The sequence below is a fragment of the Heterocephalus glaber genome, unplaced genomic scaffold, assembly GCF_053883595.1.
Source record: "Heterocephalus glaber isolate CG9 unplaced genomic scaffold, H.glaber_assembly_v1.0 deba00001567, whole genome shotgun sequence".
Lineage (NCBI taxonomy): Eukaryota > Metazoa > Chordata > Mammalia > Rodentia > Bathyergidae > Heterocephalus > Heterocephalus glaber.
In genome coordinates, this window is record NW_028258353.1 from 67,594 (window position 1) to 139,682 (window position 72,089).

Genomic DNA, 72,089 nt, shown 5'->3' on the forward strand with positions numbered 1-72,089 from the left:
ACAGAATCTTAGCAAGTTCATACACTGACTTCCTTTTTTTTTTTTGGTACAGGGATCGAACTCGGGACCTTGCACTTGCAAGGCAGGTGGCGGCACCACTGAGCTAAATCCCCGGCCCTCACTCACTAACTTCTTGAAAATTAGATTCTTGAGTCCTAGGGAGCATCAGGGGCCTGAGGAGTCATCAGGCCTTGGAGAGGGTGGAGGATGATCCAGGAAAGTTTCATAGAGGAAGAGGTCCGAGGACTGGTTGGTGGGGCCTTGTCAACAGGGAAAGGGTGGAACTGCCTTAAGGAGAAGTGAAAGGATAAGGTTATGAAGGGCTCAAAATATCACAATGGCCCCGTGAGACTAGGTGGAAGTAAGTGCTGAGCATGGATTATGGGTAACGAAACCTCTCCTGACCTCTTTTATGAGCCCAGGAAGTCCATCTGACAAATGCATCCAGAAATCCTCCAACCTTGCCACATACTCTACTCTCAAAAAGCAACAGAGATTGGGCCAAGTTTCCTAAGGAATATAGGTGGAATTAGAAGGAAAAGGACTTGGGGAAATTATCCCATTCATGTCCGTGTCAGGAAGGAAGAGATCGAAGTCGTCCTTCTTGCTCTTGTGTGCTCATGGGGTCCTGGCACAGTGCCTCATTGACAAAGAACAGAGGAGGAAGCCATCTTTGAAACTCTGGTCAGTCCATGGGTCGGTTCATCTATCCCTGTCTAGAGAATTCCCCGTGCCAGGCTTCAGGGTGGGAGGCCAGCGAGGAGATACAGATACACTCAAGTCAGGCACCTGCTCTAATACCCAGGACCTCTCAGAAGCCTTTCAAACTTTTTTTCAGCTACATGTCCCAGTTTGCTTTCCATCCACTGCTTGTCCAAGTCATCCTGCTGTTCCCGAATGTTCTGAGGGTGTTCCCATCTCCGCACCTTTCTTAATTCCATCCTCTGCCAGGAATGCTTTTGTCAAAATGTTACCCGTTCTTAAAGGTGTGCATAAAAGCTACATCTGTGGTTTCTTCAACACTCTCACTCTCAGCATGAATTTTTCCCTGCACATCTCTGTTTTGGACACTGCTCCATGAGGGCAGGAATTTTTTGTGCTCAATAATGGCATACAATAGTTGTCCAACAGATATCTTTTGAAATGAAAACAACTCTTGCTTATCTGTGTCTTGGGGGCTATAGAAATACACAAGAAGTAGAATGGGCTGGAGCAGTGGGAAACAACTGTCAGGAGGGCTGGTGAGGAGGCAGGGGGCAGAAGAGCTCCCATGTGGTAATGGATAGAAAGCTGGGGGGATTCCCTCGCTTCAGGGACCATGTAGATATGAAACTATTAATGATGACTTGTATGATTCTTCTTCTTTATTTGTACACTTTTTGGCCAGAAATTGGGATAAGGACAGTGTGTGTGTGTGTGTGTGTGTGTGTGTGTGTGTGTGTGTAGAGAAGGCAAGGGGGGAGGGATTGAGAGAGAGAATGAGAATGGAATACTATCAGAGAAGGAGAAATGGAAAATCATGAAAAGAAGCGTGCAGCAATTCTTCACACCAACAATGGCCACAAGTGAAGTGTGTTTTGCAGAAAAATGAACCCTGCACTGAAAGATGTCCATGTCTAATCCCCAGTACCAGAGAGGATGTTATGTTACCTGACCAGGTGGAGTTTAGTTTCCCAATCTACTGGCACTGAGATGAGGACTTCTCTAGGATTAGAGTAATCATAGGGGCCCTTATAAATGAAAGAGGGAGGCAAGGGTCAGAGTTAGAGAAGGAATGGAGAAAGAGTTGGAATGGTGTGAATGTCAGCTTTGAAACTGGCAGGAATCCAAGAGCGAAGGAGTATGTGCAGCCCTGGAAGGAAAAGGCGAGGAGGTGGATTCTCCCCAGAGCCTCAATCAAGACTGATGCCTTGATTTTAGCCCTCTGTCCCATTTCAGATATATGATTTCCAGAGCTGTAAGATTTATGTCATTGTAATTAAGCCACAACAAATTAATAATTTGTAGTAATTCACTATAGCAGCTATATGAAATACACACAAAGGCAGACCTGTCCAGCTGTCTTTTCCCCAGGGCAATTCTCCCTCCCGTGCAAAATCCCAAGTAGTCCAGAGCTTTGAGCTACAGTAGGAGCACAGTTCTGTTGCAGCCTCCTAGTAGATGTGGGCTGGGTGATGGTGGAGCCGGTCTGTAAACAATCAGAGGCTTGATTAGGACAGTGCTGCCGAGTGCCTCATTCCCTTTCCCTGGGTCGGTTTGTGTGGCTTGGTGTCGCTGGGTGATTCTTTGGACTTCAAATTCTCATTCCTCTTCAAACTCTTATTTTGACTTCAAACTCTCATCTGGATCGGATTTCTGTTGGGCCAATGGCAGCAGACCCTGGCTTTGTCCTTTATTGAGCGTGCTCTCACAGAGCGACCCTCTCTCTCCCAGGCCTCCCAGCTTTCCACGGTGTGTGCCCTGGGATGCGCTTCTCTCAAACTCTTAGCTCCTTATTTGCCTAGGAGAAACACTACGTAAAGAATAATTATAGCATACTATATGTTTTTACCACATTCTCCATTTGGCCCTTTGGATACAGACAGAGACTGCTTCCAGCTGGAGTGGAAGGGAAGGAAATGCATAATCAAGTCTCTGGCTTCAGTGTTGATTTTTGCGGTAAATTATTGGTCACAACCTAAATGGACAGCAGAGGTCGCTGTTGGAGAAATGTTCATGACGAATTGCTGTGTGATTTCATTTTTCATAATTCTGTGGCAGCTGTTTAAAACTGATTAGTTAATCTGGTTCTTGAAATAATTAAAACAAAAAAGAATAGAATAATGTATTTAACACTTCTCACATCACCACTGTCAACTATATTAAAATTTAATAGGACGTGTATTTAATTCTAAAAAAGAAACGAGTGAAGTATCAATTTAATCTTTAATCTTCTCTTTTACCCAGAACTAGCCACTATCATTACTTAATGTTTGTCCTAATTTTCACGCTTTTAGTCTTTAAACTACACAATTATGTATCCATTTGTATTATAAAATATTGTTTTGCAGATTTAAAATTTTATATAAATGGTCTCACGCCTTGGTTCCACCTGTTCCACGTGTGGGTTTAAAAAAAAATTCCACACTGTATTTATGAGATTTGTCTTTGGTGCTAAATGTATACCTAATTCATTTATTTAAGCTACTGTTCCATTAGAGAGACGACAGTCCATTTACTTATCTATTCCCTAGTTGGTGGACATTTGGTTTTCTATTTCTTTCATCAGAAATATTGCAAGGATATCATTGTTTATGTCCCCTTGTGTGCATGTGTTAGAGTTAGGGAGTTATGAGCATCTTCATACACACTGCCAAATTGTTTTCTAAAATGTTTGAACCGACTGCTCAGCAATAGCAGTACCCACCATGGTTTTGATTTTTTTCTCATTGCTCTAGCACTTGATATTAACAGACTTAAAAATTTGCAAATATAATAACTATTAAGACAATTTCTCACTTTTACTTAAATTCCTCTCATTAGTGAGGTTGAATTTCTGTTCATATGAAGCTAATACTAACTCTCACACTAAAAGTTAAGATAGTTAAAAAAAACCGCAGCCAAATCCAATTAAGATTAATCCTACTCATGGAGGTTAACACAAAATTCTCAGGACCGGGGATTTAGCTCAGTGGCAATGTGCATGCCTCGCAAGTGCAAGGTCCAGAGTTCAATTCCCGGTACCGAAAAAAAAAAAATCAAATCTCATTAACATACACAACAATAAGAAATCAAATTCAGAGACAAATTATGAGGATAACACATGATTTGTGACCAAAGATGCTTCCTCCCAGATTTATGGAGATATAATTGACAAAAATTATATGTATATATTTAAGGTGGACAACATGATGATTTTGTATATGTATGCATTGTAAAATAATTTCCATAATCAATATCCATATCCATCACATTACATAGTTCTACCACTTTTTGGGGTGACACTTAGGACCTATTCTCTTAGAAAATTTCAAGGAAAAAGGATAGTATTATTAAGCATAGTCACCATGCTATGCATTAGATTTCCTAGAACTTAGTCATTTTATAAATGAATACTTGTACCCTTTGACCACCGTCTCCCTCCTTCCCCCACCCTTGAGCCCTTGGCAGCTACTACTGTTCTATTCTCTACTTTGATGAGTTCAATTGTTTTATATTCTATATATAAATGAGATCATATAGTGTTTTTCTTTCTGTTCCTGATTTATTTTCACTTAACATAATGTCCTTCAGGTTCATTAAAGGATTATTTTTATTTTTATTTATTTATTTATTTTGATACCAGGGATCAAAAGGATTCTTTTTAAATGAACAATAAGAGAGCCTTAAGATTTCAAACATAAAATTTAATGCATCACAAATCAAATAGAGACATGCCATATGATCTTGATGTGTCTGTAGTTGATATTTATAAAATAAAGTAAAAATTTACACTAAAACAAATCTCTAATAAAACTCTGTGTACTTGGAATGGAATCAAATTACATTAACATACTAGCAAGAAATAAAAATGTCCTAATATTTTAAAACTGTGAAGTGCTCATAAATTTTATCAGTTACTAGATGATTGTCTGCCGGTTGTGGAACACCTGAACTAAAAATAGCTGAAGCAAAGCGGTGTTTATGATCTCACCTAAGACTTCCTGAGATAAAATGGCTCGTGTTCTAGGGTCAATTCAGTGACTCAGTGGTATCACCGGAGAGCCAGTTTCCTTCCATTTCTGTGGTTTTGCATCTACAGCACAGGGGCACTGTCTTTGCTTATGTTGGCGAGCTGTTTCCAACTATTCCGGAATATCCTACGAAGACACATTACTACCCCATCTAAGACATTTTTTCCAGCTTCTATTGCACTCCAATCCTAATTGGATTGGCAGCCAAGAGTGTCCATTACATAAACTGATCAGAGAAGGTTGAAGAATCTAACAGAAAATTATGCTAAATATATAATTAAAAAATCCAATAACCAAATAACTGAAAATTGTTCAGCTTTACTTGTAAGAAAAGTGCAGATTGAAATAATTAAATATTACCTTTTACTTATTGACCAATGAAGATGAAAAATATAAATAAAATCAAACCTGAAGGCAGGTTTAGAGTAATTGGGAATACACTATATCAAATGATTGTAAATTTGCTGGTGTATCTTAAGCATATTTTAAATGACATTTACTGGCATACCCAATAATTCCGTAATTGGGAATTTTTCCTGAGCAGTCAGGCAAGATACCATTTTTCTGCTTCTATTTGTAGTGTAGTAGTTTTTGCCACAATGAGCACTCACCACAAAAAGTTTACTTCTAGATTATGCAAAGGTGCACATTTCCAATGATGAATGTCATTATACTGTATACCTAAAATGTACCAGTAAACTTAATCTAAAAACCTTACTTCTTCATTTCTTTAGCAATGGATACCAGGTTTTGTCTCAATTCTACTGCCACAAACAATATTGCTTGGATACCCGTAGGTGTGTTCTTTATAAATGTGTGCAGCTTTGGGGTTAATCACTTTTAGGGTGCATACACATGTGGTAGCACCCCGGACTTCCAGATTCCTTCTGGGATGACACTACACCTTCACTGGCAGCTGATGAAACTTTTCTTTGTTCAGGTAGTCTCATCAATACAGAACATACCAATATTTAGTTTTATCCACTTTTTTGGCCAAATTAATGGTAGCCAAGTGGAATTCAGATAACTAAAAAGTTAAGAATGAATTCATATACTTACTAATTATTCATATTTTCCTTTAAGTGAATTATATACATGCCTTGCCCATTTTTGTGTTTCTGGTTTTGTTTGTATAATCAAAATTAGCTAAGGGGCAGGGATGTAGCTCAGTGACATTGCACCTGCCTGGCAAGTGCAAAGTCCTGAGTACCAAAAAACAACAACAACAATAGCAACAACAAAAACCCAGCTATTTACTGAATTCAGAGATTTACTGAGTATTTCCTAAGTGCTAGGGGAACACTCTTCTAAATAATTCACTAGCTAGTCAGAGTGGTGCCTGCCTGTAATCCCAGTACTTGGGAGGCCGAGGCAGGAGAATTGTCATAAGTTCAAGGCCAGCCTGAACTACATAGTGAGACATTGTCTCAAAAAAGAAATTCAAGGGCTGGGGATTTAGCTCAGTGGTGCCACTGCCTGCCTCGAAAGCACAAGGTACCAAGTTTGATCCCCAGTACCAAAAAAAAAAGGAAAAGAAATTCAATATTCACAATACCCTGATAAGGTCAGTGCTGTTGTTTGCTATCTTCCTATCACTGGTGAAGAAGTGCAGCCAGAAAAGTTAAATAAGGGGTTCAAGAGTCCACTTTCAGTTGTGGAGCTGGGTTGTGCAAGTACTCTTCCCAATATCTGCTCTCTTTGTCAGTATTAGAACCTGAAATGTAGTTGAGCTCATGGCCTAACAGAGGAAATTATGTGTCTCAGTCTCTGGTATGGTTGTGGAATGTGGTTAAATTTGGTCAGTGTGAGGTAATGGAAGAGGTGTTGTGCAACTTCTGAAAAGTTTGATTGAAGGAGAGGTAGGGGTCGTTCCTTTTTGTTTTCCCCTTGCTGCTTGTAATGTAGGCATCATAACTGAGGCTGCAAAGGCACCTTGGACCATGAGATGAAAAACGCAGGGAGAGGGTATTAGTGTAACAGGAGCGAAGGACCCTGGGCCCCTTATGATGGCGAACTGGCTATGTAAGCTCTGGGTTTCCACTGAGAGAGAGAGAGAGAGAGAAAGGAGGGAGGAGGAAGAGGAGAAGGGAGGACGAGGAGATACAGGGTCAGGGGAGGACAGGTCTGGAATGTTTAAGCCATCATTTATTTATTTCATGCTGAACCCAGCTCAAACTAACTCACATATTGGTACCAGGAAATAGGAAGATGCTTCTGACAGAAACTAAAATATGACATTGTTTTGGTGGTGACTAAAGGGCAGCAAGGATCCAGATTTTGCCGCAGAAATTCTGGTGACTTTTGTTAGGCAAAGGAAGACATTTGAAAAAAAAAGACACTCACAGTTAGAAAGCTAACCTCATGTCAGTAGAGGATGTGGTTTTAGTGAGATGATGGGGAAACTGTAGGACATTGGTGTGGATTGGCTGCTTCTTTGCGCTCTCATCCTTGTTCTGGGAAAGAGAGGCATGCGCACTGGAGTTAGCAAGCAGAGACAGGTGGAGGCACAGCTCTCTGGGAGTTGCTCGCTATCTGAGGCCTCTCCAATTGACTGAATGTCTAGAATTTGGAGACTTGCTGTTTGAAAAAGATAAACACTACAACATTCCAAAAATGAAGGAGTTGCGTGCAGTGGCTGTGAAAAGTCTGCCTAAGCAGGAGATGAAACTGCTGCCCAAGCCTTTATAACACCTGCTATTAAGTCTCCTGCCAGACCATGGGAGCCTAGCGCAACAGTGAAGGTCAGATTAAGGATGACACTTTTATGCTAAAACTACTTTTTCCTTCTGAAGGGTTTAAGAAGCCATTAATATTGTAGAGAGGGCTTTGGGCAGAAGAGAAAGTACAGACCACAGCTCCCAGACTTAAAAACTGCAAATATGTGCAGAATTATGTGCATTACTTTGGCCACGGAAGATACTGGACAAGGAAAAACAGTGGAAGGGGGAGAACTTCCTAAGGGCAGAACCAGGTGAATCCACATGGTCAAAATTAGGACGCTTGAGATTTAGCTGGATTTAGCTCAGTGGTTCCGCCCAGGTGCAAGGTCCTGAGTTCGATCCCTGGTACAAAAAAAAAAGAAAGAAAGAAAGAAAGAAAGAAAAATTAGGACACTTGGTCTAAATCAAAGAAAAGTGCAGTTGTTGAACAGTTATGGACTAGTGACTGCTGTGTAATTTTCTTGCTTCCTTTTACCCAGCTGTAGATTTAATTGCAGATCTGTTTTGCATGCCTCTCTTTCATCTTGGAGCAGATCTTGTAGTCTACAGGTTGCCAGAACACAGAGTCAGATTTGCACTTCACTGAGAGAGCCCATTGCCCAGAGATTCTGGCAGTGATCTGCAAGCAGTTCCTGGCTTTCGTTTTGCTCTTGTCGTTTTTTGAGAAGGGCCATGGGTGTCCTTCAGGAGAGGGAGGGTGTGTAGCTATTTGGATGTCTAAAGAGACAGAATGTGTTAGAGATGGCAATGAATCCCTAAATATCTATTCTTCCTCAGTAAGAACCCTCAACTGTTAGCTAGAAACTGGGCTATTAGGTCTATAGATTCTTTCTCAGCTGCCCCTTTGCTCATAAGACTACAGACTAAGTTTTAGGCAGGAGTACATGAATGGGAGTGGTCAGCACCTCTGTGGAGCATGGTCTGCAGGTGGGAGAATGCAGAACCCCTTCGCTCCCCCTTTCTCCTTCCTGCTGGGCGGAGTGAAGATGTGTTAGCTGGAGGTGGAAGAGGTAACAGAAACCAAGAGCGAACATAGAAATCCTGTGATGAGGATAGTGAAGTACCAAGACCGAAGGAAACAGGGTTACTGATAACTGTGGAGCCCCAGAATAGTCATTGTCTATGCTAATGTGAGAGAAAAATTCATTTTTAGATCTAGTCCTAACTAGTACATATTTCCCCCTAGATTTATATAATCAAGAAAAAAAAGATAACATTTAAAAAGATGACTAAACAAACAATACCCAAAGGGACCAACTTGAAGAAGAGGTAATGCAGAGAGTGAAAAGTGAGGATTTGAAAATGCTTTGTGTGCGATTTGACTATCAAGAAATATAGACAGATGGGCCGGGGATTTAGCTCAGTGGTTCCGCCGCCTGCCTCACAAGCGCAAGGACCCAAGTTCGATCCCCAGTACCAACAAACAAACAAACAAACAAAAAAGAAATATAGACAGATAATGTTATGTCTTCTTTTCTCTTGGTGATCATTCTGTTGAGTCAAAGCACCTGCTGTAATGCCTGGGACTCAGTGGGGCTGCTTTGCAAATGACTGGCAATTACACAGCAGGTGCTCATTCCTGACATGAGCCTCATCCTTCCCCAGCCATGCACACTTCTCAAACACTTTCTGTAAGATATTTTTCATAATCAATCTTTTTTCCAACATCAGGCATAAATTGCACTTATAAACAGGCAAAATAAGTTGATTCATTGTTAGAGGGCTACACATAAATAATTCAAATGCTACAGAAATGATACATAAAGGTGAAATATTTAGAGCAAGTAGGAGTTATCAGCCCAATTGTACATATAACAGTGGAGTATATGATACTGGCTACTTTAATGGTAAATGTGTTCTATACATATTAAAAATATATATGGAGGGGCCAGGGATTTAGCTCAGTGGTTCCGCCGCCTGCCTTGCAAGAGCAAGGTCCCAAGTTCGATCCCTGGTACTAAAACATATATCTATCTATCTATCTATCTATCTATCTATCTATCTATCTCAAAGAACTAGGGCTGGAAGTCCCATTTGACCCAGCTATTCCCCTGCTGTATATCTTCCCCAAAGCATTAAAAGAATCATACCACAGTGATACATGTGCACCCATGTTCATAGCAGCACAATTTGTAATAGCTTAAACTTGGAAGCAGCCCAATTGCCCATCAACTGGAGACTGGATAAAGAAAATGTGGTTTAAAAAAAATAAAATGGAGTACTACTCAGCCATAAAAAATGAGAAATTAGAGACATTTATAGCTAAATGGATGCACATTGAGGCAATACTCTTAAGTGAAAGAAATAGGACACACGTGTAAATACTGAATAGTTTCTCTAGTGTGAGAAACTGAAAGTCTAAATAAGAACTAAAAGGTATAATAGATAATGTGAAATAGGAAAAAAGGGGGCAAAGAGGAAGGGGAAGTGGGAGGGGTAGGGGAAAGGAAAGAAGGGAATGGAATTAATAAGAGAAAAGGAAAAAATGGAAACAGTCTTTGTAAATAGGGAGGGATGGAGGGTTGAAGGGAGGGCAGGGGAATGGGGAAAAATAAGAACCAAGAGAGATTATGTAAAGGTGCATATTTCCAATGATGAATGTCATTACATTGTGTACTTAAAAGGTACCGATAAAATTAATATTAAAAAATAGCAAATTGAAAAAAATATATATGTGATATATTACTTAAATGGAATTATTATACTGCATTGAAAAGTGCAACGCCAAAAAGTAATATTTGAAACATGCCATAAACATTTTAAGTATAGAGGGAAATAAAGAAACCATGTTATCCTGTGTCTCAAGTAAATTCTTACTCTGAAGGGTGGTATTTAAAGAAATTGAGAGTTGAATCTTCTGGTAGGAATCCTGGTAGGTGGCTGCCCAGAGCTCTGTTCACACTGCCTTCTCCCCAGTCCCTTCCAGTTTCCTCTGGGCCTCAGGACCATGGTCAGATCTCTAGTTCTCTCCTTTCATATAACATAAGAGGGACTGCAACCCTCAGGGGGAAATGATGCTTTTTTTTTTTTTTTTTTGATTATACCATATACGATGAAGATCTTCACTGTGACTAGTGTGTCTCAGGAGTTGTGGAGTATTGGGTACCAAGGTTAGGCTCCAGTCAGAAAGCAAATTTTGTATTACTCTTCAGTTTATTTGCTGGGTTTGCTAGAGAGAGCCTGCAGGTGAGAGAGGGGCAGGGAAGGGAGAGTGGAGGAGGAGGAGGAGGAGGAGGAGGAGGAGGAGGAGGAGGAGGAGGAGGAGGAGGAGGGGAATGTAACAAAGCTACTCATGTTCAGAGTAATCTAATAAGAAAGTTCCTCTTTCCTTTTGTTCTTTTCTTATTTCCATCAAACTATACTTTTCAAAAAGTTAAAACAAGATAACCATGAATCTCATATAGTATTAGGGTATGCAAAAGACTTACTCAACTCATTACTAGGGGAAGCAGCAAGATAGAGATTGGTATATTTGTTCTATTAAAGAAAAATGTTAGAATAAGATTGAAAAATTAGATAGAAAACAGTCCTCCAGGACTCAACTTTTGGGGGCAATCCTTTCTATTGGAAAGAAAATTATTGTAACTTACCAGTCTTCTCCAAATTACTATCTAGCTTTACAGAATATGGATCAGACTAAAAAGTAAATAGCCCAATAATGCTCTATTCCTAGAGAGTCCGGCGACCCACATGTGGGCTTGTTAGACTCTGTTCTAGTATGAGAGCTCACGGTAATCTTTTTGGTTTATTTTCAGGTTTAGATAACTTTTCTTGATATTTTCTTTCTTCCTTACTTCTAAACATCTTTAATTTCTTCCTTCCTTTCCCCCCTAAAACTTTTAGTCCTTTATAAAACTCTTCTGGGCTCTGTTCTGCCTCTGGGATGCACGGGTGAAAGACACTTGCAGACGCTACTACTGCTTGCTCTCTCCAGCTCTCTTCATCAGGATGACAGTATCACCTCCCGACCCAACCTGATGTGAGAGGTGAGGACAGGCCACTGTCACCTGAGCCTGGGTCCGTCCTGCTCAGGAGTTGGTCCACTCTGTTTATGTGACAGGGTGCTCTTGGTAGGGCTAAGTGTCTGCTGCTACTGACAGACTGCCCCAGGGCAAGGGAATGGGCAAGTCATTTGCCGCTCCTGAGCCAGCTACAATGAGTAAGTAGAATTCTTGAGCTGCACATAGATTTACCCAGATATTTACCCTTTTTTTAGCCTCTACATTTAGAAGGCATTTCAAAATCCTCACATCATGCTTTGTGTTCATCATTCACTCGCTTCTGCCTTTTAACATATCCACCTCCTCAGAGTGAGTCCTTGTCCTTTAAAAACACAAGTAATAGCTGTTATTTCATTTTGCTTGAATGTGATTACATGACAAAGAACTTCCAAAGTAACGCCTATGACAGATAGAAAAATAGTGACAGTGGCTCATTATTTTCTTGTTTCCAGCCAGTAATTTTGTTAATTACACTGTGCTTTATTATTTTCTGAGCAAACAACTGAAGGGCATGAACTAAACATGCTGGTTACAATTGCGTGAGTTTCCTCATTGCTTTTATGGTTTATAAATACAGCCATCCCTTGGTACCTGTGGGGGATGGGTTCCAGAATTCTCATGAGTACCAAAATCCTTGGATGTTTAAATCTCTCATATAAAATGATGGAGTATTTGCATATAACCTGTGCACAGCCTCTCATCTCATTTCTAGATTACTGCTAATACCTAATAAAATGTAAATGCTATGTAAGTAGTTGTTATATTGCATTACACTGTTTAGGAAACAATGACAAGGAAAAAAACTCTGCTTAGTACGGATGTAATTTTTCCAGCCAAATATTTTGGATATAGGTTGGCTGAATCTGCAGATACCAAACCAGTGGATCTGGAGGGCTGACAGGATTTCCACACTCAACTGCACTCTCCCTGTGAAAGGCCCAGAAACCTCTTTGAAAGCAAATGAAGAAGAAGGTGAATTTATCACAAATCCACCTTGCTGTCCAGTTGTCTGATGTATAAGGTACTGAAGCAAAATATTCAATAGAACCAGTAAAATATAACTCAGTGGAATATTTTCTAAAGAGAGCTTTGAACCAAGGATTAATAAGTTTGAGAAAATCTTAAAAATCCTTTTTTAACATCCAAAAATAATTTTTAATCCATAGTAATAAAAACTTTGAAAGGTTCCCCCCTCCAAAGTTTTTGGCACTCCAAACTAAAGCAGGAATTTCTTAAGTTATTCTTGTAAGATCTGTTAGTTTGAAGTTTAATTAGTAAGAAAACAATGTGCTTTTTCAATATTCTACATAATGTTTTCTCTGTCACTTTCCTGTTTTATGCAAGCCGTTGTATTCTTGATTATGGAAGAATTGGTGCCAGGAGAAAAAACAAGTCTGATTTGTGTGTGAGCATAGATGTGTCTGACAAATATACAATTTTGCTATTTTTCTATTTTTGTGAATTTGACGTGTAGAAATTGACATTCTGCTTTTAATTTACCCCTATATGTTGGGAAGAATTTCCAAATAGTACTATTTTCATATAAGGCTTAGGGTCTAGATGCAATTAACGTAAAAATAACAACAATTAAGTGATTCTTAAGGACTATTTTGTTTAATGGCAAGCATCTTTTCTTTCCCCCATTAACTTTATTGGTACATTTTAGGTATAAAATACAGTTACATTCATCATTGGCATCTTGTACCATTACATGAGTCTCTTGGTTCTTATTTTTTTCCCCTTCCCCTGCCCTCCCTTCACCCCCCACCCTTCCCTATTTGCAAAGACCTTGTTTCCACTTTTTTCTTCTTCTCATATTTTTTCCTTTCCATTTTTTCCCTTCTCCTACCCCTCCCAATTCCCCTGCTCTTTTAGACCTTTTCTTCCTGTTACACAATATCAGTTATACATTTTTTAAACTACAATATTAAGATCTAGGAGACATTACCACAGATTTTACAGAATTTAAAAGGATATAGAAAGCATATTACAAAAATCTTTTTTGAAATAAATTTGACAACTTCTAAGAAGTAACCTGGAGGACAAATTAATGAAACTAACTCTGGAGGAAATATAAAATTTGAATAGCACCTATTAAAGAAAGTATATTCCTAGCTTGAAAACCTACCTATATGACAGCAGCAGGCTCATAAACATTTTAACTGATAAATTATATCAAACAATTACAGCAGAAAGAAGAAGGAACACTTCTCCCCTCCTTTTAGGAACTCAACACTGTGCTCATCCTAAAACTGGATAAAGATAATAGAAAAAAAAAAGTATGAACATAGATAGAAATTTGTTTAACAAAACAAACTCTTAGAAGTCAGATCTGGCAGGATGTAGAAAGTGGTTTTGTTATAGGGATGGCAGTGTTGGTTCAGCATTGGAAGATCCACCCCCAAAAGTCATCATTTAAACAGAGGAAAGGAAAAAGCCATATGATCCTGTCAGTAGTTGGAGAAAAAGTATTGACTAAATTCTACAGCTGTTCATGGTAAAAGCTATGAGGAGACTAGAAGTAGAACAGAACCTTCTCAATAGATTAAAGACATGTACTCCATACTTCCAGAAAGAACGCCTTATATGAATGGAGAAGATACAAGGCTTTCTCCTTAAGGTGGGGAACAAGGGCAGATATGCTTACTCTTTATCTGTCCATTAAACTTTGAAACCTAGGCCCCACCAAAATAGTCTGGCAATAAAATGACACAACTAGGATAGGATTGGCATGGCAGAAGCAAAATCTTTATATGTAGATGAAATGATCATCTAGGAGACATCTAAGAAATCTAAGAAATCTAAGAAATCTCTAGGAGCCCCTAGAACTTGTACTTGAATTTAGCAGGATTAGAAAACACAAGGTATATATAAAAATTCAGGTCTGTGTTACTTGCTATAAATGAAGAATTGGATATTGAAATTTAAAAGTTATGTAGGAGTACAAAGGACCTAGAAAAGTTGAAAATGAAAACAAAAACAAAAACAGTGTTGGAAGACATTTAGTACCTAATTTTAAGGCTTCTTCTAAAGCTACAGTAATCAAGGCAGTGTTGATGTAAGGAACGACATATAGATTATTTGAATAAAATAGAGAATCTAGAAATAGAACCACACATATATGGTCGACTGAGTTTTGAAAGATTATTTAACATTAGCATTTTATAGAATATAAACTCAATTCAAGAGCCAAGGAAACGACAGTGTTTTCAGGAAACAGCACTAGAACACCTGGTATCCGTATATAAAAAATTAACCTCAACCCTTTTTTTCCCACACACGAAAATAACTTGAAGGGATCTATGAACCTAAATAAGAAAGCCTAAAAGTATAAAACTTTAAGAAGAAATTATAAGGGAAAATATTTATGAATTCAGGGTAGGCAAGAACTACCTAGGATACAAAAAACATGATATATAAAAGAAAAAAACTGATAAATGAGATTCCATCAAAATTTAGAACTTTAAATGACATCAGTAAAAGGAAAAGTAGTCCTTAAACAGACCGTATTTACAATGCATATAACCTGCAACCAGAATATATAAAGAATTCTTAGAGCTCATTAATAGACAACCCAATTAAAATGTAGACATAAGAAGATGATAAATAGCCAGTATAGCACAAGGAATGGTGTGCAACTCTAGAATCAGAAAAATACTAATCAGTACAATAACAAGATTGAATTATACACTCATTAGGGAGATGAAGTTAAAAGTTTTAAAAGCCTTGTCATGACTTTTTCTTTTTGTTGGATTCTCCCCCTTTGCGTTTAATTTGTCATGCCCAATGGATTCATTCTGCTGGGTTTCCTGGGGTTGTGATCCTCATTGTCTTTTCCTAGGGTATTGTCTAAAATTTGTTGGAGTGCCGGTTTCATGAAGTTCCTGAGGTGTTCTTTATCATGAAAGTATCTTATTTCTCCATCCATTTTGAAAGATAGTTTTGCAGGGTACATCAATCTGGGTTGGAGACTGTTTTCCTTTAGGGCTTGAAATACATCACTCCAAGCTCTTCTTGCCTTGAGGGTTTGCATTGAGAAGACTGCTGTGATTCTGATGGGCTTTCCTGTGTATGTGATTTGTTTCTTTTCTCTCATTGCTTGTAGAATTTTGTTCTTCTGTTGGATTTCTGGAATCCTAACTATTATATGCCTATGTGTAGATTTTTTTTTTTTGATCAAGGCTATTTGGAGTCCTATATGCCTCCCTTATCTGTATGTCGAGTTCTTTTCCCCTCCTTGGGAAGTTTTCTGCCATCAGTTCTGTGAATAGTTTTTTTATGTCCTCTGCACTCTCTCCTCTTTCTTCCTTGACTCCAATCAATCTTATGTTATTCTTCTTTGTATCATCTAGCAGCTGGTGGATTGCTTTCTCGTGTTCCCTTACAATTTTAAAGCAATTTTTCTTTTCCTCCTCACTAATTGCAATCTTATCTTCTATATGTGAAATTCTATCCTCACATTGGTTCATTCTGCTGCGCAGACTTTCGATGGAGTTTTTAATCTCTTGGAAATCTGTTTGTATCTGTTTTATGGATTCCATTTGTTTCCTATGTTGGGATTCCATCACGTTCCTCAGATCCTCTATTTTTTTATCTGTGTCCTCTCTAGATTTATTAATCATGTCTTGCACCATGAGCACAATCTTTGCTGTTATCTGAGTAATTATTCTGATGTCATTTTTCCCAGATCCTCTTTTGTTGCCAGTTCAGAGAGTCCAGGCAGTTGAGTATCAGATTTTTCCATCTTGTTTCCCTTTGGGGTTGCTGTAGGTGATTTGGAAGTCTGTTTTTGAGGCTTGTTTATGTGCCTTCTCATTTCCATGGTGGGGGGGGTGCTTCTGGTGCCCACAGGGCTCACCTTCTCTGCCCTAGGAGCTTGGGATGGCAGTGGGGGAGCTTCCTTCTGGGTGCTGGGACCAGCTCACCTTCTCTGCCCTAGGAGCCAGGGATGGAGGCGGGGAGCTTCCTCCTGGGTGGTGGGACTGGCTTACCTTCTCTGCCCTAGTTGCTTGGGATGGCAGTGGGGGAGCTTCCTTCTGGGTGCTGGGACTGGCTCAGCTTCTCTGCCCTCGGAGCCTGGGATGGAGCAATGGCAAGCATCTTGATGGACCAAACATTTTCATAAAGATTAATTTTGAGGGCCGGGGATTTAGCTCAGTGGCATTGTGCCTGGCTAGCAAGTGCAAGGTCCTGAGTTCTATCCCTGGTACAAAAAAAAGATTAATTTTGAGTAGTTTTTCTTTGAATATTATTTCAAAATATTTGTAAATATTCATTGGCTCAAGAGGATATAATATTATTTCTAAATGCATTAAACCAATGTATTCTCCTTATATTTGTATTAATTGAAAATTCATTTATTGAGCAATTTACAAGTTCTTAAGAATACTTTTTATAGGTAAATGAATGGATTTTATAATCATCATCAGTCTTGGCTTTGTTATGCTCTCTAAAACTACTGTCAGGTTTGATGATTCTCTAGAGAAAGATTCACAGGGCTCAGAAAGGCTGTTATGCTCAAATTTAGGATTTACTAGAGACAAGGGAGACAGATTAAAATCAGCAGAGGAAAAGGCAACAGGGTAGAATTTGGGAGGAATCAGACCTTGGCTTCCAGTCATCCTCTCCTAGTGGAAGGGAAAGGACAGTACCAGTCTTCCCAGAAATGATGTGTGACAGTGTGGATGGAGGTGCCAGCTGGAGGAATCCACTGGAGCCTTGCTATTGGGGTTTGTCCCCTAAGCATGGAGCTCCCACGTGACTGACTGTAGCTACTCAGTTGACAGCTCCCCTAGAGGTCAAATTGGTGCAGTGTGGTCCAAACAGGTGGTCCCTATAAACCATGTGATTAGCATCAACTCTCTGGTGTGGCTCAGGGTCTCAGGTATACAAAGACACTCTCATTAGAAAGGATTTTCCAAAGGCTCAGAGCTGCTCAACGGCCAGTCCTTCCTTGGAAAAGTTCAGGGTTTGAACATCCCAAACCTGCTGAATTAGCCCTTTGCCACACACTTTTAGAACTTACTCTTTTGACAGACTGCATCTCAACATTGCTACTTGTTTGTATTACTGATGTCGTGAGGTGGTTAGTTATGTTGGTACCTGTGAAATGATGTGGTTATTGGCCATGGAGAGGTTCAGAAATGTCACAAGTCAATGCTGAGGTAGAAGATAAAGATGGAGGCTGAAGCCCAAGTTTAAGAGCAGATTCAAAAACCGAGGAAGAGTTTTTGCTTTTTATAGATTTTACAGCTTTTATCATCTCATGTTCTTTTGTCAACAGGTTCAGGCACCAGGGGAAAGATCTGTGTTTGGCCTTATTAGAGGGAAAAAACAGACCTCCTGCCCTTGCAAACAACACATGTCAGTAGAGGAAGATAGAAAAACAAACAACCAGTTAAATATATAAATATATAGTATGTCAGATGATCAAGTGCTTTGAATAAAAGCAGAATCAGATAAAATAGAATATTTTCCTTTACAGTGGTGTGATTAAAAAAGAAGTTTCCAAGGAGATGGTATTTATTAAATGATTAGGGTCAGGGTTGTAGCATGGAGGTAGAACCCTTATCTCACATGCAGGAGACCCTGGGGTTGATCCCTGGCATTGAAGAAGAAGAAAAAAATAAAGAGGAAGCAATGGAGTGAGCCTAGTGGGCTGGGAAGGGTGATCCAGGCAGAAGCAGCAGTGAGTGGAAAGCACCTGGGGCAGGTGTACCTGTCCTGTGCGAAGAACCACAGAACACCCCTGTTGCTGGGGAGAGGGGAGAAAAGATTGCAGTGAGAAGGGAAAAGACTGCAGAGTGGGTCTTGGGGGAACTGGAAGCTGCAGGAGGTTTGTAAAGCAGATTCTCCATAGGCCCAAAGTCACGATTGAGGACTCAGATGATGCAAAACTACACCTGAAAAGGCAGAAGAAATAGAGTTAGTGTCACTTACTGGAACAGTCCTGTTTATACCCACATTTTCTGTATACTAAATGCTGAATGCAGTCAGCATCATGGAATTTAGCCAGTTGAAACCTCCTAGCACAGTCATCTTCTGGGCAAGAGTACAGGGAGAGGGATGGTGATTTTTTTCTCCTGTTATCCATTGATTTAACAAACTTTTGGTAAACTCCTTGGAAGAGTATTAGGTAACATTTCTTGACTGCTTACTATGTGCAACTCTAAACAATTTACACGAACACATTATGTTGATTCTTACATATACCTTCTGAATTAGATACTATTACTCATCTTATTTTTAGATGAGGAAATTGAGGTCAAGAGATATTAAATAACTTGTCCAAGATCTTTCTGTGGCCTGGATAGGATCCAAACTCAGGCAGCCTAGCTTGTCCCCCTGGTTTATACCATTATATTAAAGATAAAGTAATCGATGCTGTGAAAATATGTCACACATGTATCCCCACTTGAAACCAAGCAAGTGACTAAACATATTCTTTTATGTTGCCAGAGAGGTTTACTAGTGTTAAAATAGAACTTAATCCAGTTGATTCCAATACAGTGCAAGATGAACTCTGAGAGCTGGTCTTCTGATTTTGCTTTTTTTTTTTTTTTTTAATTCTTTTATTGGTACATTTTAGGTATACAATATGTTTACATTTATCATTGGGTGCTTGTACCTGTACATGATGTATCTTGGTTTTCATTTTTTTCCCCATTACCTGTGCACCTTTCACCCCCTCCACCCTTCCCTATTTACATAGATTTTGCTTTCATTTTTTTCTTTTCTCATAATTTTTCCTTTCCCTTCTTTCTTTTCCCCTTCCCCTCCCACCATCCCTACACCTTTGGATGTTTTAATATTTCAAATCATCAATTATTCATTTTAATCATTTTAATCCTTATTTAGACTTTCAGTTTCTCACACTAGAGAAACTACTAGGATTTTACACATGTGTGTCCTATTTATTTCACTTGAGAGTATGGCCTCAATATGCAACCATTTATCTATAAATGTCTAGTTTTTCGTTCTTTATGGCTGAGTAGTACTCCATTGTATAAAACCTCCCCCACACCTTCTTTTTCCAGTCTCCAGTTGATGGGCATTTGGGCTGTTTCCAAGCTTTAGCTATTACAAACTGCGCTGCTATGAACATGGGCGCACATATATCGCTGTGGTATGATTCTTTTAATTCTTTGGGGAAGATCCCCAGCAGGGAATAGCTGGGTCAAATGGGACCTCTAGCCCTAGTTCTTTGGGGTATCTCCATACTGATTTCCACAGTGCTTGCACCAGTCTACACTCCCAGCAGCAGTGGAGCAGGGTTCCTCTTTCCCCACAGCCCCGCCAACATTCGTTATTGGTTGATTTCATGATAGCAGCCATTCTTTCTGGAGTGAAGTGGAATCTCAGTGTTGTTTCATTTGCGTCTCTCAAATGACCAGTGATGTGGAACATTTTTTCATATGTTTATTTGCTATTTCTACTTCTTTATCTGAGAAATGTCTGTTCATTTCAGATGCCCATTTTTGGATTGAGTTTTTAAATTTGGGAGGTCTGATTTTTTTAAAGTTCTATATAGATTGTAGGTAGTAGACCTTTGTTTGAGGAACAGCAGGTGAAAATTTTTTCCCACATTGTGGGTTGTCTCTTCACACTGTTGGTGGTTTCTCTTGATGTGCAGAAGCTTTTTAGTAAGATGAGATCCCAGTTGTTGATTCTTTGTGCTAGTTCCCATGCTACTGAGGTTTTGTTCATAAAGTCTTTTCCTATGCCAATATCTTCAAGAGTTCTACCTAACTTATCTTCCAGCAAGTTTAGTGTTTCTGTCTTAATACTTAGATCTTTAATCCAGTTTGATCTTAGTTTAATGCATGGTGATAGGTATGGGTCTAGTTTGTATCTTTGGCAGGTTGAAATTCAGTTTTCCAACACCATTTATTAAATAGGCTATCTTTCCTCCAATGATAGTGGTTGGCTCCTTTGTCAAAGATGAGGTGGCTGAGTATGTCTGGAGTTGTTTCTGCACCTTATAATCTATTCCACTGATCCTTGGGTCTGTTTCTTTGCCAGTACCATGCTGTTTTTATCACAGTAGCTTTGTAGTATAGCTTCAAGTTGGGGGTTGTTATACCCCCCTGCCATGTCTCTGTTGCCTGGAGTTGCTTTTGGTATTCTATGTCTCTTCTGGTTCCAAATGAATTTTTGGACTGTTTTCTCCACTTTATCTTAGCCAAAAGGCCGAGAAGCAATTGGATTATTTTCTCTAGTTTTGTGAAGCATATTGTTGGAATTTCAATTGGCATTGCATTAAATCTATATAGCAGTTTTGGAAGTATGGACATTTTCACTATATTGGTTCTTCCTACCCAGGAACAAGGGATGTCTTTCCATTTTCTTATATCCTCCTCGATCTCCTTTTTCAGGGTGCTGTAGTTTTCAATGTAGAGGTCTTTTGCTTCCTTTGTTAGCTTGATTCCTAGATATTTCATTTTTTTGGATGCTATTGTAAAAGGAATTGTTTCCCGAATTTCTCTCTCAGTGAGCTTGCTATTTGTGTATAAGAAGACTATTGTTTCTTGAGTGTTGACCTTGTGTCCAGCTACTCTACTGAATCTGTCAATTAGGTCTAGAAGTGTTTTGGCTGAGTATTTTAGGTCTTCTATATCATATCATATCATCAGCAAATAATGACAGTTTCACTTCTTCCTTTCCTACCTTTATTCCTTTTATTTCTTTCTCTTTTCTAATTGTTGTGGCTAATGTTTCCAGAACTATATTCAACAGGAGTGGTGATAGTGGGCATCCTTGTCTTGTTTCTGATTTTAGCATGAAAGTTTTCAGTTTTTGACCATTTAGTATGTTGTTGGGTATTGGTTTTTCATAGATAACCTTAATCAGGTTAAGGTAAAGACCTTCTATTCCAATTTTCTGTAGCGTTTTAATCATGAATGGGTGTTGGATTTTGTCAAATGTCTTTTCTGCATCTATTGAGGTGATCATATGGTTTTTGTCCTTGACTCTGTTAATATAGTGTATTACATTTATTGATTTATGAATGTTGAACCATCCTTGGATCCCTGGGATAAATCTGACTTGGTCAGGGTGTATGATCTTCTTGATGACCCTCTGTATTCTGTTTGCCAGTATCTTGTTGAGAATTTTTGCATCTATGTTCATTAGGGAGATTGGTCTGTAGTTCTCTTTTTGGGTTGGGTCTTTCCCTGGTTTTGGAATAAAAGTAATACTTGCTTCCAGGAATGAATTTGGAAGCCTTGCTTCCCTTTCAATTTCCTTGATGCATTTAAAGAGTAATGGCGATAGTTCTTTAAATGTCTTGTAGAATTCAGCCATGAAACCATCCGGACCTGGGCTTTTCTTTGTTGGTAAATTTTTTACTACATTTTCAATTTCACTCATTGTAATTGGGGTATTTAGTTTCTTTATCTTCTTCCTTTAACTTTGGCAATTCGTATATATCTAGGAATCTATCCATTTCTTCTGTGTTTTCCATTTTATTAGAGTACAGGTTCTCAAAGTAGGTATTGATGATCCTCTGGATTTCTGGTGGGTCTGTTGTGATGTCACCTTTTTCATTCTCAATTGCATAGATTTGAGCCTTTTCTTTCCTTTTTTTGATAATGTTGGCTAAAGATTTATCGATATTATTTATTCTTTTGAAAAAACAACTCTTTGATTTGTTAATTTTTTGTATCGTTCTCTTAGTCTCCATTGCATTGATTTCTGTTCTGATCTTTATAATTTCCTTTCTCGTATGAGCTTTGGGTTTATTATGCTCTTCTTTTCCTAGGAGTTTGAGGTTCTGCATTAGGTTATTTTTCTGAGTTCTCTCTGTTTTCCTAATATGGACATGCACTGCTATAAATTTCCCACGTAGAACTGCTTTCATTGTGTCCCATAGGTTCCTGTATGTTGTACTGGCATTATCATTTACTTGCAGAAACTGTCTAATTTCTTCTTTAATTTCCTCTGTTACCCATTGGTTGTTCAGGAGGGTTGTTCAGGAGGTTCATGTGTTTGTGGGAGTTTTGTGATTTCTTATGTCATGGACCTCCAATTTTATTGCACTATGGTCTGATAATATACAGGGAGTAACTTCAATTCTTTTACATTTACTTAGACATGTCCTATGAGCTAGCATGTGGTCCATTTTGGAGAATGACTCATGTGCAGCAGAAAAGAATGTTTATTCTGATTTTGTGGGGTGGAACACTCTGTAAATATCTATTAAGTCCATTTGTTCAATAGCTTGGTTCAGTTCTAAAACTTTATGGTTAATTTTTTGTCTAGATGATCTGTCTATTTGTGATAGTGGTGTACTGAATTCTCCCACTACAATTGTATTAGTGCTTATTTGATTTTTCATGTCCATTATTATTTGTTTTGTATAGTTGGGGGCATTCATATTTGGTGCATATATATTTAGGATTGCCATCTCTTCCTCTTGGATTGTTTCCTTCACAAGGATGTAGTGACCATCTTTGTCTCTCTTAATTAGTTTTGGTTTGAAATCTACTTTGTCTGCAAATAAGATTGCTATCCCTGCTTTTTTCTGAGTTCCTGTCATGTGGAGAACTGTTTTCCATCCTTTTACTTTCAGTCTATGAACTCTTTTTGAGTCAGATGTGTTTCTTGTATAAGCATACTGCTGGATTTTGCTTATTAATCCATTCTGTCAGTCTATTTCTCTTGATTGGTGAGTTGAGGCCATTAACATTGAGAGTTATAATTGATAGATATTGCCTCATCCTTGTCATGAGATTTTGGTGTTGTTGGCTCTTTTATTTCTTATTTTTTTTCCCTTTCCCTTTAGTTTCTTACCTTGCCTGGTGGCTTCCCTCTGTTGGTCCCCATGGAGTTGTGACCTTCATTGTCTTTTTCTAGGATATTGCTTAGAATTGTTTGGAGTTCTGGTTTGGTGTTCATGAAATTTCTCAGGTGTTCTTTGTCGTGGAAGTATCTAATTTCCACATCGCTTTTGAAAGATAATTTTGCAGGATACAACAGTCCAGGTTGGAAGTTATTTTCTTTTAGGGCTTGAAATACTTCACTCCAGGATCTCCTTGATTTGAGGGTTTGTGTTGAGAAGTCTGCCATGATTCTGATGGGCTTTCCTTTGTAGGTGATTTGTTCCTTTTCTCTAACTGCCTGTAGGATTTTGTTCTTCTGTTGGGTTTCTGGGATCTTGACTATTATATACCTAGGTGTAGATTTTTTTGATCATGGCTAGTTGGAGTTCTATAGGCCGCACTTATCTGTATGTCCAATTCTCTACCTCTGTCTGGGAAGTTTTCTACTCTTTCTTCTGTGAACAGTTTTTTATGTCAATTGTACTTTCTCCTGTTTTTTTGTGGACTCCTGTCAGTCTTATGTTATTCTTCTTTGCATCATCTAGCAGCTGCTGGATTGATTTCTCATGGTCCCTTAGTATTTTGAAGAGATCTCTGTTTTCATGGTCCTTAAGCGCAATCCTGTCTTCTATATCTGATATTCTATCTTTAGATTCCCTTAATCTGCTCTGCATAATTTCAATGGGGTTTTTAATCTCCTGAATATCTGTTTGAATCTGTTTCATGGAGTCCATTTCTTTCTCATGTTGGGAGATCATGGTTTCCATTTCTTTCTTATGCTGGGTATTCATGGCTTGCAGCATGTTTCTGAGCTCATCTATTTTTTTTTATCTGTTTCTGTTCTAGAGCCTCTAATCATGTCTTTCCCTCTGCTCACCATCTCTTTTGTTATCTGGGAAATTATTTCTTTTTTGAATTTTTCTAGAGCCTCATTCATCTGTTTTGTTCCTTCCTGTGGTATCAGTTCAGGGTGTCCAGGTGGTTGATTTTTAGACTTTTCCACTTAGTTTCCCCCAGAATTTGCCTTTTTTGCAGTGAAAGTCTGAGTTTGTGCCTTACTTAAGTGTCTTCTCATTTTTGTTTTTCGTACTGTCCTTGGTTTAGTTCTTGGGTTGATACTTGGAAGTTGCTCATTGTACATATGTTTGTTGATGTATTTGGAACCCTTATGGAATGATTGCTTCTCAGAGGTGTCTTCCAGATATAGCTGGTCTTTAGGTTTTGAGTCTCTAATGGCTCTGAGGCTGGCTCATTTCCATTATACCAGGAAGGACAACTGATTAGATCAATCGCAAGACCTTAGGCCAAGTGATACAGTCAGCAACACAATAGCATCAATGAAAATGAATAAAGACAAAAAAATGACAATTTGTGGTAGTTATTAATCTATCACCTTTAACTGTGTGAATTAAATCAAAATCAAGGACCTACCCAACATACGTTTATAGTGAATAAACTCTTCAATATAGCAACTTTACCCTTTGGGATGGGGAGTTAGGAGTTGGGGAGGGGGAATAGGTAAGTAGAACGATAGCGGAAGGTTAGCAGTGAGGCCAGAGGGCACAGGCAAGAGAAGGAAAGAGAAGAAAAGAAAGGTAAGGAAGAAACACGAATTAGGGGCAGAACAGGTACACAAAGGGAGATGAAGAACAATGTGGGACAGCAAGGGAGTGAGGCAGAGACAGAGAGAAAAAAAAGAGAAAAGAAAGAAAAAAGAGAAAAATAAAAATTTTAAAAAAGTACCAAAGAAGAAAAAAAAATTAAAAATAAGAGCAAAAAAATGGCGGTAATTTTAAAAATAACAAATAAAAGATAAAAATGAATGGCCTCCTTCCGGGTATGTCTCTGTTGTCACAATAGACAACATGGGCAGCAGTGTGCAGTTATAAGTCAGTGATTCTCAGTAAGCCAGTCACAGACTTGTGAGATTCAGGAAGATTTCTGGCTGAAACCCCCAAGATGAGCTCCCTGTCCTCCTACAGGGTTGAACTCTTCAAGGCTCTACTGCAGGTTCCAGCTGCCTTTCCCCTGAAGATAGTCCAGATCCTGATGGGAGGTGATGATCCCTGTAACTTACCAAGCATGGTGGTCTGGTGTGCCTTCATTGCAGAGATTCTTTTCATGTTTCCAGTGGGCTTGTTTTCATCAGGGAGCCTGAGAGAGGCCCTCTCTCTGTTGTTCCCTTCTGCAGCTCAGGACAATGGCCATTATGCTCCCTTGTGCCTCTGTAGTGTGGATCCACATAGCTGTACAGCCAAGAGGCCCGGGGGGGGGGGGGGGCGTGCCCTGTTGTTGCGGTGCCTGGGAGGCCAAGCTGGAGGCTGGTGGGCGTTCTGGGGATCCTCACCAGCTCAGTCTCCTGGTGGAAAGTGGGTGGAGCGAGCCAGACTGAGCAAGGCGCACTCAGCCCATGCCTGCTCTGCCTGCATGCATGGCCAAGCTGCTGATTTTGCTTTTTGATAGGGGCTAATTTTGGTCTCTGTACATCTTTGCAATGGTCACCAGGTGGCAGTACAACCCAATTTAACACAGTGCCAATGTCAATGACCGGTTGAACAATTGTTTTCCTCCCATGTTGGTGCTTCCACACAAAAGTGATGTCTCTAAATTCTGTTCCCTGGTCCCACAGAGAAATTAACTGTTAAGAATTTTTCTTTGCCTCAGTTACAGTCACATGAATCTTTTGTCAACTCTGAAAGAGCTCCATTTTCACTTTTTTTGTTTTGTTTTGTTTTTTAAGACACGGTTTTGTTGTGCAGTTCAGGCTGGTCTTGAACTCACTATGTGGCGTAGCCTGACTTTGAACTCCAGGTGATCCTCCTGTCTCAGCCTCCCAGGTGCTGGGATCACAGACGTGCGCCTGGCTCCAATTTCACTTTTATCACCTGTATCAAAAGCTTGTTTAGGTGTTTAGCTTGTTAGGTGAGATATGCTGATTAGCTTGATTTGACCTTTCTAAAATGTATCCATATAGGAAAACATCATATCGCACCCCATAAATAGATACAATTATCATTTGTCAATGAAAAGAAACCTTGTTGAAACAGGGAATAAAATGTTTCATGTTTTAAAGAACTGCATTTAAAGCATGAATACTATTATCTTGACCCACAGGTACTGGCTGGGTCTCCCTTCTTCCCCTTAGGGTACATAGATGAAGCCTACAATTCAGGTTCTTCTGCTTCCCCTTGGTTCCAGGAATCCTGGCATCTGATGCTTGAATTGTGTGGACGCTATCTCTGGACACCAACTTGGCGTCATGTCACCCTCAGTGTCAATCACCTGTGCCGCTCATTCTGTGTCTCCTGTTCCTAAGAGACCTGGAGGGTGTTTCAGCTTCTCCTGCCATTAACTACTGTTCCAAGAAGATGTTTTCTTTTTTTTATGCCAAAAAACCCTGCCTCTCATCTAGGCAAGTTTCCTTGGGAAGATGAATCCACAAAGGAGTCAGAAGAGCAGAGCAGCAAGGTGCAGTTAATACTCTGCCATGCGGCACACCTGCTGCCTCCCTACTATCTTGTTGTAACTGGGTTCTGGCTCTCTCTTGCCAACACTTGTACTCTTGCGGTCTCTCAAGGGAAGTTTGTTCCTGACCTCACATTCCATGTTCAAACAAAGCTCTTTCTTTACCTAAGCCAGTTTTCATTGTCTCTGCTTTCAGATTTCCTGGAGCACACTGAAGACTTTGGGTCTTGCTCACTGTCAGCCATCCCCTCTCGTGTCAGCTCTGTCATCCTTCTCTGGGGCCCTCTCTTCTCTTTGTCCTTTCAGAGCCCTTTAACTACCTCATGCTGGGAAAGCCCAAATCACAGCCTTTTTTATTTTGTTGAACATTTCTACAACTTGTTAATAAGTAGCCAGTTATTAAACAGTTACTGCTTTGGGTTGATTGAACTGATAACTCTCTCATATATGATTCCTAAGTTAGTGATATACAGTAAATGAGGTCAAGTAATCTTAAAACAGGGGTACTTCCCTTTAGACGTATAAAGTTATGGACAACTTAAAGGGACTAACTTTCCACATATTATTTCTGCATATTGAAACCTATTAAAATCCATTTGCCTGAGAACCAGCCTGTGATCAAGGAGTCCTGCCTATGTGACTCTCCCATTTCCTCTTCCACAGTGATTCATCCCCCACTTTAAAAAGAAAAACACAGTTCTCATCTATACAATCCAGATGCAGTGCCAGATAGATAAAACCCCAGGACATCAGACCAAGGCAGCCATGTTAAGAATGTGAATGACTCCACTGAGTGAATAACCAATTACTGGGCAAGGTAAGAGGCATCTGATTCTTTGCCAGCTGATAGATTACTAATTTATTTTTAATTAATTAATTTTATTGGTGCATTTTAGGTACACAATATAATGACATTCATCATTGGAAATTTGTACCTTTACATAATCTCTTGGTTATTTTTTTCCCCATCCCCCTGCCCTTCCTTCAACCCCTCCATCCCTCCCTATTTACAAAGACTTTGTTTCCATTTTTCCTTTTCTCTTATTAATTTCATTCCTTTCTTTCCTTTCCCCTACCCCTCCCACTTCCCCCTCACCTTTGTGCATTTTCTTCCTATTTCACATTATCTATTATACCTTTTAGTCCTTATTTACACTTTCAGTTTCTCACACTAGAGAAACTATTCGGTATTTACACGTGTCCCATTTTTTTCACTTAAGTGTATCACCTCTGCTCAGCCACCTCATCTGTGACAAAGGAGCCAACCATCCTCATTGTAGGAAAGATGGCCTATTTAATAAATGGGGTTGGAAAAACTGGATTTTAACCTGCCAAAGATTAAAATTAGACCCATGCCTATCACCATGCACTGAATAAAGGTTGAAGTGGATTAAAGACTTAAATATTAGGACAGAAACACTAAATTTGCTGGAAAGTGAGTTAGGTAGAACTCTTGAAGATATTGGTATAGGGAAAGACTTTATGAACGAAACCTCAGTGGCATGGGAACTAGCAGAAAGAATCAACAACTGGGATCTCATCTTATTAAAAATCTTCTGCACTGCAAGAGAAACCATCAACAGAGCTAAGAGACAACTAACAACGGGGGAAAAATTTTCAGCAACTGTACCTTAGACGAAAGACTACTATCTAGAATATATAAAGAACTGAAAAGAATCAGACCCCCCAAATTCAAAGACCGAATTCAAAAATGGGCATCTGAAATGAACAGAAATTCCTCAAAGAAGTAAAAGCAGCAAATAAATATATGAAAAAATGTTCAACATCACTGGTTATTTGAGAGATGCAGATGAAAACAACATTGAGATGCCACCTCACCCCAGAAAGACTGGCTGCTATTAAGAAATCATCTAATAACAAATGCTGGCTGGGGTGTGGGGAGAAAGGAACCCTTCTCCATTGTTGGTGGGAGTGCAGACGGGGGCAACCACTGTGGAAGTCAGTATGGAGATACCTCAAAGAACTAGGACTAGAGGTCCCATTTGTTTTTGTTTTTATTAAATTCTTTTATTGGTACATTGTAGGTGTACAACACAATTATATTTCTCATTGGGAATTGTACCTTTATACAATGCATCTTGGTTCTTATTATTTTCCCCATTCCTAGCCCTCCCTTCACCCCCTCCACCCTTCCCTATTTACAAAGACTTTATTTCCATTTTTTCCATTTCTCATCATTTTTTCCTTTCTCTTCTTTCCTTTCCCCTGCTCCTCCCACTACCCCTATCCCCTTGGACCTTTTATTCCTATTTTACATTATCGATTATTCATTCGAATCATTGGTACATTTTAGGTATACAATGCAACGACATTCATCATTGGAAATTTGCACCTTTACATAGTCTCTCTTGGTTCTTGTTTTTCACCCTTGCCCAGCCCTCCCTTCAACCCCGCCAGCCCTCCCTATTTACAAAGATTTTGTTCCTATTTTTCCATTTTCTCCTATTAATCTCATTCCCTTCTGTCCTTTCCCTTAGCCCTCCCACTTCCTTCCCCTTTGCCCCTTTTCTTCCTATTTCACATGACCTATTATACATTTAGTCCTTATTTACACTTTCAGTTTCTCACACCAGAGAAACTATTCGGTATTTACACATCTGTGTCCTATTTATTTCACTTAAGAGTATTGCCTCAATGTGCATCCACTTAGCTATAAATGTCTCTAATTTCTCATTTTTTATGGCTGAGTAGTACTCCATTTTATAAAAAAAACAACATTTTCTTTATCCAGTCTCCAGTTGATGGGCATTTGGGCTGTTTCCAAGTTTCAGCTATTACAAACTGCGCTGCTATGAACATGGGCACACATATATCATTGTGGTATGATTCTTTTAATTCTTTGGGGAAGATCCCCAGCAGTGGAATAGCGGGGTCAAATGGGATTTCCAGTCCCAGTTCTTTGAGGTATCTCCATACTGATTTCCACAGTGCTTGCACCAGTCTACACTCCCACCAGCAGTGGAGCAGGGTTCCTCTTTCCCCACAGCCGCACCAGCATTTGTTATTGGTTGATTTCATGATAGCAGCCATTCTTTCTGGAGTGAAGTGGAATCTCAGCATTGTTTTCATTTGCATCTCTCGAATGACCAGTGACGTTGAACATTTTTTCATGTATTTATTTGCTATTTCTACTTCTTTGTCTGAGAAATGTCTGTTCATTTCAGATGCCCATTTTAGGATTGGGTCTTTGAATTTGGGAGGTCTGATCTTTTTAAATTCTTTATAGATTTGAGATAGTAGATCTTTGTCTGAGGAAGAGCAGGTGAAGATTTTTTCCCACATTGTGGATTGTCTCTTCACACTGCTGGTGATTTCTCTTGCTGTGCAGAAGCTTTTTAATAAGAAGAGATCCCATTTGTTGATTGTGCTAGTTCACGGGCAACTGAGGTTTTGTTCATAAAATCTTTTCCTACACCAATGTCTTCAAGGGTTCTACCTAACCTCTGTTCCAAGTGGTTCAGAGTTTCTATTTTAATATTTAGATCTTTAATCCATTTTGATTTTAGTTTAGTGCATGGCGAGAGATACAGGTCTAGTTTTAATCTTTGGCAAGTTGAAGCCCAATTTTTCCGGCACCATTTCTTAAAGAGGCTATCTTTCCTCCAGTGAGGGTGTTTGGCTCCTTTGTTGAAGATGAGATGGCTGAGTGTGTCTGGCGTTGTTTCTGCATCTTCTAATCTGTTCCACTGGTCCTCAAGCCTGTTTCTTTGCCAGTACCATGCTGTTTTGATCACAGTAGCTTTGTAGTAGACTTGCAGGTTGGGGATTGTGATACCCCCTGCCATGTCTCTGTTACCTAGAATTGCTTTTGCCATTCTGGGTCTCTTCTTATTCCAAATGAATTTTTGGATTGTTTTCTCGAGGTCTATGAAGTATGCTGCTGGGATCTCAATTGAAATTGCATTAAATCTATATAGGAGTTTTGGAAGTATGGCCATTTTCACTCTATTAATGCTTCCTACCCAGGAGCAGGGGATGTCTGTCCATTTTCTGATATCATCTTCAATCTCTCTTTTCAGAGTGCCATAGTTTTCAGAGAAGAGGTCTTTGATTTCTTTTGTTAGGATGATTCCTAGGTATTTCAGCCTTTTGGATGCTATTGTGAAAGGAATTATTTGTGCTATTTCTCTCTCATTGAGTCTGTTGTTCGTGTAAAGGAAAGCTATTGATTTTTGTGTGTTGACCTTGTAACCAGCTACTTGACTGAATTCGGTTATTAAGTCTAGAAGACTTTTGGTGGAGTTCTTGGGGTCTTCTATATAGAGTATCATGTCATCTGCAAATAATGACAATTTGACTTCTTCATTTCCTATCTTTATTCCTTTTATTTCTTTCTCTTGTCTAATTGCTGTGGCTAATGTTTCCAGAACTATACTGAACAAGAGTGGTGATAGTGGACATCCTTGTCTTGTTCCTCATTTGAGTGTGAAGGATTTCAGTTTTTGACCATTTAGTATGATATTGGCTGTTGGTTTTTCATAGATGGCTTCTATCAGTTTGAGGTAGAAACCATCTATTCCAATTTTTTGTAGGGTTTTTATCATAAATGCATGTTGGATTTTGTCAAATGCTTTTTCTGTGTCTATGGAGATAATCATATGGTTTTTGTCCTTGCCTCTATTGATATAGTGTATTACATTAATTGATTTTCGTATATTGAGCCATCCCTGCATCTCTGGGGTGAATCCCACTTGATCAGGGTATATGATCTTCTTGATGATCTTCTGCATTCTGTTTGCCAGTATCTTATTAAGGATTTTTGCATCTATGTTCATTAGTGAGATTGGCCTATAGTTCTCTTTTTCAGTTGGGTCTTTCTCTGCTGTGGGGATCCAGGTGATGCTTGCTTCCACGAATGAATTTGGGAGTATTCCTTCCCTTTCAATTTCATTGATGAGTTTAAACAGTAGTGGCAGCAGTTCGTCTCTAAATGTCTTGTAGAATTCAGCAGTGAAGCCATCAGGGCCCGGGCTTTTCTTAGGTGATAAGTTTTTAATTACATTTTCAATTTCATTGGTTGAGATTGGGTTGTTCAGAATTTTTAGGTCTTCTTCATTCAACTTTGGTAATTCATATGTATCTAGGAATCTGTCCGTTTCTTCTGTGTTGTCCATCTTATTGGCCTATAGGTTCTGGAAGTAGGTATTGATGATCCTCTGGATTTCTGCTGGGTCTGTTGTAGTTTCACCCTTTTCATTCCTAATTGCATGGATTTGGGCCTTTTCTTTCCTTTTTCTGACAAGGTTGACTAAAGGTTTATCAATTTTGTTGATTCTTTCAAAGAACCAACTCTTGGCTTCATTGATTTTTTGTATTGTTCTCTTAGTGAGAGGTCCCATTTGACCCAGCTATCTCCCTGCTGTGGATCTTCACAAAAGAATTAAAAGAATCTTACCACAGCGATATATGTGCACCTGTGTTTATAGCTGCACAGTTCGTAGTAGTGAAAGCTTGGAAACAGCCCAAGTGCCCATCAACTTGAAACTGCATAAAGAAGATGTGGTTTGTTTATAAAATGGAGTACTACTCAGCCATAAAGAATGAGAAACTAGAGACATTCATAGGTAAATGGATGCATATTGAGGCTATCCTTTTAAGTGAAATAGATAGGACACACATGTGTAAATACCGAATAGTTTCTCCAGTGTGAGAAACTGAAAGTGTAATTAAGGATACACATGGATGAAATGGCCTAATAACATATTTCTCGGATTGTGTTTCCATGGCGTGTCATATGACAGCATCGAAATTTAAATTAGGGAGAAGTTTGGCTTATGTGGAGTCTGCTAACTAACTGAAGTTTTTTTCCAGATCATTATTTGTACAGTGTTGGTTTGGGGGATCTTTCTGAAACAAATCACACTGTCTGGTGTCTTGTTGGTGCTTGAGATGCTTTTTTAAGTTATATGGAAAAATGTTTAAGTGCTTTTCAGTTTTGTTTTAATTGAGTTCTATGGTATTGAATATTATTGTAGTTTTTTTCCCCTTGCATTGCTCTTCTTTGAATGGTTTCAATTTTTTGTATGTGTGTGTGTTTGATAATAAAGTTATTTTAAAAAAGAGTATCACATCAGTGTGTATCCATTTAGCTATAAATGTCTCTAATTTCTCATTTTTTATGGCTAAGTAGTACTCCACCTCATAAAAAACACCCACATTTTCTTTATCCAGTCTCTAGTTGATGGCCAATTGTGCTGTTTTCAAGTTTTAGCTATTACAATTTATGCTGCTATGAACATTGGTGCACATATATCACTGTGGTATGACTCTTAGTTCTTTGGGGAAGATACCCAGCGGGGGAATAGCTGGGTCAAATGGGACTTCCAGCCCTAGTTCTTTGAGGTATCTCCATATGATTTTGACAGTGCTTGCACCAGTCTACACTCCCACTAGCAGTGGAGCAGGGTTCCTCTTTCCCCACAGTCCTACCAGCATTTGTTATTGGTTGATTTCATGATAGCAGCCATTCTTTCTGGGGTGAGGTGGAATCTCAGCATTGTTTTCATTTGCATCTCTTGACTGACCGGTGATGTTGAACATTTTTTCATATGTTTATTTGCTATTTCTACTTCTTTATCTGAGAAATGTCTGTTCATTTCAGATGCCCATTTTTGGATTGAGTTTTTAAATTTGGGAGGTCTGATTTTTTAAAGTTCTATATAGATTGTAGATAGTAGACCTTTGTTTGAGGAACAGCAGGTGAAGATTTTTTCCCACATTGTGGGTTGTCTCTTCACACTGTTGGTGGTTTCTCTTGATGTGCAGAAGCTTTTTAATAAGAAGAGATCCCACTTGTTGATTGTTGGTATTAGTTCATGGGCAACTGAGGTTTTGTTCATAAAGTCTTTTCCTACACCAATGTCTTCAAGAGTTCTACCTAACCTCTGTTCCAGTGAGTTCAGTGTTTCTGTTTTAACATTTAGATCCTTAATCCATTTTGATTTTAGTTTAATGCATAGTGAGAGATATAGGTCTAGTTTTAATCTTTGGCAAGTTGAAACCCAATTTTTCCAACACCATTTCTTAAAGAGGCTATCTTTCCTCCAGTGAGGGTGTTTGGCTCCTTTGCTGAAGATGAAGTAGCTGAGTGTGTCTGGAGTTGTTTCTGCATCTTCTAATCTGTTCCACTGGTCCTCAGGTCTGTTTCTTTGCCAGTACTATGCTGTTTTTATCACAGTAGCTTTGTAGTATAGTTTCAAGTTGGGGGTTGTTATACCCTCTTGCCATGTCTCTGTTGCCTAGAATTGCTTTAGCTATTCTAGGTCTCTTCTTGTTCCAAATGAATGTTTGGATTTTCTCAAGGTCCAAGAAGTATGGTGCTGGCATTTCACTGGGGATTGTATTGAATCTATATAGCCGTTTAGGAAGCATGGCCATTTTCACTATGTTGATTCTTCCTACCCAAGAGCAAGGGATGTCTTTCCATTTTCTGATATCATCTTCAATTTATCTTTTCAGAGTGCTATAGTTTTAAGAGAAGATGTCTTTGATTTTTTTTGTTAGGTTCATTCCTATGTAGTTCATTTTTTTGGATGCTATTCTGAAAGGAATTGTTTGCCCTATTTCTACCTCAGTGAGTCTGTTGTTCATGTAGAGAAAGCTATTGATTTTTGTCTGTTGACCTTTTATCTAGCTCCTCTACTGAATTTGGTTATTCAGTTTAGAAGACTTTTGGTGGAGTTTTGGGGGTCGTCTATATAGAGTAGCATGTCATCTGCAAATAATGACAATTTGACTTCTTCATTTCCTATCTTTATTTCTTTTATTTCTTTCTCTTGTCTAATCGCTGTGGGTAATGTTTCCAAGAGTATATTGAACAGGAGTGGTGATAGTGGACATCTTTGTCTTGTTGCTGATTTTAGTGTGAAGCATTTCAGTTTTTGACCATTTAATATGATATTGGCTGTTGGTTTTTCATAGATAGCTTTTATCAGATTGAGGTAGAGACCATCTATTCCAATTTTGTGTAGGGTTTTGATCATAAACGAATGTTGGATTTTGTCAAATGGTTTTTCTGCATCTATTGAGATGATCATATTCTTTTTGTCCTTGGCCCTATTGATATAGTGTATTACTTGATTGATTTGCATATGTTGAACCATCCCTGCATCCCTGGGATGAATCCCACTTGATCAGGGTGTATGGTCTTCTTGATGATCTTTTTTGTTCTATTTGCCAGTATCTTTTAAGGATTTTTGCATCTATGTTCATTAGTGAGATTGGCCTATAGTTCTCTTTTTTGGTTGGGTCTCCTCTGCTTTGGGGATCAAGGTGATGCTTGCTTCCAGGAATGAATTTGGGAGTATTGCTTCCCTTTCAATTTCATTGAAGAGTTGAAACAGTAGTGGCAGCAGTTCCTCTCTAAATGTCTTATAGAATTCAGCAGTGAAGCCATCAGGACCTAGGCTTTTCTTAGTTGCTAAGTTTTTAACTGTTTTCAATTTCATTGGTGATATTGGGTTGTTTAGAATTTTTAGGTCTTCTTTGTTCAACTTTGGTAATTCATATGTATCTAGGAATCTGTTGATATCTTCTGTGTTTTCCATCTTATTGGCATATAGGTTTTTGAAGTAGGTATTGATGATCCTCTGGATCTCTGCTGGTTCTGTTGTAATGTCATCCTTTTCATTCCTAATTGCATGGATTTGGGCCTTTTGTTTCCTTTTTCGGATAAGGTTGGCTAAGGGTTTGTCAATTTTGTTTATTCTTTTGAAGAACCAACTCTGCTCCATTGGTTTTTCGTATCATTCTTTTAGTCTCCATTGCATTGGTTTCTGCTCTGGTCTTTATAATTTCCTCCCTTGTATGAGCTTTGGGTTTATCCTGCTCTTCTTTTTCTAGAAGCTTGAGGTTTAGCATCAGGTTTTTTAATTGGGCTCACTCTGTTTTCCTAATATGGGTATTCACTGTTATGAATTTCCCTCATAAGACTGCTTTCATTATGTCCCATCAATTCCAATATGTTGTATTGGCATTGTCATTTTATTGTAGGAACTGTGTGATTTCTTCTTTAATTTCCTATGTGACTCATTGGTTATACAGAAGTGTGTTGTTCAATTTCCATGTGTTTATGAAATTCTTGTGCTTTCTTTTGCTATTGATCTCCAATTTCATCACACTTTGATCGGATATTAGGCAGGGGATAACTTAAATTCCTTTGCACTTAAACATGTTCTATGAGTGAGTATGTGGTCTAATTTGGAGAACGACCCATGTGCAGCTGAAAAGAATGTGTACTCTGATTTTGTTTGTTGGCACACTCTCTAAACATCTGTTAGGCTTCTTTGTTCAAGAGTTTCATTGAGTTCTAGTATTTCGTTGCTTATTTTTTGTCTGGTTGATCTATCTATTTGTGAGAGTGGGGTATTGAGGTCCCCTACTGCTATTGTATTAGTGCTTATTTGATTTTTCATGTCTGTTAGTATTTGGTTTATATAGTTGGGCTCACTAGTGTTTGGTACATATATATTCATGATTGTCATCTCTTCCTCTTTGATTGTTCCCTTTACAAGGATGTAGTGTCCTTCTTTGTCTCTCTTAATCAGTATTCGTTTGAAATCCACTTGATCTGGAAAGAGGATAGCTACTCCTGCTTTTTTTCGGGTTCCCGTCATATGGAGTATTGTTTTCCATCCTTTAACTTTCAGTCTATGAGTTTCTTTTTGAATTACATGTATTTCTTGTATGTAGCATATTGTGGGATCTTCCTCCTTGACCCATTCTGCCAGTCTGTTTCTTTTGATTGGTGCATTAAGACCATTAACATTGATGGTCATAACTGATATGTATTGACTTATCATTGTCATGACTTTTTCTTTTTGTTAGATTCTCCCCCTTTGCATTTAATTTCTTGTCATGCCTAATGGATTCATTCTACTGAGATTCCTGGGGTTGTGATCCTCATTGTCTTTTCCTAGGATATTGTCTAAAATTTTTGCAGTGCTGTTTTGGTATTCATGAAGTTCCTAAGGTGCTCTTTGTCATGAAAGTATCTTATTTCTCCATCAATTTTGCAAGATAGTTTTGCAGGGTACATCAATCTGGGTTGGAGGCTGTTTTCTTTTAGGGCTTGGAATACATCACTCCAAGCTCTTCTTGCCTTGAGGGTTTGCATTGAGAAGTCTTCTGTGACTCTGATGGGCTTTCCTTTGTACGTGATTTGTTTTGTTTTTTTCTCTAACTGCTTGAAAAATTTTGTTCTTCTGTTGGGTTTCTGGAATCTTAACACTTATATGCCTATGTGTAGACTGTTTTTGATCAAGGCTATTTGGAGTCCTATATGCCTCCCTTATCTGTATGTCAAGTTCTTTTCCCCTGCTTGGGAAGTTTTCTGCCATCACTTCTTTGAATAGTTTTTTTTGCGTTGTCTACACTCTCTCCTGTTTCTTCATTGACACCGATCAGTCTTATGTTATTCTTCTTCGCATTGTGTAGCAGCTGTGGGATTGATTTCTCATGGTCCCTTATAATTTTAAAGAAATTTTTCTTTTCCTGGTCACTAATTGCAATCTTATCTACTATATCCGAGATTCTCTCCTCACATTGGCTCATACTGTGCATACACTTTCAGTGGAGTTTTTAATCTCCTGGAAATCTGTTTTTATCTGTTTCATGGATTCTATTTGTTTCCTATGTTGTGATTCCATCATGTTCCTCAGCTCCTCTATTCTTTTTTCTGTGTCCCCTCTAGATTTATTAATCATGTCTTACGCTATGGGTACAATCTCTGCTGTTATCTGAGAAAGTATTTCTGATTTAATTTTTTCCAGATCCTCTTTTATTGCCAGTTCAGGGAGTTCAGGATGTTGAGTATCAGAGTGTTCCATCTCATTTCCCTTTGGGGTTGCTTTAGGTGATCTGTGAGTCTGGCTTTGAGACTTGTTTAAGTGTCTTCTCATTTCAAGGGTGTGTGTGTGTGTGCTGCTGGTGCCTGTGCTGGCTCACCTTCTTGGTGCTGGGGGTGGTGGTAGGATGGCCTTGAAGGTTCACCTCCTCTGCACTCCTCCACAGCTCTGCTCCTCGATGCTGGGGCTGGTGGTCAGATTACCAATTTCTTGATAAAAGATGAGTATATGATGTTTTTAAACATAAAACTTAAAAGGAGTACAAAGAATCAAACAATATTGTGTAAATGTAAATTTATTTCTACCCAACTAATTTGTTTGAAAGTATTTGACCAATGCTCACAAATAAAAATAGAAAATAGAAATAGTATTGATGTTGAGTCTTATATAATTAACCAATTTTCATCCTTGGATTCATTAACTAATTGGGAAAATGTTTCTTTGATCAGATTCATTTCCAATGGTGTATTTCTGAGGATTTATAAGTTAGATGTACTATTTGGATTAATAGCTAATAAATAAAATTTTAATAAGCAAATCTAGAAGTAAGTTTTTAGCACTTGGAGCTTTATAGCTATAGGAGATATAAGTAATATACATATTTTGTTACAAAGGATATGAAAAAATAATTTATAAAATTCTTTGAAGGACAGAAAATATTAAGAGAATGATCTGTGGGAGAATATAAATCAAAGTTCAAGGAGGAAAGGGAATTTTGTGAAACTTCTAACTTTAAAAATACCTTTCCTTGAAAAAATGATGGTGGGAGTCAAATTGCTATGGCCTTTAGATTCCACTGGATACATTTAAAAGAGTGATGTAGCAGTTTTATTGAAAATGTCAGTATTGTAATGTGCTGAAAGTTGTATCACTTGCAACTATTTAAACTTAAATAATTTCTTTAAAGACCTTAAAAGTCAATTAAAAAAGGTATCAGAGGCTCTGTAGCATTTCAAGATCCTTTGAGGGTTCTTGTGAGTGCAATGTTTGGGAATCACAAGGCTGGATCAGGTGATACCTCCTTTGACCCCAGGTGTGTCTCCCTCCTTCCTGTGGCTGACATTGAATTTTGGAAGTTACTATGAGAATGGGATGGAGAATTTATGCCTACAAATATTAGAGGGGAAAGCAACACTGTGAGGATCTCCCCATTCCATCCACCTATTAAAAAACATGTCTTCATATTTTTTCTGAGATCTGACTAAGCAGAGCAGCCCTCTTTCTCTCAGATAAAATGTGGCATATTAGTTGAAGGTAGAAACAGACTTCGTATGGCCATCAGAGGCCAGCAAATGATGTGACCAAACTAAAGGCTAAAATAAATGAGCCCATGAATAACAAATTGGAATATTCATTTACAGTTATAATTGAATATATTCCTTTTTAGAGGATGTCTTATGAAGATATTTTTAATCTGAATGGGAGATATGTGTAGCAATGTAATTGATTTTTATCTTATTATGGTGTGGGTTTGTGTGTGATTTACAGCCTGTACGTGGTCGAATGTAACTATTGAGTTGTATCATATCTCATCCATGTTCACAATTTGAACATGTGCCCCCAGACTATGATGATATTGAACAGCTGTTCTATTATTTTCTATGCTTTTTGGGGGGGGGGGTGTTCTCTTTGCCTAAGGATGTGAGAAATTTCCCAGAATTTATCCTTTTTATCCTGAAGTGCATTTATCTTGAAGATGTTTGGTATTTAATTTGCTGAATTTTCTGATAATTTTGGCTTGTTCTAAAACTGAATTTTTGTTCAAGGGATTCATGGCATTATGGTTAGGTTAATAAGAAATAAATGAATATTTAAGACCATTTGGGTACTTATAAGTCAAAGGTTATAGTGTGTCCCATGGTTGTGGGCTCTCCCTGCTGTGCTAGGAGTCATGGAGAATCAGAAATTCTTTCTAAGGATGGATATTACTTATGCACAGCTGAACTAAATTAACAGTGAAAAAGGGACATAACCACAGATACTGCAAAGATTAAAAATGTAATTAGCTGCACCAAATCCGTATAAGGAGAAGGGGTCCAGGAGATGCAGGAAGGGAGAGGGAGGGAAAAGGAGAGGGTTAAAAAGAATAACTAAGATATGTCATGTACGTGTACCAACTCCCCATGATGAATGCAATCCTTATGTACTATAAACAAGAACCAAATAAAAGATGTAATTAGTAGTATGTCAGAAATAACTTCAGGATGATGAATTTGAAATTGGATGAAATGTATTTTTAGTAAATATAAATTAATAAAATCAACTCAAGTGTAGGAAACCTCCATGGTGATATAGCAGGTAAATAGAGTCAGTAAATAAAAATATTTCCATACAAAGTAAGTCAATAAGCAAACAAATTACAACTGGAGGTTTTGCATGTCAAGCTTACCAATAATTTCAGGAATAAATAATTCTAAATGGCACAGTCCTCTCAGGAAAATATAAAACAAGAAATATTATTTCATTTATTTTATGAAACTAGCATAAACTTGATACTTAACCTTTTTGCGGCAAATATAAGAATAATTTATTACAAACTGATCTTGTTTATGAAAAGATGCAAAATTAGTCAGTAGCAAACTGAATCCAACGATTGTAAAGACAAGACACATCATCAGAAGAACTGGATTTCTTCCCGGACATAAAAGTTATTCTAAGAGGTCTGTTAATGTAATTCACCATATTAAGATATGAGAAAATAAAACACATATGATTATCTAACTAAATGCAGAAATAACATTGGTATCATTCAATGTCCATCCATCACTGAAAGGGTTAGGAAACAAAGGAGAAAAAGGAACCTTCTTAACATAATATTAAGGTTATTTACAAATAATGTACAGAAAATATCATATTCAAATGTAAATTATGAATGCATTTGTCTTAAAATTAGGAGTAAATCAGACAATGCTGCAGTCACTACTTTTGTTCAACATTGTAGTAGAATTTGTAGCCTGAAAAAAGAAAAGGGAAAAAAGAGTTAAGTAGCTGGACAGAAAGAAAAAAGAATGTCATTTGTGGCAGACTACCTATTTAGAAAACCCCAAATAATAAATTTATTAAAATATAATATCTCACTGTTGACATTGTTGCTGGAAACTTAGACATCTGCTTCTCCATTCTTTCTAGTGATTTTAAGAACCAACTGGCAGTCTTTATTAAATTATTCTTCTGTTTAAATTGGCCCTAGGCTAGGCTAGTTTGCAATAGGTATCTTGGCTGATATATAATTATTTTCATCTCTTGTATATCTTTATTTTACTCGGTTATAGTAATTTTATGTGCACAAGATTGAATTTCTATTTTCAGCCAATTCACTACAAATATTATTATAACATTATTTGCTTTTCATTGTTATTTTCAAGTTTAATTTTAATGATTCCAAAAGAACACATTGTACTAATCCATTTTGTTGTGGGACATTTAGGTTATCCCAGATTAAAATTATTTTAAACAATGTAACAATAATCATTTTTATACATTCAGCTTTCTTCCTTCCTTTGAATCCATTCTTAGGATCATTCCCATGTGTGCCTTTTCCACCCACTGCTCTGTTTCCAAAATATTGTTCTATTTTTCTCAACATAAGTTCTCAAACCCTACAATATAGAATGTTTTCCAAGAATTTTAAAACCCTTGCCTTATGTGATAATTAATCCTGGTTGTCAACTTGAGAGGACTGAGAGATGCATAGAAAACTGAGGAAGCCCACTTCTGGGGTGTCTGTGTTTCTGGAGAAGATGGGTCAGCAGCACGTTCAGTCAGCTGGGACCTGGGTAGAATGAAGAAGTGGAAGAAGAAGGAAGCTTGCACTTGTGCATGCTCAGCCCTTCGCAAGCAGGTGCATTTTCTGCTGCTGTTGTCACTCATGCATGTCAGACTCCGGATCCTTCAGCCTTTGACCATGGGCTTCTATTTGGAAATCTCTAAGGGGATTTCAGACCATCCACCTTGGACTGGGGCTGCCTCCTTGGTCCCTCTTGTTCTGAGGCTTCCAGTCTTTTGGACTGAGAGGCTACTGGTTTACCCAGCTCTCCAGTCTGCAAATGGCCACTGTGGGACTATCCAGGTTGTGAGCATGTAAGGCAATCTAAGAGATCCCCTCTTATAACTTTATATTCTACTGGTTCTATTTCTTTGGAGAACTCTGACTAGTATACTTTATTGTTTGTCAGAAAACATTTTGAGTTTGATAGGGCAGGCTTTACCGAATTCTTTCAGTTGATAAAATGTAACCCCAGATTTTGCCATAAGATTTAGTTTTATCTTCGTAGGAGCAGCGGTAACCTGAGAACTCCGTGATGTCAACACTCTATTTCTGGTGCTTTTAATTTCCATTAAGCACCTTCTAGGCTCTGGATGTTCTACGCTGTGGGGCTCCAGCTATGAACAAAGTTATTACTCTCATGGAATTTGCCTTCCAAATAGAGATAGACAAGAAAATAAAGAAGGTAATTTCGGGTAAGTGTGTGATGAAAGTCCTAATGGGAGTTTGTCCCCCTTCTGCCTCTTGCTTTCGTACCCTTTTTTGCTCCTCCTCTTCTTCCCATCATAGTAGAACACAGCAAGAGGACCATCACCAGATGCTGGGCCCTCTGTCTTGGACTACTCAGTCTTCAAAAGGGTGAGCCAATAAATTCCTGTTTCATTGTAAATTACCCCATTTGTGACATTTTGTTACAACAGATGTGGAGTAAGACAATAGTGAACTTACGTTATCTTCAACAAGAGTTCCAAGAATACAAAGAGAGATAATCCTTTCAATAAATGGTGGGAAAACTGAATATCTGTATACACAATGAGAGTGGACCTTTATCTTACACCATACAGAAAAATCAATTAAAGATGAATTAAAGACTTAACATAATATTTTGACAAAAAGTTCTGAGGAATAGGTAAGTTGTCTCAATACAGTTTCCATTTTTGTGTTTTTTTTGTGGAATTATGTCTTTAAATGTTCTAAGATTACCCCACTTAGATTGGTGATAATCTTACTTTTATTTTATTTTATTTTATTTTTTTTTGCTTAAATTCTTTTATGGGTACCTTTTAGGTATACAATACATTTACATTCATCATTGGGTGCTTGTACCTGTACATGATGTATCTTGGTTCTTATTTTTTCCCCATTACCAGTGAGCCCTTCACCCCCTCCACCCTTCCCTATTTACATAGACTTTGTTTCCATTTTTTTCTTTTCACATAATTTTTCCTTTCCCTTCTTTCCTTTCCCCTTCCCCTCCCACTTCCCCTACCCCTTTCGACCTTTTCTTCCTATTTCAAATGATCATTTATTCATTTTAATCATTTTAATCCTTATTTACAGTTACTTTTATAATTTACCTATTATGCACAGATATATCATCTTTCTCCTCAGAACTTTAGAGAGAATTCATTCCTTAAGCAAAATTATTCTTGTGCCATTAGCTAGATTCACAGCTTGACTACCCTAGGACCTTATTCACTCATTCATTTATTCATTCTTTCATTCATTTAATTTGCTTTTCCACTCACCAAATATTTTTGAAAATGCACTACATGCCAGACATTATGCTAAACTCTACAACTAAAAAAAGAAACAAAGACATGGTCTCTGCCCTTGAAGAGCTAAGAGATGAGTGGATTTTGGATAAAGTTTGTCATTTCTGTCTTGAACCATTAGCTGACTATAGCTGACAGAGTTATGTAATCAAGTTTATTTGCCTCATTTTTCCTCTGTGGATTTTAACTATGCTTATATTCTATCTCTTTTGCTTTATCAAAGGGGAGGGCTTGATTTCAGCCTTGCTTCTAGGCAAGAGCAGTGCATACAGTGTAAGGTTTCATGCCTCTGCTTTCAAGGTTTAGAGGACTGAGGACTTGGAGTCCTGATGCTTCAGCCAGGTTGACCTTGTGAAATCCAACAGCTTAGCTCTGTAGTTTCTCATAATATCATTTTTGTGAATGAATTATTTTGTGAAATATATTCTTAATAAAATCTAATACACAAATAACTGCATTTTTTTAGTGAAGAGTTATATCATAATTTCTGATCAGAAAAAATTGCTATAAACTCTGTCATTTAGACTAGAAAGTATGATAACCCAAAGGACAGATACCGTACCTTTCCTGTGCTGGTTTCTTGAGGTGGAGGCTTATACAGGCATGACATCTTTCCTCCCCTAATTTGGCCACTTGTGATCCATCCAAAGAGCATGTGTAGGTCTTGCACTCTATGATCACATACAATAGTGTGAGCAAACTCCCCCATTAATGAACAGTATACTGGTCACTCATAGCTTGTGGCACTTCCTAAAGAGTCTTAGCCATATTAGGTATAGCTGAGCCAATCAGAAGACACACCACATGCCATAATGGCTAATCTCCTTTACCTATAATGCTGTTTTTAAACCAGGATAGTTACAAAAGAACCACTGAGAAGGAATCTCCCTCCAGGGCACATGGCAGCACTGTTCTGGAAAGAGGAGGTTCTGATGGCCAACTATTCAGGGTAAATGAGTGTTTCTATGGTCTGTCTCAGGACCGAGGCCAGAAAATAATATCTCAAATGGTAATGATGAAATCAGCCAAGGGATTTCTTTCCATTACCAGAAAAACTGATGAGACCTCTGTGGAATACAACGTGATACCTGCTGCATCCTGTTCAGCTGGAGGTATTAGAGGACAAAGTAGTAGCTTTCCAAAGCTCTAGATTTATAGATCTCATCTGACTAAAGCCAGTTCTGCTGTGACCTAACCAGTATTTCAGAATGTTATCTGTCTAAAACCATTTTTCCTATCTCAATGAAGGTAACTTTCAGTAGTCCCTATTTAAGTATCAAAGCACTTGTGATTGGGAAGTCATTTGTGAGTAGACAGATGTGTGAGATGAACTCATATTGGATGTATACGTTTACCATGTGTTAGGAAATAAAATTATTTAGCTGAAACTTGAAAAAAGTTATCACTATTATTAGGGGTACCATACAATTTATTGTTTTCCTTTAACAAAGTATTTTCTCCAATATCTTTTCTTTTTAACATCTTGTAGGATCTTGTGGGCATAGGAGTCAGAGGATTAATATTTAAATTCTAGATATATACATTTGAAGAGTGATAGAGGTAAATTCTTTTGTTAATTTTGTTCCTCATTTATCAATCCCCAACATGATGGGTGCTGCTATGGATTTCGTCTCCCATTCTGGCCTGCCATGGGCAAAGAGTCACTTTCAGAGTAAAATCCCACACTGTGTTTGCAGTGTATAATAACTGTGATCATTTCTTGGGGATAGACCTGCCCTCTGGCAAGACTGAACCTCTCCACCTTATCTTGCATTATGGCTTGTGTCTAGATGTCCCCCCAAAGCCTCATGCAGCTGTAGGTGGGGCTTTTTCAGAGGTGGCTGAATCTAGAGTGATTGATTCATAGCACAATGCTAGGCTCAAGGGGACTTGATGGAGACAACCCTGAGTGAGCTACAAATGCATATATTGGCTTTCTGTATTAAGGGTCTGAGTCTGTCCTAGGCTTACGTGGCTTGCCTGATGAGCCTGCAGGTGGCATTGGGAAACAGAACTCCCTATTGCCACTGGCTACAGTGGAGGTCTCAATGACCTGTCATGCTGTGACGCCTCGGAAGGCAAGATAACATTTCAGCTGAGGACTCTCTGATTCTCCCACAAAATTCTATAGAAGTAAATATTAACCTCAGGGAAAAACAAGTTCCATATTAATCATTGGCACATTCGTACAAGAATGCTTTGTCTCTTACTAGATCTTGCTTGCGTCAGTGCCGTCCACTCCACTGTTTCCTGCATCTCCCTACATGCTCCTTGGAAAGCTGTGTGCTCAATAAAAAGTGACAAGTTCAGAGAGTTAGGGTCTTAGACTGATCTAAGGGGGTCTTTGGACCCCCTTCCATTCTTTTTTTTCCCATTAAGTTTATGGGTACATTTTAGGTATACAATACAGTTACATTCATCGTAGGGAACTTGTACCTTTACACGATGTATCTTGGTTCTTATTTTTTCCCCATTCCCCTGCCATCCCTTTACCCCCTCCACCCTTCCCTATTTACAAAGACTTTGTTTCTATTCTTTTCCTTTTCTCATATTTTTTCTTTTACCTTCTTTCCTTTTTTCCTGTCCTTCCTACTTCCCCAATACCTTTAGAACTTTTCCTATTTCACATTATCAGTTATACATTTTGATCCTTATTTACACTTTTAGTTTTTCACACCAGAGAAAATTTTCAGTATTTACACATTTGTCCTATTTATTTGACTTAAGAGTATGGCCTCAATGCCTTGCATTCTAAATCATTATATCTGTCTCTTTCATCCTTTGTAGTACCCCTGGTCAGCCCCTGATAGGCACTAGGATTAAGGATGTGAGTGCTATCTTTGCTAAGTGGTCTTGATAAAATTAATGAGCAGAAAGACAGAACCTTCGTTCTGCCATGCACTATTGCCCTCTGCCATGTGCTGTCCGGCTTTGGAGCCAGCTGATTATGGACTGAAACCTCTATGAAGTATAAGCTAAATAAATTCGTCCTTCCTTAACTTGTGGATGTTTGTTATTTTGTCTCAGCAGTGAGAGAAAATTAACTAACATGCCTTGTGTTTGCAGAGACAAGTCCCCCTCCGTGGGTCTTAGGGTTAGTGTTCCTTTCTGCCTCATTCTTTTCCTTGCATTGTTTTTAGTTTCTCCAGTTCCTCTGTGATTTCTATTTCTCCTGTCAGCTCTTTCTTGACTGCATAGGCTCTTCCTCCTTTCTCATTGCTAATTGTTTTCCAGATGTCTGGACTCCAGGTCCTGGAGAGGCTGGAGATATGCTGGCAGTCTTCACTCTACTCTTCATTCATTTTCCTGCAAATGACACGATTTTGTTCTTTCTTCTGACTGAATAATATTACATTATGTATATATCTTATGTTTTTAAAATCTATTCATCTGTTGATTGGCACATAGCCTGTTTCCATAGTTTTGCTCTTGTGAATTGTGCTGCAATAACATGGGAATGCAGATTTCTATGTAGTATGCTGACTTCAATTCTTTTGGCAATACACTGAAGAATGATATAGCTGGATGAAATGCTATCACTATTTTTATTTTTTATTTTTGAGGAACCTCCACACTGATTTCCATAGTGAATCTACTAGTTTACATTTGACTAACTGTGTGGAAGAGTACCTCCCCCCCCCCCCCCCAGTGCCAGGATTATTTTATTTTATTTTTTGTATTTTTGCAAGTCGTTCTGATTGGGAGAGATAGAATCTCAATGTAGTGTTGATCTGCATTTCCCTAATGACTAAAGATGTTGATAATTTTTTTCATATATTTTTGGGCCATTTTCATCCAGCTCATTTGTTCATTCCTTTTCTTTTCTTTTCTTTTCTTTTTTGGTACTTGGGATCGAACTCAGGAACTTGAGCTTGCCTGCAGGTGGCAGAACCACTGAGCTAAATCCCCGGCCCAATTTGCTCATTTATTGATTGTTTGTTTGTTTTTTTTATGTTAAGATTTTTGAGTTCTTGAGGCCCACCAGCTGACGGCTGGGCCAAACGGAGCCGGCAGGGCAGAGTGGGGCCTCGCGGTTGCAGGCTGACCGGGACCTGCTTGCTCCGGCTTGCTCCACCAGTTTTCCACCAGCCACCAGGACAGGGTGAGGAGGACCCCCCCCCTCCCCCCGCCCCAGGCAGGTCCACCAGCTGACGGCTGGGTCGAGTGGGTGCCTCCAACAATACTCCCCCAAACCCCCCGGCCTCTGGCCTTTTGGCTATGCAGGTACTTGGTTACAAACTGCAGAGGCACAGGGGGACAAAAGCCATTGCCCTGAGCTCCAGAAGTGAACAACAGAGAGAGCACCTGTCTCAGGCTCCCTGATGAAAACAAGCCCACTGGAAAAGTGAGGGGAATCTCTGCAATAAAGGCACACCAGACCACCATGATTGGTAAATTGGAGGGATTATCAGCTCCCATCGGAAACTGGACTTTCTTCAGGGGAAAGGCAGCTGAAACCTGCAGTAGAAATTTGCAGAGTGCAACCCTGCAGGAGGACAGGGAGCTCAACTTGGGACTTGAAACCAGAAATCTGCCTGAATCTCACGGGTCTGGGACTAGCTTACTGAGACTCATTGACTTATAACTGCACACTACTGCCCACGTTGTCTATTGTGACAGCAGAGACACACCTTGAAGGAGGCCCTTTATTTTTTAAAGGTGATAGATTAATAACTACCACAAATTGTCATTCTTTAAGAGGTATTTGATGCTATGGTGTTGCTGATTGTATGACTTGGGCTAAGGTGTCGTGATTGATCTAAACAGTTTTCCTTCCTGGTGTAATGAAAATGAGATAGCCTCAAGTCATCAGAGATTCAAAACCTAAAGACCAGCCATATCTGGTAGACACCCTGAGAAGCAATCATTCCATATGGGTTTTAAATAGATCGACAAAGATATGATAAACCGCTTCATAATATCAGCCCAGGAACTAAACCAGGGACAGTACCAAAAACAAAAATGAGAAGGCATTTAAGTGAGGCACAAACCCAGACTTCCACCCCACAAAAGGCAATTTCTGGGGGAAATGAGGTGCAAAAGTCTGATAATCAACCACCTGGACACACTGAACTGATTGCACAGGAAGCAACAAAACAGATGGATGAGGCTCTAGAAAAATTCAAAGCAGAAATAATCTCCCAGATAACTACAGAGATGGTGAGCAGAGTGAAAGATGTGATTAGAGGCTCTAGAGCAGAAACTGATAAAAAAAATACATGAGCTCAGAAACATGCTGGAAACCATGAATGCCCAGCATAAGAAAGAAATGGAAACCATGAAACAGATTCAAACAGGTATTCAGGAGATTAAAAACGCCATTGAAAGCATGCAGAGCAGATTAAGAGAATATCAGATATAGAAGACAGGATTTCTGTGAAGGACCACGAAAAGAGAGATTTCTTAAAAATAGTAAGGGACCATGAGAAATCAATTCAACATCTGCTAGATGATGCAAAGAAGAATAACATAAGACTGATAGGAGTCCATGAAAAAACAGGAGAAAGTACAATTGACATAAAAAATACTGTTCACAGAAGTAATAGTAGAAAACTTCCCAGAGAGAGGAGGAGAATTGGACATACAGATAAGCGAGGCCTATAGAACTCCACCCAGCCATGATAAAAAAAATCTACACCTAGACATATAATAGTCAAGATCCCAGAAACCCAACAGAAGAACAAAATCCTACAGGCAGTTAGAGAAAAGAAACAAATCACCTATAAAGGAAAGCCCATCAGAATCACGGCAGACTTCTCAACACAAACCCTCAAATCAAGGAGATCCTGGAGTGAAGTATTTCAAGCCCTTAAAGAAAATAACTTCCAACCTGGACTGTTGTATCCTGCAAAATTATCTTTCACAATTGATGGGGAAATTAGACACTTCCATGACAAAGAACACCTGAGAAATTTCATGAACACCAAACCAGCACTGCAAACAATTCTAAGCAATATCCTAGAAAAAGGCAACGAAGGTCACAGCTCCATGAGGCTCAACAGAGGGAAGCCACCAGACAAGGTAAGAAACTAAAGGAAAAGGGGGAAAAAGAAATAAGAGCCAACAACAGCAAAACATCATGACAAGGATGAGTCAATATTTCTCAATTATAACTATCAATGTTAATGGCCTCAATTCACCAATCCAAAGAAGCAGACTGACAGAATGGATTAAGAAGCAAAATCCAGCAATATGCTGTGGACAAGAAACACACCTAACTCAAAAAGAAATTCATAGACTGAAAGTAAAAGGATGGAAAATGGCTCTCCACATGACAGGAACCCAGAAAAAAGCAGGGGTAGCAATCCTATTTGAAGATAAAGTAGATTTCAAACCAAAACTAATTAAGAGAGACAAAGATGGTCATTACATCCTTGTGAAGGGAACAATCCAAGAGGAAGAGATGATAATCCTAAATATATATGCACCAAATATGAATGCCCCCAACTATACAAAAGAAATATTAATGGACATGAAAAACCAAATAAGCACTAACACAATTGTAGTGGGGGACCTCAATACCCCACTATCACAAATAGACAGATTATCTAGACAAAAAATTAACAATGAAATTCTAGAACTGAACCAAACTATTGAACAAATGGACTTAATAGATATTTACAGAGTGTTCCACCCCACAAAATCAGAATACACATTCTTTTCAGCTGCACACAGGTCATTATCCAAAATAGACCACATGCTAGCTCACAGGACATGTCTAAGTCAATGTAAAAGAATTGCAATTAGCCCCTGTATATTATCAGACCACAGTGCAATAAAATTGGGGATCAATAACATGAGAAACTGAAAAACTCCCACAAACACCTGGAAATTGAATAACATCCTCCTGAACAACCAATTGGTCACAGAGGAAATTAAAGAACAAATTAGACAGTTTCTACAAGTAAATGATGATGCCAGTACAACATTTAGGAATCTATGGGACACAAAGAAAGCAGTTCTACAAGGGAAATTCATAGCAGTGCATGCCCATATTAGGAAAACAAAGAGAACTCAGATAAATAATCTAATGCAGAACCTCAAACACCTAGAAAAAGAAGAGAATAACAAACCCAAAGCCTGCACAAGAGAGGAAATTATAAAGATCAGAGCAGAAACCAATGCAATGGAGACTAAGAGGATGATACAAAAAATTAATGAATCGAAGAGTTGGTTTTTTGAAAGAATAAATAAAATCAATAAACCTTTAGCCAACCTTATCAAAAAAAGGAAAGAAAAGACTCAAATCCCTGCAATTAAGAATGAAAAAAGGGAAGTCACAACAGAACCAGCAGAAATCCAGAGGATCATCAATATCTACTTCTAGAACCTGTACTCTAATAAAATGGAAAACACGGAAGAAATGGACAGATTCCTAGATAGGTATGAACTGCCAAAATTAAATGAAGAAGATATAGAAATTCTAAACACTCTAATTACAATGAGTGAAATTGAAAACGTAATAAAAATTTACCAACAAAGAAAAGCCCAGGTCCTGATGGCTTCACTGCTGAATTCTACAAGACATTTAAAGATGAACTAATGCCATTACTCTTTAAACTCATCAAGGAAATTGAAAGGGAAGCAATGCTTCCAAACTCATTCCTGGAAGCAAGTGTGACTTTGATTCCAAAACCAGGGAAAGACCCAACCCAAAAAGAGAACTACAGGTCAATCCCCCTAATGAACATAGATGCAAAAGTCCTCAAAAAGATACTGGCAAACAGAATACAGAGGTTCATCAAGAAGATCACACACCCTGACCAAGTCGGATTTATCCCAGGGATGCAGGGATGGTTCAACATATGTAAATCAATAAATGTAATATACCATATTGACAGAGTCAAGGACAAAAACCATATGATCATCTCAATAGGTGCAGAAAAGGCATTCAACAAAATCCAACACCCATTCATGATAAAAACCCTACAGAAAATTGGAATAGAAGGTCTTTATCTCTACCTGATTAAGGCTATCTATGAAAAACCAACAGCCAACATCATACTAAATGGTCAAAAACTTAAAACTTTCAAGCTAAAATCAGGAACAAGACAAGGATGCCCACTATCCCCACTCCTGTTCAATATAGTTCTGGAAACATTATCCATAGCAATTAGAAAAGAGAAAGAGGGCCGGGGATTTAGCTCAGTGGTTTTTCCACCTACTGCGAAAGCGCAAGGGCCAGTGTTCGATCCCTGGTACCAAAGAAAAAAAAAAAGAACTGTGACATTGAAGAAAAGAGAAAGAAATAAAAGGAATAAAGATAGGAAAGGAAGAAGTTAAACTGTCATTATTTGCTGATGATATGATACCTTACATAGAAGGCCCGAAAAACTCTACCAATAGACTTCTGGACTTAATTGACAGATTCAGTAGAGTAGCTGGATATAAGGTCAACACTCAGAAAACAATAGCCTTCTTATACACAAATAGCAGACTCATTGAGAGTGAAATTAGGGAAACAATTCCTTTTACAATAGCATCCAAAAAAATGAAATATCTAGGAATCAATCTAACTAAGGAAGCAAAAGACCTCTATGCTGAAAACTATAGCGCCCTGAAAAAGGAGATCGAGGAGGATATAAGAAAATGGAAAGACATTCCTTGTTCCTGGATAGGAAGAATCAATATAGTGAAAATGGCCATACTTCCAAAACTGCTATATAGATTTATTGGAATGCCAATTGAAATTCCAACAATATACTTCATGGAACTAGAGAAAACAATCCAAAAATTCATTTGGAACCAGAAGAGATCTAGAATAGCAAGAGCAATTCTGGGCAACAGAGACATGGCTGGGGGTATCACAATACCCAACTTGAAGCTATACTACAAAGCTACTGTGACAAAAACAGCATGGTACTGGCAAAGAAACAGACCCAAGGATCAGTGGAATAGATTATAAGGTGCAGAAACAACTTCAGACATACTCAGCCACCTCATCTTTGACAAAGGAGCCAACCACCCTCATTGGAGGAAAGGGAGCCTATTTAATAAATGGTGTTGGAAAAACTGGATTTCAACCTGTCAGAGATTAAAACTAGACCCATATCTATCACGATGCACTAAACTGAGATCTAAATGGATTAAAGATCTAAATATTAAGACAGAAACACTAAACTTGCTGGAAGATAAGTTAGGTAGAACTCTTGAAGACACTGGCATAGGAAAAGACTTCATGAACAAAACCTCAGCAGCACCGGAACTAGCAGAAAGAATCAACAACTGGGATCTCATCTCATTGAAAAGCTTCTGCACTGCAAGAGAAACCAGCAACAGAGCTAACAGACAACCTACAATGTGGGAAAAAATTTTTAGCAGCTGTAACTCAGACAAAGGACTACTATCTAGAATATATAAAGAACTGAAAAAAATCAGACCTCCCAAATTCAAAGACCCAATTCAAAAATGAGCATCTGAAATGAACAGACATTTCTCAGACAAAGAAGTAAAAGCAGCAAACAAATATATGAAAATATGTTCAACATCACTGGTCATTTGAGAGATGCCAATGAAAACAACACTGAGATTCCACCTCACCCCAGAAAGAATGGCTGCTATGAAGAAATCAACCAATAACAAATGCAGGCGGGGGTGTGGAGAGAAAGGAACCCTTCTCCATTGTTGGTGGGCGTGCAGACTGGTGCAACCACTATCGAAATCAGTGTGGAGATACCTCAAAGAACTAGAGCTGGAGGTCCCATTTGACCCAGCTATTCCCCTGCTGGGTATTTTCCCAAAAGAATTAAAAGAACCATACCACAGAGATATATGTGTACCCATGTTTATTGCGGCACCATTTGTAATAGCTAAAGGTTGGAAACAGCCCAAGTGCCCATCAACTGGAAACTGGATAAAGAACATTTTTTTTTTTTTAATAAAATGGAGTAGTACTCAGCCTTAAAGCATGAGAAACTAGAGTCATTTATAGCTAAATGGGTGCGTACTGAGGCCATACTCTTAAGTGAAATAAATAGGACACACGTGTAAATATCGAAGTTTCTCTAGTGTGAGAAACTGAAAGTGTAAATAAGGACTAAAAGGATTAATAGCTAATAAATGATACTTTGAAATTGGAAAAGGTCCAAAGGGGTAGGGGTGGTGGGAGGGGAAGGGGAAAGGAAAGAATGGAAAGGAAAAAATTAGGAGAAAAGAAAAAAAAATGGAAACGAAGTATGTAAATAGGGAAGGGTTTAGGGGTGAAGGGCACACAGGTAATGGGGAAAAATAAGAACCAAGATACATCATGTACAAGTACAAGCACCCAAAGATAAATGTAAATGTACTGTATACCTAAAGTGTACCAATAAAAGAATTTAAGAAAAAACAAACAAACAAAAAAACAAAACAAAAAAAAGATTTTTGAGTTCTTAATATATTGTGGTTATGAATCTTTTGTGGGAAGAGCAGCAGGCTGTTAATGTTTTATTTATGTTCACATGCATTAATTATGTTCAATGTACTAATTATGTTCATAGGTGGGGCTTTTGGAAGGTGATTGGATCATGGGGGTGCTATACCCATCAATGAATTAATCCATTGATGAGTTCATAGCTAAATGTACTATGGGGTATGAATGTGGAGGAGGTGAGGCCTGGTTGGAGTTGGGCCACAGACGGCATGAGCTAGAAAGGGTGTATTATTGTTTTTGTCTCCTCCCTTATCTCTTTCCACTTCCTGGTTTCAACAGCTTTCCTTTCCCATGCTGTCCCACAGTGTGGATTTTATCTTGGAGCCAGGCAACCATGGAGAGAATTCTCTAAAATTGTGAGCCAAATAGACCTCTCTTCCTTAAATTGCATGGATCAGATATTTTGTGGCAGTGACCAGAAATTTACTAACACAATGGCAAATATTTTCTCCCATTCTGTATGGAGGTTGTCTTTTCACTCTGTTATTTCCTTTTCTATGCATAAGCTTTTAAAATTTGATGTAGTCCTACTTGTTAATTCCTGTTATTATTTCCTATGCCACGGGAGACCATTCACGGAGTCTTTGCCTGTGCCTATGACTTCAAATATTTCCCCTATGTAGTCTTCTAACAGTTTCAAAATTTCAGGTCTTATACCTATGTCTTTTTTTTTTTTTTTGGTACTGGGGATCGAAGTCAGGACCTTGCCTTTGCCAAGCAGGCACTATGCCACTGAGCTAAATCCCCAGCCCTACACCTATGTCTTTGATTCACTTTGAATTTGTTTTAGTACAGCATGAGAGACACTGATCAGGTTTCAGTCTTCTGCATGTGGATAACCACTTTTCCCAGAAACATTTGTTAAAGAGGCTGCCTTTTCTCCATCATTTTTTTGGCCCCTTTGTGCAGAACCAGATAGCTGTAGTTGCATGAGTTTGTATCTGTGTCCTCTATTGTACTCTATTTGTCTTTGTGTCTACTTTTGTGCCAGCTTAAAGTTGTTTTTGTTACAATGGCTTTGCCGTATACAGTAAAATCTTACATTTTGAGTAACTGATTCTGCAAGTGTACCGCAAAATGCAAAAACATTTCTAACAGATTTTAACTTGATAAGCAATGTCTTGCAATATGAGTAGTACGCAATGCTGAGCATCACATGATCACAACTGAGCCAATGCTCTCTCTCTCTGTCTCTCTCTCTCTGTCTCTCTCTCTTTCTGCAGAATTGTGGGTGATCATCTCCTAACAGCAAGAGGTTATGGAGGAGATCTCATCTGCAGAAAAAGAGGAGAAAAAGATGGAGGAATCCCTCACTTCAAATGAGATTACAGAGATGTGCAAAATATGGGAAATAGTGAAAAATTTTATAGAAAACAGCACCTGAATAAGGCTGTAGTAGTGCAAGCAATGAATCTGTTTAATGACAATTCAATGTCACTTTTTCATGAGATACTCAAAAGGAGGCAAAAGCAAGTGTTGTTAGATAGGTTTCTTGTTAAAGTTGCGTGAAAAGAAAAGGATTCCATTGAGCCAATAGATAGCAGTGATTCTGTTAGTGATAGTGAGTCATCCTATACCAGTGATGGCAAACCTTTTAGAGAACAAGTACCCATACTGCAACCCCAAACACATTTATTGATTGCAAAGTGCCAACACTGCAATTAAACCTACATGCTCGCCTGCTAGGGGCATGTGGGGGCACCTTGGCTCACTGGGGCAGTTTGACTCACTTGCTGACAGAGAGGGCTTTGCACATCCACTGTGGCACATGTGCCACAGGTTCACCACCACCTTCCTGCATAATAACCCTCCTCTTTCTTATCTCCCTCACACCAGCCACGAAGGTTTTCAAAACTTAGTGCATGTTAATTTGTTTATTTTTCTTTGTATTTTCTCTTTTATTTTGTACTATATTACAGTATTGTAATCATTTTTATATGAATATTTTTGGGTGGTGGAATGAACCATCTGAGCTGTCATTTTGTATGGGGAGATTGCTTTGATATACAAGTGTTTTGGATTACAAGCCTGTTTCTGCAATGAATTATGCTCACAAACGAAGGTTTGACTGTATCTGAGCTTGTGTATTGTGATGTTGCTGACACTGTTCTTTTTGCTCAGGACTGCTTGGCTGTTAGGCCTTTGTGTTTCCATATAAATCTCAGGATTGTTTTTTTCTAGTTTGGTGAAGAATGTCACTGGTGTTTTGACGGTGATAGAATTCAATTTGTAGATTGGTTTCACCAATATCTTTTAAACAATATTAATTTTTCCACTCCATGAAAATGTGGTGGGGAGCTTTCTATCTTTAATGTCTTCAATTTCTTTCCTCATTGTTCTATAACTTACATTGTAAAGATCTTTCACCTCTATCATTAGGTTGAATCCTAGGCATTTTACTAATTTTTTTTTTAAGCTATCAAGAATGGAACTGTTTTCCTTTTTGTTCTCAGCAGGTTCATTATTGGTGTGTAGGTAAATTACTGACTTTTATGTGTTGATTTTGTGTCTTGCCCCTTTGCTGACTTTGTTTACCAGATTTAAAAGTTTTATGGTAGAGCTTTTAGGGTCTTTTAAGTAAAGGATCATATCATCTACAAAGGAGAGTAATTTGATTTCTTCCTTTCTTATTTGGATCCCTTTTATTTCTTAATCTGGCCTATGTGGTCTGGCTAAAACACCAAAGACTCTATTGAATAGGAGATATGAGAGTGGAGAGCCTTTCTCATTCTTGATTTTAGACGAAATGCTTTCAATTTTCCCCCGTTCAGAGTGATGTTGGCTGTAGGCTATTTTATTGAGGAAAAATCCTTCTATACTTCGTTTCTTCAGGGTTTTCTTTTTTATCCTGAAAGAGTGAATTCTGTTAAAAAGCTTTTGCACATCTATTGAGATGATCATGTGTTTCAAAAAATCTTTGATTCTATTTATGTGGCACAGTATATATATATTTTTTACATGTGATCAAATATCTTTGCATCTTTGAGATAGAATGGACTTGGTCATAGTGTATCATTTTTAATGTGTTGTTGAATTTTGTTTGTGAGGATCTCAATTAGGAATTTTGAATCCATGTTTATGATTTCTCTCCTCCTCCTCCTCTTCCTCCTTCTCCTCTTCTTTCTCTTCCTTCTTCTTTTGAGGTACTGGAGATTGAACCAAGGATGTTTGCATGGGGTCACATCTCCAGCTGTTTCTCTAAATTTCCAAGTTGGCCAGGTTGGGTTCAAACTTGCAAAACTTCTGCCTCAGCCTGTCAGAGTGCTGGGGTTACAGCTCTGAGCCACTGTGCCCAATTTTTTTAGTCAAATCTACTTTGTTTTAGGGAGCCGAGTGATACTGGCATTGTGGAATGAATTTAGAAGCATCCTTTAACATTCTATTTCATGGAATACTTTGAGGAACATTAGTGTTAGTTCTTCTTCAATGGTCTGGTAAAGTTCAGCAGTAAATCAGTCTGGTCCTGGGCTTTTCTTTATTGAGAGATCTTTTATTCTTGTTTCAATCTCATTGCTTGTTTGATCTGTTTAGATTTTTAGTATCCTCTTGATATAGGGGGAAGAGATGTAACTCCCAAAGCTACTAGATATCTGAAACACAAGTCCATGTTCTCTAAAATCGAAGAATGAACAATGGAGGTTAAGAGTAGGACAAATTTATTGGGAGAAAGAAAGCTTCTGCCTAAAAGATTCAGAAGGAGGAGCAGAAAGTGGGTAGACCACCCACTCCACTTTTTTCAAAGATATTTTATACAGCAAAGGCATGTGGTGAGGCAGGTACAAAGTGGGACAAAACTATAAGACCCAATGGAAATTTACAAGGTGGGCATGAGGTGGGAGAAAACCATGACCAACCAATAAGATTACGAGTACAGCCACCCAGGTAATATTGATTAAATGGGGATCAAATGAAAAGACAAGACACATACAAGGAATTACCCATTTAGAATATCAATCACTGCTATCCATCTCTAGGGGCAGTAGTACTTCTTTTCCTTTTTATAATGCTAACCAGTGAATGTGACTCAATTGTTCTCCATGTTGGTTCCTTGCAGTGTTGGCTCCTGGAGGGCTGGTGCCTTAAGGGAGGCCCTGTCTACCTGCCAACAAGATATCTAATTCACTTACCTATTTATAATACTCTTAATTTAATTTTGTTAGCTATATGTGTGTAGAAATTCATCAATTACGTATAGATTCTCAAATTTAATGGAATCTAAGTTTTCAAAATAGTTTCTAATTGTCCTCTGGATTTTAGTGCTATCTGTTGTAGTATTGTCATTTTTGTCTCTAATTTTATTAATTTGGAGCTTTTCTCTCTTTCTTTTGGTTAGTTTGGCTGTTTATCGATATTTTTGTTTCATTGATATTTTATATTATTTACTTAGCTTCCATTTAATTAATTTCAGTTCTGATTTTATTTTTTTTCTTTCCTTCCATTGGATTTAAATTTGGGTAGTTCTTATTTTTCTAGAGTCTTGAGGTATACCATCAGGTAGTGTTTTTGAGATCTTTTGCATTTTAAAAATGTAGACACTTAGAGTCAATGACTTCATTTTTATGGCTGCCTTTGTTGTATCCCACAGATTCCTGCATGTTCTGTTTTCATTATCATTTGATCCTAGGAATTTTTAAATACCTCTCATGATTTTTTCACTGACCCACTGATTGTTCAAAAGTCACACTTTTTTTTTTTGTATTTTCACATCACACAGGAAGTATAGAATATCAGGTAAACTTTGTCCTTTGTTACAAAGAAACACAGATTTCTAAATGTTTTGTCTCATCTAAATGTACTGCTTCATGGACATAAATGTTAATCTCATCCAATTTTCTTATAATCAAGAAATAGCCATGACTCTGGTGAAAAGTCTTTTAAAAAATGATTCTTAACTAGAAGAAACACAGGGCATATAAACAAAACAGATAATGCATTAAGAGGAACTCAAAGTGGAGATATTACCAGGAATAAAAGAGGTTACTTGATGATAAAGGTGTCAATTCACTGAGAAGATAATAATCATAAACGTGCACACAGAATCACAAAGACTCAATATAAATTCATGGTATTAGTCACTTTCCTGTTTCTGGGACAAAATACACAACACCCTCAACTTGAAGGGAGACAGATTTGTTTTGGCTCAGTTTCAGTGGATTTGCCCATGGTCAACTAATTCCAAGGCACAAATTGGATGGTGGAAGAAAGCTGCTCACCCTATGGCAGCCAGGATGCAGAGAGGGGAGGGAAGGAACTGGAGACAAGAGTACACCCTTCCAGGTCACACCCTCTATGTGACCTACCAGGCGCTACCTCCTAATATTATATCGACAGTGGGGTTAAACAAAAATATTATAGGCAGTCATATATGACTAGGTCCTTGAGAGAGTCAGGACAAAAGTGAAATACACCACAGCTACGGCTGTGAGACATATTGGTTAGAAACTGGGCTTCAAGATAAAGACAGGATGACCAGACCTGCATACTTCCTCAAAGAACAAACACTGGGTCTAATGAAGTCTAGATAGATATCAGCCACTCTGGAGGGTGACCAGAGACCTCTGGGTCCATCATTTCCTAGGAGAATGTTTGTTCTTTCCATCCATGCTTGTTACATGACTTGTTTCCCAACTGGACCACTACTCCCTCAGTGACTACACTTGTGACCTTATTGGATGATCATGGCTGTGGCCCACATTGCACCAATGTGGGTTCCACTCTATAAAACCACTCTGTCAAGTTGGGTCCCCAGGCTACCCATATACAGGGACCCACTTGGGTCCCCCTCTGTCCCTCAGGAGCTTTCCTATCAATAAATATCTTCCTACTCTTAACCTTTGTTGTTCCTAGAATTCATTGTTCAGTTTTTAGAGAATAAGAGTTCAGTGTGTCATACAGCTAACAGGTTGGGAGATATAATATTTCATATTGCATCTCCAGTATTATTTCCTGTACCACTAACAGCACATTCAGTGCCTCCATCAGGCTGAAGTTATCATTAAAAACAAAACAAGGTAAAGGGAGAGTGCAAGCAGGTGGTTAGAGAAATAATACAGTGAGAGCCTAGAGTACTGTGAAAGCTGTAGGACCAGAGCTAATGGCTCTAGGTCCTAGGAACACTGTGGCAGATATGTGCTGACAGCATCAGTCAGTGGGCTGAAGAGCCCGAGACCTGGAAGACAAAGCCCTGTTGACTCCCATCTATGATGTGTGGCTCAGTGGCAGGGACCACCACCCTTAGCACAGTTTAGAGCTGCTGGCTGGGGAGGAGACACCTTTGACTTGGCTAAGCTCCTGGTGGCTGCTGCTGTGGATGAAGACTCAGTGACTTGGGGATCCCCTTTTCTCTCCCATGCATCTGTAGTAAACATAGGGAGCATGCATCTCCCCACTCTCCCCTTTGCCAGCCCAGGAAGAACTCACATGATTGTTGGGACCTTTGAGCCAAATTTTCTTAGGATTGGCCAGTGCCCCAGCATAGTTGGATCCTCTGCAAGACACCCACTTTTACAGGCAGGACTCAGTGGGAAATAAAGGCCAGTGTGCTGCTTTTGCAGATGCTGGTGCACTGGCAGTAAGTAACCTTTGCCAGGGCACCAGTAGGTGCAGTAAGGTGCAGTTCCATACACCCCGATGGCCCCAGCACAGGTCTTCTTTTGGGCGTGGCGGGTGAGTTTTTGTACCTTACCTGCTCCACAGCATGGTCTTGCTGGCCAGATAGGAGGAGGGGCTTGTTGGATTTGAGGCATTATCTGTTGCTCTTGTATCAGCATCAAAAAGCAGGACTCAAAGGGAGGGCACTTCCTTTGCCCATCCAGGCAGAGGAGTAGTGAACACACCCTGGAGCTTGAAGGAAATTTGAGCTCCCATTCATTTCCTTTACCCTTGCTCTCTAGTTCCTGCTGATTAACATCACAAAATGCTCAAAGAACTTGAGTTTCCTTATTAAATAGATGAGGGCCTCCTTTGTTTAGAGAGCAGATAAAAGGGAAGAGTTTTTATGGAAGAGAGAGAGAGAAAAAGCAAAGAAAAATCAGTGGGCTCCCTCTCAGTTTGAGTAAGCAGACTCTACCAGGTCCCCAGGATGAGTCAGCTATATGGCCACTGAATCTGCATGGCCTGAGATGTGTTCCCATCTGTCTAAAAAGGGGAGCTGGGGAGCTTAGGACCCAAAGATGAGCATGATTTGTGGAGATAGCTTCCTCATGGGTCATCCTGAGGCCAGTTCTCTCCAGCATGTCTCAGGACTAGTTTTCTTTTTTGGTACCAGGGATCCAACTTGGGATCTTGAGCTTGTGAGGCAGGTGGCACAACCACTGAGCTAAATCCCTGGCCCCGGGACTAGTTTTCTTACACCAGGTATGTGACAAAACTGTGCTTGAGATATTGGATGGGTCTATTCTTATTTGTGGCTCCCTGGTGGGTAAATTTTAGTTCCATCTGACACGAGAACAAGATACATTCACCTAAGAGGCTATTTCATGACACTACCACTTGTCCTAGAGTGTACTTCTTGATACCTCTTCCCATTTCTGGTTAAAAGGAGCAATTGTCTTGTATCTTCAGTGCTTTTATAAGTAAACACTCATTTTCTAGGGACTTAGGGCCCTATAACTTCTGAAAAGGAAAAACCCAAAGCTGCAGAGGTTTGCAGAAAGAGGGGGAGGGAGGGAAGGGGAAATGGTGGTGGGGGAGAGAGGGGCTATGCATTAGAGGGCAAAAGAGATGGGGAACTGAGGAAAAAAAAGATAAAAAGCCTCTGGCTGGACTTACCAAAGTCATAGTCCCAATGCCTTGTTTACCTACTGTTACTGACTTGCTAAAGGAAATGCCACTGATCAAGATTCCAGAAGGTTCCTCAAAGTGGAAATGGAGAACTTAGACTTACTTTACCCACTGAACAAGTTTTTTGACTTCCATCACAGAAAAAGAATTTTTGTGCTGTGTCAGGAAAAGGCATAAAAGGACTCATTAGATAGAAGGAAAAATAGAGGGTGGGCTCTCAAGAGAGAAGTTTTGAACATCACTTTTTAAAAATTATTATTATTATTTTATTAATTTATTGGTTCATTTTAGGCATAACTATGAGAAAATGAACATCAGTATTTTTTAAAAATTCCAAACATATATAAGAAGAAGCCCTTTCCCATGGAACCCTTCTTCAGGATTTTACCCCCTACTTCCTTCTTTTCTGCTAAATAAATTTAAATAAAACATAAATGATTTTCTTTTCTTCAAAGATATAAGAATGTGATAAGCAGAAAAGCCTGTTTGGCTGGCACTTCACTGTCTTCAAATGCTTTCAATGGAATTTTGGAGAGAGCCCTTATTACTGTCACAAAATTTTAAACTCACATACTGTGTAGCTCTAGGTTTGCCATAATGAAGTCTTGAAGGGTATGTCTATTCGAATGGAGTCATTATGTGTGGTCAGCAGGATTGTTGTGGGCTTGCATGAAGGTAGACATGTGGCGCATTGTTTACACTATACTGTAGAGTGTTATTCTGCATAAGACAGGTGCAGGCCTTTAATGGAGGGAGTTTGGATTGAAGTTTCAAGAACTTTGTTATTTTATAAGGCAGAACTCTGTCCTAACCCCAGACAGCGGTACTAGAGTCAAAGCTCCTCAGAGCTTATGAATTGATTTTCCTAGAGCAAAACATGCTCAAATTCTTGTCATTTTAAAATGTTACTTTCTTTAAAGTGGTTATGGAGAAATGTTCTGGCAATAGGCAAAACAAAATCTTTGTGCTTAAGTATTAGTAATGTGTTTATTGATGAGACTAGGAGCTTCTGCACAGCATTTTCATGATTCTTGGCTTTCGTCCCAGCAGAGTTTATATATCTTTTTTTTGAAGATTAGAAACATAAATCTAATATGTAAACTTTACCCTAAGATGGGAGGGTTGGTGAGTGTCCTTTATAACTTCAATAAAACATTAAAGGATGCTTTTGTTTTAACCCACAGAGCCATCTGTTATATTATTAATATACTTGAAAAATTTTAGAGTCAATTTATAAAAGTTTAAAAAATCATGTGTCAGAAAGGAGGGCAGCGGAATGGGGAAAAAATAAGAACCAAGATACATCATGTAAAGGTACAAGATCCCAATGATGAATGTAACTGTATTGTATACCTAAAATGTGCCAGTATATTTAATGCAAAAAAATCATGTGTGAGTTTTGTGCATCCAGCTTTGCATGGATTCATGTATTCAGTTTGTTTATAACCTAAGGTTTATTCATTCATTTCAACATTAGAAAGAGGCTTCTGGGTCAGCATGCCACAGCTCTCAGCCCAGAGAAGACTTCCAGATTGGTGCCACATGGCTCCTAGGCAGGAGGGGGCTTCCGGGTAGGCGTGCTGTGGCTCGCAGCATAGAGGAGGTGAGCCGCGCTGGCACCAGGAACACAAACACCACACCACCAAGCCCCCCACCATGTCAAAATGAGAGAACAGGTAAACAAGCCACATAATCACACTTCCAGATCACCTACAGCAACCCCAAAGGGAAATGAGATGGAACACTCTGATACTCAACCACCTGGACTCCCTGAACTAGCAATGAAAGAGGATCTGGAAAAAATGAAATCAGAAATAATTTCCCACATAACAGCAATGATAGTGCCCATAGTGCAAGACATGATTAATAAATCTAGAGAGGAAACAGATGAAAAAATGGAGGAGCTGAGGAACATGGGGGAGTGCCAACATAGGAAACAAATTGAATCCCTAAAACAGATGCAAACAGATTTCCAAGAGATTAAAAACTCCATTGAAAGTCTATGCAGCAGAATGAGCCAATGTGATGACAGAATTTCAGATATAGAAGGTAAGATTGCAATTAGGGACCAGGAAAAGAAAAAAATTCTTTAAAATTTTAAGGGACCATGAGAAATCAATCCAGTAGCTGCTAGATGATGCAAAGAAAAACAACAAAGACTGATGGGAGTCAATGAAGAAACAGGAGAGAATGCAGATGACATAAAAAAAACTGTTTACAGAACTGATGGTAGAAAACTTCCCAGGCAGGGGAAAAGAACTTGATATACAGATAAGCAAGGCATATAGGAGTCCAGCTAGCCTTGACAAAAACAATCTACACATAGGCCTATAATTGTTAAGATTCCAGAAACCTAACAGAAGAACAAAATTCTACAAGTAGTTAGAGAAAAGAAAGAAATCACATACAAAGGAAAGCCTATCAGAATCATAGCAGACTTCTCAGTGCAGACCCTCAAGGTAAGAAGAGCTTGGAGTGATGTGTTTCAAGCCTTAAAGGAAAACAACCTCCAACCCAGATTGATGTACCTTGCAAAACTATTTTTCAAAATTGAAGGTAAAATAAGATACTTTCATGACAAAGAGCACCGTAGGAACTTCATGAATATCAAACCAGCACTCCAAAAATTTTGGACAAAATCCTAGGAAAAGACAATGAGGATCACATTCCCAGAAAGAATGAATCCACTGGCATGACAAGAAATTAAAAGCAAAGGGGAGGATCAAACAAAAAGAAAAAGTCAGGACAATGATAACTCAATACCTATCAGTTATAACCATCAATGTTAATGGTCTCAATTCACCAGTCAAAAGAAATAGACTGGCAGAGTGGGTCAAGAAGCAAGGTCCAACAATACGCTGCATACAAGAAACACACTTAATTCAAAAAGAAGCTCATAGACTGAAAGTTAAAGGATGGAAAACAATACTCCATGTGACAGGAACCTGAAAAAAAGCAGGAGTAGCTATCCTCTTTGTAGACCAAGTGGATTTCAAACCCACACTGATTAAGAGAGACAAAGAAGGACAATATATCCTTGTAAAGGGAACAATCTAAGAGGAAGAGATGACAATCATAAATATCTATGCACCAAGCACTAGTGCACCCAACTATATAAAACAAATACTAATGGACATGAAAAACCATATAAGCACTAATACAATAGTACTGGGGGACCTCAATACCCCACTGTCACATATAGATAGATCAACTAGACAAAAAACAAGCAATGAAATACTAGAACTCAATCAAACTCTTGAGCAAATGAACTTAACAGGTGTATACAGAGTGTTTCACTGTACAAAATCAGAATACACATTCTTTTCAGCTGCACACAGGTCCTTCTCCAAAATAGACCATATACTCGCTCATAGAACATATTTAGGTTAGTGCAAAGGAGTTGAAATTATCCCCTGTATATTATCAGACTATAATGCAATGAAATTGGAGATTAATAGCAAAAGAAACCACAAGAATTTCATAAACACATGGAAATTGAACAACACACTTCTGTATAACCAATGGGTCATAAAGGAAATTAAAGAAGAAATCAGACAGTTCCTACAATTAAATGACAATGCCAATACAACATATCAGAATTTATGGGACACAATGGAACACAGAAGATCATCAAGAAGATCATACACCCTGATGAAGTGGGATTCATCCCAGGGATGCAGAGCTGGTTCAACCTATGCAAATCAATGAATGTAATATACTATATCAATAGAGCCAGGGACAAAAACCATATGATCATCTCAATAGATGAAGAAAAAGTATTTGACAAAGTCCAACATGCATTCATGATAAAAACCCTACAAAAAATTGGAATAGACAGTCTCTACCTCAATCTGATTAAAGCCATCTATGAAAAACCACAGCCAATATTGTACTAAATGGTCAAAAAGTGAAATCCTTCACACTCAAATCAGGAACAAGACAAGGATGTCCACTATCACCACTCCTGTTCAATATAATTTTGGAAACATTACCCACAGCAATTAGACAAGATAAAGAAATAAAAGGAATAAAGATAGGAAATGAAGAAGTCAAATTGTCATTGTTTGCAGATGACATGATGCTCTACATAGAAGACCCCAAGAACTCCCCCAAAAGTCTTCTAGACTTAATAACCAAATTCAGTCAAGTAGCTGGTTACAAGGTCAACACACAAAAATCAATAGCTTTCCTCTACACGAACAACAGACTCACTAAGACAGAAATAGGGCAAATAATTCCTTTCACAAAAGCATCCAAAAATCTGAAATACCTAGGAATCAACCTAATGAAAGAAATCAAAACCTCTTTTCTGAAAACTATAGCACTTTGAAAAAAGATATTGAAGGGGATATCAGAAAATGGAGAGACATCCCTTGCTCCTGGGTAGGAAGGATCAACATAGTGAAAATGGCTATACTTCCAAAACTTCTATATAGATTCAGTGCAATCCCAATTGAAATCCCAGCAGCATACTTCATGGACCTCAAGAAAACAATCCAAAAATTCATTTGGAATAAGAAGAGACCCAGAATAGCAAAAGCAATTCTAGGTAACAGGGACATGGCAGGGAGTATCACAATTTCCAACTTGAAAGCATACTGCAAAGCTACTGTGATACAAACAGCATGGTACTAGCAAAGAAACAGACCTGAAGATCAGTGGAACAGATTAGAAGATGCAGAAACAACTCCAGACACACTCAGCCACCTCATCTTTGCCAGAGGAGCCAAACACCTTCGCTGGAGGAAAGATAGTCTCTTTAATAAATGGTGATGGAAACATTGGGCTTCAACTTGGCAAAGACTAAAACTAGACCTATATCTCTCATCATGCACTAAACTAAAATTGAAATGGATTAAAGATCTAAATATAAAAATAGAAACACTGAACCAGCTGGAACAGTGGTGATATAGAACCCTTGAAGACATTGGTGTAGGAAAAGACTTTATGAACAAAACCTCAGTTACCGGTGAACTAGCACAAGCAATCAACAAATGGGATCTCTTTTTACTAAAAAGCTTCTGCACAGCAAGAGAAACATGAACAGTGTGAAGAGACAACCCACAATGTGGGAAAAAATTTTCAGCAGTGGTCCCTCAGACAAAAGTCTACTATCTTGAATCTATAAAGAACTTAAAAAATTCAGACCTCTGAAATTTAAAGACCCAATCCAAAAACGGGCATCTGAAAGGAACAGACATTTCCCACACAAAGAAGTAGAAATGGCAAATAAACATCTGAAAAATGTTCAACATCAGTGGTCACTCAAGACATGCAAATGAAAACAACACTGAGATTCCACCTCACTCCAGAAAGAATGGGTGCTATCTTGAAATCAATCAACAACAAATGTTGGCAGGGCTGTGGGGAAAGAGGAACACTGCTCCACTGCTGGTGGGAGTGTGGAGTGGTGCAACCATTCTGGAAATCAGTATGGAGATACCTCAAAGAACTAGGACTGGAAGTCCCATTTAACCGAGCTATTCCCTTGCTGGTTATCTTCCCCAAAGAATTAAAAGAATCATACCACAGTGATATATGTGCACCCATGTTCATAGCAGCACAGTTTGTAATAGCTAAAACTTGGAAACAGCCCAAATGCCCATTAACTGAAGACTTGATCAAGAAAATGCGTTTTTAAAAAATAAAATGGAGTACTATTCAGGCATCAAAAATGAGAAATGAGAGACATTTATTGCTAAATGGATGCACATTGAGGCGATACTCTTAAGTGAGATAAACAGGACGCACATGTAAATATACCAAATAGTTTCTGTAGTGTGAGAAACTGAAAGTGTAAATAAGGACTAAAAGCTATAATAGATAATGTGAAGTAGGAAGAAAAGGGGCAAAGGGGAGGGGGAACTGGGAGGGGTTGGGGAAAGGAAAGAAGGGAATGGAATTAATATGAGAAAATGAAACAATGGAAACAAAGTCTCTGTAGCTAGGGCTGGATGGAGGGGTTGAAGGGAGGGCAGAGGAAGGGAGAAAAATAAGAACCAAGAGAGTATGTAAAGGTGCACATTTCCAATGATGAATGTCATTATATTGTACACCTAAAATGTACCAATAAAAGGCTATACAAAAAAAATTAGAAAAAATACAGAAGGATGTAGTGTTAAATTAACAAAAAACCCCGGAAGCTTCATTTGTTGAGGGAGAATTGCTACCCACTTAGTGTAATAGGTGGGATTCCATATAAAATAGACTCACTTAAAAAGAGCTTGTGATGTGTCTTCCCAAGTAGCAAGTACTAGAGAGTGTGCAGAACTTGGTTAGCCCTCAGAGGGCTGCATCCACAACTCTGAGCACATCCCATCGTAGTGCTCCAGGGAGCTCCTTCACACTTGCACCAAAGGGTAAATAACTTTCTCCAACATGTCTGTTTCCCTGCTTCAAGAGTCAAGATTGTGGGCTGGGGATGTAGTTCAGTTGTATTGCTGGTGCCCATAATGTACAAAGCCCTGAGTCCAATCCCAAGGTTCCAATTTCCACCAAATTACAAAATATGGTAGGACACACCTTTGGAATTATTCACAAATTATATTAAAATTTCTAATAACTAGGGTTCACTTGTTTATCAAGATGAGATTACTAGTTGAATCCCCATATTAATTTTAAATCAGTTTTGGAACCACACAAAAACTATGTAAGGTTTTTAAATTTCTTCTTTTCCCCCTTGCTCCTAAAGAGGATCTTTGGCTTTTCGTATTAAATTTGTGTATATTTGGTTTCATGGTAATTAAAGATGAACAGGTCTGCATTTCCAAACTTGCCTGTACTTCTTGTATCATTCAGAATAGTGGACAGTTATCATATATTTATATTATGTATCATTTGTATATCCACAAACAGATTCTTGCTTTTGCTGAGTCAATTTAGAAATTAATTTATCAATCTGGTCTTTTTTTTTAATCTTGTCTTGATTGCAACACACACACACACACACACACACACACACGTACGTACTTGTATGGAAAACAAGTAGACCCTGACTTGAGGATGTTTTCACATTAATGTTACTGCTCACTTGAATGTCAATTTCTAATATTCCTGTACTAATGCAACCAGACTTATGTCTATATAACTAATACAGCATATGTAGCAAAGGTATTATACTGATTTACAATCCTAGTTGTCTGTTGTGTGATAGTATGAGGAAATGCCTGACCAATGAGAATTTTTAAAGACTGAATAATTGTCTTGTTTCTTTATAGTACAGTTATATGCTTATTGAGTTTCTGAGCAGCATAAAAACAATTCCTTAGTTCTTCATTGTGGAACTGAAACATTTCTGCAAAATGTGATTTTATGGATTCTGGTAAATGCAGCTGCCATTGCAGTATGGTATTTCCACGGAGGAAATGTGGATCCTTTTCCATCACAAGAGCACTGTCATTTACTCTGTGTTTGGGTTGAGCAGATCCTTGCTTCTACATGGTATGGCCACATTTTTGTATCATAAATAGGTATTAAATTGTAGAGCATGCTGTAGCTATTGTAGACACTAAGAATTAAAACTCTTAAATCAGTGGAACAGAAACTAATGGGCAGCATCTTCTCCATGTGGAATGGGATCAGTATACAATGGATATAACTATATTTTCTACATTCTCTGAGATTCCAGCTTTAAATTACATACACTGAGTGTGTTTGTATCAATTTAAATTAATGCTTTTAGCCTAAAGAGAATTTTGTTTTATAAATACATGGGTTTTTCAGGTTTATTATCTAAGAATTGTGCACTTAACACCAGATATCAACCTGTACAGTGGTACTATTAGGTCCTTTAATGCCCCTACCAGGGAGTTGAAATTCCTTATACTTTATCAGGTTATTTGTAAAAAAGAAAAAAAAAAGGAAAAGAAAAAAATTCCCCCCAAACCAAACAACTGTAAAATATTTCAAAACTATTTCAGAGATCTTGTTAAAATGCAGCCATTTGATAATGCAAGCAGAGACCTTTTTTTTACCTAATTGTTGCACTGAATAGAAATAATATAAAGTTAAATGTGCATTGCAATAAGATTTTATTTCCCATTTATTGCTTAGGTTAGGAAAAGACCTATGCTTATTGTTAGAGAACTGATCAACAAAACTTATTTCAGATAAGTTCAGGAGATAAGAAAGTAGACCTCCAATTTTGTGGAGATTGACATTACATTGCACAGAATTTTGCTAGTACTGTAATTTTTTTGGCTACTACAACATGGGATGAATGTACTAGACAATATACCTGTTTCACACTTTTCCCACCCTCTCTTTAATATCATGAACATATTCTTTGGCCATGACTTTTCCTTATCTTTATCTTTATCTTTAACTGTGAGTCTGTGTTATTCTAGTGGAGATTACTGAAGGGCTGAAATTAGCCTAATATCAACAGAATTGGTTTCTGGGAAAGGATGGAATGTCAGGAACTGAAGCAAGGTCTCCATGGCTCAAGAAATCCTATCCAATTTTTTCCCACAAATTCCTAATTACAGAAAAGCTGTGGCTTAGCATCAGTGGTAAGTTTGGCTATAGAAATGAACCAGCCAATGCTTAATGAAAATCAATTAGAAAAGTGTGAGGCAAGTAGATTTAAAAGGCAGATGCCTCATTCTAATAGTTCATTGTAGAAGTGCATGGATGTCATGCAAGGCTCACAAGGTCAAATTTCAAGCAGCACATGGTGTGATTAATAATCTACATCAAGAATCATCTATTCAGAAGCTGAGTTGGACCAAATAAAACTGGCGTCCAAAAAAAATGAACAGAGAGTCAACGATTAAAGTTTGTTTACAGAGACTTTGACCTCAGGCCTTTGGAAATAGTAACAGTTCTGGCTCAGAATAATGTATCCCATGGAAGTTTCTAGCTGTTTCATTCGGTTCTGATCATTTCCTTAACTGGTTTTCGGTGGACAATCCACATTTAATTACTGGACTAAATATGTTTAGTATTCTATATGCTGCTTTTGTGATTATACTTTTATATTTCTTGATTCTTGAGAAAGGGTTATTCAGATTCCTGCATATTAAAGAGAAAACTTTCCCACATTGACGTGTGAGGCCCCAGATGCATTAGAGCATTTAGGTAGTGCCACACCTTCCGATATTCCTATTTTAAATTGCAATACTTAGAAGATTTGATTTAATCCCATTCAATTTAGCTTAATACTTATTGATGTCTATTTCTTTTCACAAGTGAAATATGTATCCAGTACTAAATTCACTTCGGAATACAGATTTTATGGCTTCAGATTCAAATGCTTTTTATGTTGTTATTAAAAAATGTTCCCTCTACATAGACTCACTGGTTTTCTGTGAGTTCTAGTTAAGCCAGTTTTCTGGCTCTTATATGATATAACTGAAGTTTTATTCTTTATGGTCTCCATTCATAAGGCCTAGAGAATTATCAAATGCTCTTTAACTCTCAAAAATTGCTTTTGTCTGGTAATATTTTTCTTTTCCTTCACAATATGTTTTTATTAATTGTATCCTGTAACTATGTACTTCAAAATCCAATGCTACCTTCAGACTTCCAATCACTGATTACTTCGAATCTATCAGTGGCAACCAAAAGCTCAGGAAAAACCCCTGCTTATATGTTCCATCTAGTGTGACATAGTCTAGTGGGAACTAATGGGGAGTGCTGTTGAAACTCTCTACTGTTTCCTACATTTTAAACTCAGAGCTATTATTTGTGATTTATTCATTCTACCACACCAGCTGAAGTTTATTTATGTTCGTGTTTCATTGTATTCCATTCTGTTAATACTTCACAACTTTGGTGAACATTCATTTGGTTTTCTGACAATGTTAAAATAACGTGAGAATCTTCTTCTACACCTGTAATTGGAGGTGTCTTGGTTTGGTAATAGAGTACCGCAAGTGTGACACTGCTGGTCATATAGGCTAGGACTAATTCACAGGTACATTGTGAGGAAAACTACCTATGTCACATGCAAGTAGATTTCTAACATAGATAAATTATATGACCGATTTACTTTAACTCCAACTTATAGCTATTAAACAATGAATGAATCATGGGTTAGCTTGGAGTTCCATGGAAGGAAACAAATGATTTTAATGGATAGAGAAAGGAAAGATCTGAGACTGGTTAATAGATGCTCTGAGAAATGTTCAGAAATTGGCTCACAGTGTATTGATTGAATGTTATGGTTTCTTTCCACGGTTGCTCAAAAGGAGTTTGCCGAAAATACACATTTCCACTATCCAATTTCTGTGAAAATGAAAATAACCTTGTGAGACCAAAGTGACTCCATTTTGCTTATGTGAAACCAGAATGGTTCCACTTTTGCCCAAAATGGAGTAGTCTCCTTTGTCCTCTCACATTAATGATTAAAATGTGCTTGATCTAGGACAAAAGATACAATCTGTAACAAACCGAAGTCCCTAAGTTAATTACTCAGCCATCTGTTTACCCAGGAAATGAACATCCTGGGCCCACTATCTGTAGGAACAGTCTGTCAATGTGCTGACTGTCAGTGCTGGGTGGTCGTGGCCATTAGTCACCGTGTCTGCTGACCATCAATACGTGACAGTTGCCCACTAACCTTTGTCCTTCTTTTCTTTTGTAAAACCTACACATAATCACCCCTTACCCCTGATGAGTTCACCCAATCAGAAATGTACACTTCATGCATGTTAAGCGCTGACCAATCATTGTAATTGCTAAGTGGAAAATCTCCAAACCTTGCTGTAACCTCTATAAAAACCCCGCTAATTTGGAACTCGGGGCTCTCAATCTTGATCCGCTGTGTCGGTG